The 72,089-nt window shown below is 34.0% G+C and overlaps 1 protein-coding gene and 1 non-coding gene across 2 annotated transcripts; one reads left to right on the top strand and one right to left on the bottom strand.

Annotated features, from left to right (window-relative positions):
- Nucleotides 1–47,303: 47,303 nt before the first annotated feature.
- On the bottom strand, nucleotides 47,304–52,846 carry LOC129902699 (uncharacterized). Its single transcript, XM_055978071.1, has 8 exons — nucleotides 52,467–52,846; nucleotides 51,332–51,861; nucleotides 51,147–51,219; nucleotides 50,038–50,118; nucleotides 49,888–49,951; nucleotides 49,249–49,336; nucleotides 47,953–48,037; nucleotides 47,304–47,743 (listed from the first exon to the last, which is right to left on the bottom strand). Exons 1-8 carry the CDS (start codon nucleotides 52,653–52,655, stop codon nucleotides 47,660–47,662), a joined length of 1,194 nt encoding a protein of 397 aa, XP_055834046.1. The 5' UTR covers nucleotides 52,656–52,846; the 3' UTR covers nucleotides 47,304–47,659.
- Nucleotides 52,847–52,921: 75 nt separating this feature from the next.
- TRNAR-ACG (transfer RNA arginine (anticodon ACG)) lies at nucleotides 52,922–52,994 on the top strand. The gene has a single exon. It is a non-coding gene; the product is annotated as a tRNA-Arg (tRNA).
- Nucleotides 52,995–72,089: the final 19,095 nt, after the last annotated feature.

The following is a 72,089-nucleotide window of genomic DNA, read 5'->3' as shown; positions in this document are numbered from 1 at the left end:
TTAATGTCAAAACGACCGTAATGACGTTGCGATTCTATTTTTGATAGTGTGGAAGCGGTCAGAGGTTGTACGAAAGGAAAAAAATCTGACATTGTTACTTAGAGTACGCGTGATCGACCTACAGGTAGGTTACGACTTTTCTTCTTTTAGATTGAGTTCGAATATGTGAATATATGTGTATTTACATGAATATGGGGGCAGGGAACTGATTTAGTAGGTTATGTTTGATAGAATTCATATTTTGGACTATTTTTGAGTTAGGCCGGTATGTGAATTTCTGTAATTTGAGTTTTCTTGCCTCTTCAGTTACTTGTATTGACCTGTATATCATATTAAAGCATGTTTGGACTTAGTCTAGACTTAGGCTAGTGTTTGCCATAGACTTGCAATATTCCAATGCCAATAGGACTTGTTTCCTCTTTTCCAGGTTCGTATCGGACGACTTAGCTCCTTGTAGACTGATGTAGCAGACTTGGGTTTGATAGGGATGGGCCTTAGCTAGGCAGTAACTTAGCTCAAAGCCTTATTATCCATAATTCCCGTACTTCCCTACTTTGGCATTTCTGTCTATGTTTTTTGGGCCTATTTGGAGAAATTGATAAGTTACAACGCACCCTTGGCTATGTTGGGCATATTCTGAAGGAGCAGACGATGATCCATAGAGACTTGCATGATAATGGTTGGTATAAAAAACTTTCGACCGACTCACTTCAAATTGGATATTCTTGGTATGATATTATCGGGAGGATTCATCCGCGATTTGAGGTCCAAGCTCTGCACTTCCTAATTTGGCGATACATCATCCTACACGGAGTCAACATTCAGAGTCCGAGCCCTTTGATATCATTACTACACTTAGGGAAGGCGACATCTGCAGTTCGAGGTCCAAGCTATGCGTTAACCCTTACAGGGTCCAATTTTTTGACATTTTACAACAGGGAGACTCATCCGTTGTTTGAGGTTCGGGCTCTGTGCTTCATCCCATTCACAGCTCAAAATTATTGGCACTTCTTAAATATCTTGGTTCCACCAGTTCTTTTATTCTTATTTTAGCATTTTTGTATACTTATCGGGCTTATGGGGGTTTGTCTAGATTTTTACCTTAACTTGCGCATAGGTGTGCCTCCTTGGCTTATGGGGGCTTAGTTGGGTTTAGTTCTTAGGTTCTGGTTACTCTTCTATCCTGTGTGCATACCTTTACTATTCTTGTTCTTGACATTTTTTTGTGTTTTTATTCTAGCATTTTCTATTGCATTTATTTTTCTTACTCAGTCGGCCTATGATGCATATTGGGTACCTTTTTATTGGTATTTAAACTACACTGTGCATCTATTTTTATGATGCAGGATCGATCACCAGTTATCACTGTCATCGTTTGAGCCAGTAGTAGCCAGTATTCGGAGGCGAGGGTGAGCACACAATGTTCTGGATCATTGTCGTCTCCTTATGTTATTTTGTGACTTGTCTTTTGTATTTGAGAGAGTTCCTTGTCGTTGTATATATTTTTGGTCCATTTTTGGGACTTTTACTCTATTAGTGGCTTTGTACTAGTGACTTCCAGGTTCCGCGAGAGATTTATTTTGCTTATGTATATATATTTGTCTTGCCTTGTATTATTTCTGTATTTCTTCCTTTCTGTTATTTAGTCTCTGCCTATATACCCGTTACTAGATGTTTCGGGTGACGGATTGGCTAACTACTAGTGGGTTATAGTAGGTGCTATCACGGCTCGAGAAATCGGGTAATGACACCATATTTGGATAGTCCTTTTTCTGGTAGGAAAATGTTTATGACTATGGAGGCTCATTCCTTTTTTCATAGTAGCATTCAAAATGTTATCCTAGGGGCTTTGAGAGTTTTGTATAGGGGGAGAAATGGTGAGACACAAGTGGTATGTTAACACTTGTATGAACCTCTTTGTATTCTGAGTGAATTGTGTGAGGTTATTTCTCTCTATATTTTATACTCTCATATTTATAGTGGATTTCTCATCTCCTCTTGTAGGTGTAGGTTGATTGACCGAACCATGTTAAAATATTATCTCTTTTGGTATATTTCTCACTTGTCTTCTTATTCATGGTCTTTCAAGGTTTTCATTGCTAATTTTCACATGACACCTGATTATTTTCGACCTAATAGTCCCATTATTTAATCGTGAGAAGGGGCGAGGTATGATACAAATTTATTTAAAATCTTTTTGCCCGAGAAAACAAATTCAAAACCCTCATTTAAAACCACTTTCCTTCTTCCGTTCTCACTTTAATTAACAGTCATTATTATTTTATCGCTTAATTTATTGATTGATTAGTGAAATATTAAGAACAAACATGCTCTCACTCATGTAAGGTTATGACATGATTCTTTTGATTTTGTGCAGGTTACATTCGGTATAAGTTTCAATTTTGGTTATGTTGTCTCAGTTACTCTATCACTTTACATACTCAGTACATCATTTCATATTAACACTCTGTTTCCTAGAGGTACGACACTCATGCTTGTATGTTACATGTAGAGAAAGGTCCTTGTTGCGTGTTAACTTCAACATATGATTGGTATGCTCCATTCTTTTTGGGATTTCCGTGTCAGGAGTCTTATTTTGATTAGTATAGTTGATGGGTGGTCGGGACCCTATCCAAACTTTTTGTTTGGTAGTTTCAATCTTAAAAGCTTGTAGACATATGTTGTGAATCTTGTAAGTCAAGTGTGGCCTTGTCTACCTTGTTATTGGCTGTCATTCCTGATTTTAGCCTTGTCGACCTTATGTTTATAAAAAATATTTTAAGTTATTTACTCTTGTGGCCAGCTTGTGTATGACAGCCTTGTCAAGCCAAATCATTTGTGATTTCAAGTTTTGTGGTTTCAGTTGGTTCCGTCGGTAAAGTAAGTCAACCCATGCCTATAACGACATGTTCCCGCTGTTAGGATAAACCAATGGGGAAGGAATTAGGGCCAGAAAACTTCTAAGTAGTTACTTGGAAATTTTGAGCCTAAGCCAGACTTAGACAAAATCTGAGTCAGGTGAAATCTAGGGTAATACGGTAATGGATAAGGGATTTAATTTTGATTTTGATCTTTTAAGGTGATAGCCAAGACGATAAGGAGCCTTTACATCTTTACATAATCAAATTCGAGCAAGTAGAACTCCCGTAATTGATATATACGTGAAGGGTTGACTTTAGAACGTCATGGTTTAGGGCTTGTTGGAAAATAGGAGCTTGGACACAAATCTTGAGGGCAGGGCCGTTATGGCAGGATAAGGCTCGCCGTGGTGGGACAGTCGCGACTTAAACAAAGGAAAAGTTCAAAAATGTTATTTTTCTGTAAACTCTGTTCTTGAGAGCTAAGGGACGACCTAGGGCAGTTTCTTATTAGTTTTCCATGAATTCTCGCGCCAAAGGTAAGTTAAATTACTCTCATAATCTGTAATTTGTATCTTAAAACCTAGAATCTTCGCTAGTAATCCTTGGGGGGGGGGGGGTTGGCTTAAAATTAATGGTTCAAAAATCCCTAGTTGGGCATTAGGATCATTAGTTTGGCCAAGGGTTGGTATTTTGTTATAATCCAAGTAAATTAGGCTATAATTATTGATCCTTTCCATTAATTACTTGTTTGAGACCAAGAACACGTTGAGAGACTCCGAAAAGGGAAGGTTCAAGTCTTGTAAGAGCATTCAGACTTGGTTTTGAGGTAGATGCTGGTTTATTGTCCTGTCTATAATATATATGTTTGTTAACTGCTCCATTGTATACATGTATGTATGTGAATAGGTAAAGATAAAATGAACCTAATAAAATGACTATTTATGATTAATTACGATAAATTACATGAAATGAACTTGTTACTTGCTTGTGTAACTATGTGAGACTATTCATTATCATTATGATTGTGATTGTGGTTGATTTGATCGGGTGTCCTATTGCGACACATAACTTGATCGAGTGTCATATTTCGACATATAATTTGGATTGGGTATCACGTTCCAACACATAATTTGTATTAGATGTCAAGTTTTGACACAATATTGGACCGTGTGTCACACTCTAATATATATTTGAACTGGGTGTCATGCTTCGACATATTATTAGATTGGGTATGACATTCTAATAAGCGAACAATTTAGGTATGGGCTTAATGAGAGAGCCATTGTTTGACTATTACATTAAAATTAAAATTGTTAATGTACTGATTATGAGATGATAGGTGGTAAAATGTTCTATATATGTGTGTTTACTGTGTTGAGGTTACTTGTTTATATTTCACTTATTGGAATAGCCGCATGATCCTACCAGTACACCGTTGTATTGTATATTGATACTGCACTTGTTCTTTATTTGTCGAGTAAAAGACATCTTCAGGTGGCTACTGACAGACCTCAGTTAGGAGAATCACTGATTTGTCGAATTTAAGGATGAGCCAGTTCTTTCAAGCTTCATGGATCCATCTTAGTTCTTAGTCCATCCTTTTTGGACTTAGACTTTTATTTAGACCTATTATGTTATGGGTTTTTGGGGTTGCATCCCCTTTTCCTTAGACTTGTTGGTTAGTGGAGTTTTGGTACAATGACCTTCAGGTTCTAGGGGTTGAAATTCCACATGTTTATGTTTTGTTTTGTTAATTTACCAATTTTATGGTAACTCAACTTTTAAACTGATATTTAAACTTGTTTCCACATCTTTAAATGTCTATCTGTTGTTAATATTTCTTAGTTTAGTTGTAGTAATGGTTCTCCCACCGAAAAATTAGAGTGGGTGTCGATCACGGTAGTTCAGGGTCATGACAAAGTTAGTATAAGATATCTAGGTTCGTTGATCTTGTTGTACCAAAATGAGTTTATTAGAGTCTTGTGGAATGGTACAGAAGCGTCTGTACTTTTCTTTGTTAGGAAAATATCTCTGTCTTCTCCTTTTGTGCTATAACTTGATTCCAATTGGTATTTGGTGATCCAAATTGATATCTAATCTCTTTCACTCTTATTTTCGTAGATGGTTAACATATGATATAATAATGGCAGGCCAGTGGCACTAATCACTGAGTCAGCACAGTAGCCCACAGCAAGAGGAAGTGGTCGAGGTAGGGGTAGAGGAAGAGGAACGAGTAGAGGCCGGGGAAAGGTAGCACCTTTTAGGGGTGAAGCTCAAGCTAAGAATGTACCTAGAGAAGAGGCCACTCTCACACCCCAGGCTAAGGTAGAAAAGGATGTGGAGATCAACGTCGAAGAGGATGCTGAACCATAAGAGGATGTACAGGCTGGGATTCCAGGTCTTCCCCTTTTGGACCCAGTATAGCTTAGTAGGTCTTGACTTTTTTGAGTAGATTGGTTAGCTTTGGAGCCATTCCCACGGTGATCGTTGCTTAAGCTCTAGTCGCTCGTCATGCTGCTTCCACAGTCATGGATGGGGCATTGGTAGTGATGCCTTCTTCCATCCACTTTTGGGCCCTATGAAAACTGGTACTAAGCATGAGATATTGACCAAGTTTCTGAAGTTGAAGCCACCAGTGTTCCATGGTTTTGAGAGTGAGGATGCTTATGAGTTTATTTTTGATTGCTATGAGAGACTCCACAAGTTGGGTAATATGCATCAGTATGGGGTTAAGTTTGGGACTTTACAGCTTCAAGGTTAGGCTAAGTAGTGGTGGAGAGCCTTTGTGGAATACCGATCGCCAGTCTTGCCTTCCCTCACTTAGGTTTAGTTTAATACTTTATTCCTGGAGAAGTATGTGCCCCAAACCTTAAGGGATTGCAAGAAGGATGAGTTCATGTCTTTGGAACAGGTTGGTATGACAGTAGTCGCTTATGAGGCTAAGTGTCATGCCTTGTCCAGGTATACTACACAGTTGGTGACTATAGAGGAGGAGAGGATCTATTTGTTCATGAAGGGATTGAATCCCAAATTGCATGTATTGTCTGCCCACATGACCTCTTTAGGTAAAAATTTTAATGAAGTTACAAACTTTGTGAAGAAGGTAGAAGGAGTTCCACGGGATAGGTAGGCCAAGACTTTGGCTAAGAAGCTCAAGAACACAGGTAATTTTAATAGATCTTACTCTAGATGTTCATGTAGGCCAGCAATTGCAGTCCGGCCATTTCAGTCCGCTATGGCCACTTCTACGGGTGGTTAAGCAGGGACTCCATAGCAGAATCCTACCTAGGAGGGTCAGGGAGCTTCATTTATACTAGGAAGCAGGCCGTTTCTTGACTGCAGCTATTTTCATTATGGAGAGCTAGGGCGTATGAGGAGAGAATATCCCCACCCTTGCATGATGATCTAGTACATCAGTAGACTAGAGTAGTGGTACCGGTGGACAGAGGTATTAATGGCAGAGGATATCCACAAGGTAGGCGAGGAAGGAACCTGAGAGGTGGGGAAAATGGTAATGCTGGTAGAGGAGCAGTGCAGCTAAGTCGAAAAGTTGCCCGTTAGGAGGATAGTGCATAATTTTACTCTTTTTCGGACAAGATGAAGGCTGAGACATCTAATACAGAGATCACAGCTACTATTATTGTCTGTGACTAAATAGCTACTATCTTATTTGATCCGGGTTCTACTTACTTTTTTGTGTCAGTACAGTTTGCATTGGGTTTTGATATGATTGGTGATATGCTTTATGCCCTCATCCATGTTTCTACCCTAGTTGGAGAGTCTGTTGTATTTACCCATATCTATCATGCTTGTTCTATTCTGTTTATGGGTTTTCAGACTTGGACTAATTTGGTAATTTTAGACATAGCTGACTTCTATGTGATCTTGGGCATGACTTGGTTGTCCCCTATTATGTTGTGCTTAACCGTAATACTAAGACCATGACTCTAGAGATCCCAGGTAGGGGAAGGTTAGAGTGGGAAGGGGTGTACATGCCTAAGCCGGCTAAAGTCATATCTTTCATCCGAGCTAGAAAAATGGTGGGGCAGGTTTGTTTGATATATTTGGCTCATATTCAGGATGTTGATGTAGAGTTTCTCTCTATTGAGTCTATTCCTATTGTGTCTAAGAAGGAAGGATTTGCTAGCAATTTGCCTGGTATGCTTCCGGATAAAGATATAGATTTCTCCATTAACTTGGAGCCGGGCACTCGCCCAATCTCAATTCCTCCTTATCGCATGGCTCCAATAGAATTGAGAGAGCTTAAAGCTCAAATTCAAGAACTCCTTGATAAAGGTTTTATCCATCCTAGTGCTTTCCTGTGGGGTGCTCCTGTCTTGTTTGTTAAGAACAAGGATGGTAGTATGAGGATGTGTATAGATTACCGGTAGCTGAATAAGATCACCATTCAAAATAAATACCCATTGCCTCACATCTATGATCTCTTTGACCAGTTTCATGGTGCGTCAGTCTTTTCAAACATTGATCTAAGGTCTGGGTACCATCAACTGAAGATTAGATTTGAGGATGTGCCCAAAACGACATTTAAAACTTGGTATAGGCACTATGAGTTTCTGGTAATGTCATTTGGGTTGACCAATGCACCTGCAACCTTCATGAATTTGATGAATGGGTGTTCAAGACGTTCCTGGATTCCTTTGTAATTGTGTTTATAGATGACATTATGCTTTATTTGAAGAGTAAGGAAGAACATGCATATCATCTTTGTATTGCTCTAGATATCCCGGGGAAACATAAATTGTATGCAAAATTTTCTAAGTGTGAAATCAGGTTATCTTTAGTTGCCTATTTGGGGCATGTTGTTTCAAAAGAAGGGGTAATGTTAAATCCTCAAAAGATTGAAGCAGTCAAGAACTGGGGTCAGCCTAGCTCTGTGACTAAAGTTAGAAGTTTTATTGGACTTTCTAGCTACTATTATTATTTGTGGGAAATTATGCTTCTATCGCATAGATATGGACTTCATGGTAGGTCTTCCTAAGACCCTGGGAAAGTTTGACTCCATTTGGGTTATGGTTGACAGACTGACAAAGTCAACCCACTTCATTCCAGTCAGAGTAGACTATAATGCACAATAATTGGCAAAGATATATGTAAAAGAGAAAATAAGTCTACACGGGGTACCCCTTTCTATCATCTTAGACCATGGTACACAGTTTACATCAAAGTTTTAGGGGAAATTGCATGAGGATTTGGGCACTCAACTTATTTTCAGCATAACTTTTCATCCATAAACTGATAGACAATTAAAGAGGATCATTCAAGTGTTGGAAGACATGTTGAGAGCCTATGTAATTGACTTTGGAGGGCATTGGGAAAAATTCCTACCTTTGTGTGAGTTCTCCTACAATAATAGCTCTCTATCTAGTATTGATATGGTACCATTTGAAGTACTCTATGGGAGAGGATGTAGATCACCCATAGGGTGGTTTGAGGCTGGAGATGTGAAACCTTTGGGGGTTGAATTGGTAAATGATGCTTAGGATAAGGTAAGGAGCATCCAAGCCAAGATTCTAGCAGCCTAGAGTCGACAAAAGGAGTGTGTCGATCGTAAGTTAAGGGATATGGAATTTCAGGCTAGTGAACAAGTCCTTTTGAAAGTGTCACCCATTAAGAGGGTATAGAGATTCCGCATGAAGGGCAAGCTCAGTCCTCGCTACATTAGCCCCTTTGAGATCCTTGACTGTGTACGGTCAGTGGCTTATAGGTTGGCTTTACCTTCTAGCCAATCTGGTTCCATCCAGTGTTCCATGTGTCCATGTTGAAGAAGTACCGTAGGTATAGAGATTATATCATCGAGTGGGATTCAGTCTTGTTAGACAAAGATCTTTAGCATGAGGAAGAACTAGTTGCAATTCTAGATTGCGATATCTAGAAGTTGAGAACCAAAAAGATTAAATCAGTGAAAGTTCAATGGAAGCATCATCCAGTAGAGGAATCTAATTCAGAAACCGAGAAGGACATGTGAGACAAGTACCCTTAGTTGTTTGACAATTCAGGTACTACTATATTCTTTCCTTAGCCTAGCTTTTCCTAGTTTGTCACTTGGGAACAAGTGATGGGTAAATTGATGTTTGTTGTAATGACCTATTCCTATCATTATGGATAAACTAATGGAGAAGGAATTGGGAATTGGGGCTAGAAAACTTTTGAGTAGTAATTTGGAAATTTTGAGCCTAGGCTAGATTTGGACAAAATATGAGGCAGGTGAGGTATATGATAATATGGTAATGTATGGGGGATTTAATTTTGATTTTAAATCATTTGATTTGATATCTAAGACAATAAGGAGCATGTATTGCTTTACGGAAATAAAATCAGATGAGTAGAACTCCCATAATTGATCTTGGCGTGAAGGATTGAATTTAGAACGTCATGGTTTGGGGGTATATTTCAAAAGGGGATCTTGGGACACAAATCCCGAGGTTCTGTTCCCGTGAAACCCGTCGGAGCATGAGGCGAGGTTGCTATGGTGGGATAGTCACGACTTAAACTAGGAAAAAGTCTCAAAAATGTTATTTTTCTGCAAACGTCATTCTTGAGAGATAAGGGATGACCTAGGGTAGTTTATTATCAATATCCCATGAATTCTTGCACAAAATGTAAGTTAATTACTCCTCTAATCAGTATTTTGATTATTAGAACCTAGAATCTTCGTTAGTAATCCTTGGGGGAGGGTTTTGTCTTAAAATTAATGGTGGAAAAAGCCCTAGTTAGGCATTAGGATCATGAGTTTGGCCAAGAGTTACTATTTGATTATAATCCGAGTAAATTAGGCCATAATTATTGATCTTTTGCATTAATTACTTATTTTAAACCAAGAACAAGCTGAGAGACTCCAGAAAGGGAAGACTCAAGTCTTGTATAAGCATTCAGTCTTGGTTTTGAGGTAGATGATGGCTTATTTTCCAGTCTGTGATATATGCCTATTAACTACTCTATTGTAAGCATACATGTATGTGAATAGGAAAAGATGAAATGAACTTAATGAAGTGACTATTTGTGATTAATTGTGATCAATTACATGAAATGAGCATGTTACTTGCTTGTGTAACTATGTGAGACTATTCATTGTCATTGTGATTATCATTATGTTTGTGATTGTGGTTGATTGGATTAGGTATCACATTTTGACATATAATTAGATCGGGTATCATGTTACGATACATAATTTAGATCATCACATTTCGATATAATATTGGATCGGATATCATATTTCGATACGTAATTAGACTGTGTGTCACATTTTGACATATTATTGGATTGAGTGTTAGGTTCTGACACACTAACTATTTGGGTATGGGTTCGATAAGAGAATCATTCTTTGACTGTTGCATTGAAATTGAGATTTTTAACTTGTGTATATGTATATGTACTGATTATGAGATGATAAGTGGTAAAGTATTTTGTATATCTGTGTTTACTGTGTTATGGTTACTTGTTTATATTTCACTTACTGGAATAGCTGCATGATCCTACCAGTATACTATTATTTTGGATACTGATATTGCACTTGTTTTTTCTTTATTGAGTACAGGGTATCTTCTGGCGGTAACTAACAAACCTCAGTTAAGAGATCGTTGATTTACCTAATTCAAGAGTGAACCAGTTCTTTCAGGCTGACATGGATCCATCTTGGTTCTTAGTCTATCCTTTCGGACTTGGAATTTTATTTAGACCTTTTATGTTATGAGTTTTTGGGGTAGCATCCCCTTTTTCCTTAGACTTGTTGGTTAGTAGAATTTTAATACAATAACTTTTAGGTTCTAAGGGTTTAAATTCCGCATGTTTATATTTTGTTTTGTTAACTTACTGAGTTTATGGGAACTTAACTTTTAAACTAATATTTAAACATGTTTCTACATCTTTAAATGCACGTCTCTTATTAATATTGCTTAGTTTGGTCGTAGTAATGGTTCTTCCATTGGAGGATTAGAGTGGGTGTCAACCACGATGGATCACATTTGCGAAAATACCGCTCGCGCCTCCCCGAAGTCGAAACATGACATCTAATAACACTATTGACTACTCATACAGACAAGTGACCTAACTGAATATGGCACAAATCAAACATAAGGCAGGGTGCTAATTATGGTAGATAATCTATTGTTGAGGAATTATGATAGAATTTAACATGAAAAATTGAACTCATGGATAGGTTTGATTGACCTGCCTCCATGGAAGAATTCTAAAACCATATTATAAAGATCTATAAAAATTATGTCCCAACAGTGTTGATAGAAAATATTTGACATGTCATCCGGCCTCGATAAACTATTGGTGCTCATGGAAAAAATAGTATGTTTCAATTCTTATAAGGAAGGAATAGCACGGAACATTTCATTGTCTTCCATAGTTACATTTTCAGGGATGCAAGAGAGGATGAAAAAGTCTCTATTGCTATATAGGCCGATTTGAGTTGATTTTTAATTAAAATATAACTAAGCTAGTTATGTTGATTTATTAAACTTAGAAACCAAATCAAACCAATCTAACGCTGGCTTTTCCTATTTCTATTTTAGTCGGTTCTTTCAATTTTTTTGATTTTTGGTTTTTTTATAATTACTCCGTGATTGAAAAAGAGATCAAATTGAAGAGGTTGTTCCCTTGATCGTGTGATTTAATGCCGCACTTGAAGTTCTCAATTGAAGGTTATTATCTTGATCGTGTAATTATATTGCTTAATGACATTCCAAATACACTTGAATAAATAATATCTAAAATAATAAGATGTACAATGACATCTTCAAAATATTGTCTTAGGAAATATATGGAAAAACTCACGAAAAGACACAACACATGTTAATTTTTAGAAAAACCTACATAATAAGGCAAACATATGTTATACATTATTATATATAACTATAGATTAAAAGAAGGAAAAATTACATATATACACATACATATTTACCATATTTTCTTTTATTCCCTACTATTCTAAAATATTTTAAAATTCCTCTTTTTCCTCCGAAACTTCACTTATCTAGATACATTACTTTTCAACTTCCAAATACATGTTTCTCTCTTTCTATTTTCAATTCTCAAATATCTCCTATTTTCACTCCCTCAATCACAACAGTTACTTCATTCGTTATAATTTGAATTTCAATTTTTTTTTCTCCTGTCAATCGATTTTAACTTCCTCAATAGATTTTGTTTCTTCTTCTCCAATTGACAGTTTTTCATTTTTTTTATTTTGCATATTCAAATTGCTGATACATATGGATGATGCTTATTCTTTTAGAACTTGGATTACCAAGTCAAACTTACCTAATATTGATCATGTTTATAAATCTGACAACGATGATTGGGCTAAAAGTAGATCCAAATGATTGCACAATCCATTATCAATGACGAATCGGAATGTTGAGAAGGAATTTAGGTTCCAAGAATTTCTATGAAAATCAGAGGAGGAGTTTGGGTTTCAACTCCAATGGGCGGTCTCACAATACCCATATACGATTCGAATCCGGGTGTAATAGCACTTATCCTTTTCCACCAGATAAGTCAGTTAGATTTTCAATGAGTCAAATTATTCATGCGCGTTATGAAAGATTTGAGTTCATTTATATCTACAAAATAATTATACCAAAAATGATATGAGAAAATAATTTAAAGATATTAGAGAAATTTTATCAATTTAAAGAAGAGTCCTAGAGTTGGAGCACTCATAGATTTCCAGTCTAACTCCTTTGCTTTGGTATCCAATGAGTTTTTCGATTACTGATTTACAGGGTTGATTTTACAATTATGATCTTTCGACCTCTAATTGCCTACTCTTGTTGACAGCTTAACTATATCATTGACCGGGGATAAGCATGAACCAACAAAAATGCATTAATCATATCATCTTGTTTAGAAACCAAACATGGTGTATAGATATGTGTCACAGTCATTCTATACACGAATTATTCTAGACAATTCTAGGACAAACATGCTCCTTATATTCTAGTGTTCTATTTCCTTTTCGTCTTCCGAGTTCCGAGAGGACAACAAATTTGTTCTTATGGTGATCAATCATTAAAATAATTAAAACAAAAATATAAGAGTAATCATATACAAAAACCCATTTTCAATCAAAGCAAACAAGATTTAAACCTTCATCTTGTGGCTACAACCTAAGAACAAGGTAATTTAGTCACTCGTCATTTGTAACATAATTACATAAATTATTACTAACATAAAAACTTGAATTCAAATGAAAGAAAAGAAAAAAATCACCAAAAGTAGTTCTTCCTTCGTCTTCTTCAATCTTCTTCTGACAATCTGATCTACTTTTTAATAAATTATGTAAAGGTGCTATTTATAGCACCAAAAATACGGAATTAAAGTAGACGCACTAAAGTTCGTAATGCGGACTTGGTTCATTTCAGTGCAATTTTTTATTTCTTGTGTCGGTAGAAATTTGTGCTATTCAGAACCAGGTCCGCATTGTGGACTTGGCGCACACCATACTATTAAGTCGAATAAATTCTAAGTTTTGGAATTTAATCACTGAACCTTAAGTCCGCGATGCGGACATACTTCTTTATAGTGCATTTTTTAATATTTTATTCCCAACTTCTCCTTTGAGCTCCACTTTCAATTCGATCACGCTTTAAATGTCCATTCTTTCTCAATTAGCCCTGAAAGTGTCTAATCATGTTGGTTGGTTACAACAATACACAAATATGCAAAAATATGAACTAAACTCTAGGAATTTTGCTCTCAACTTGACTAATGAATCATGGGTTTTATGTTCTATTGGGCATATAAATATACCTAAGATCACCACCCCACACTTACAACTTTGTTAGTCCTCGAACAAACTCCCAATATTATTCCTAAAATAACAAATACATGATATATAAAGAAATTCTACCAAACCATAGTGATTGCACAATTAGCTTGCATTACGAACACATGTCTAATTTTGTTCAAGTAACTGACTAACTCAACACCACATAAACTCAAGAGTTGACTCTGTAATAAAACAAACTCATATGGCTTGTTAAATTAAAATTCATACAGAATTACCATTTCTTTATTAAACATATTTTCTCACCAAGAAGAAATTACCCTACTCTCGCAGTTACATTCCTTGTCAACAACAATGGGTATTTAGACAAAATTCGCTCACTCTCTCAAATGAAATCACAAGTTGCTCAAGATGAACCATAGATTTTCCCTTAGTGTATTAAGCAGTTCTATTAAGTGCTAAGACTTAAGGATCACTTAGGACTTTTTCAGGTTGTAATATGGGCTACGGGACGGATAGGTAGAAATATGGACATGTATAGTGACTTGGTTACCAAGCGCTTTCAACACATTACATTCATTAATCCTATGTAAGTACTTCATAACCTTATTCTTACCACTTTGTTATTTTGTTAGCTTAACCTTTTACTTCCTTTATTTGTGTAGAGAAATTCTTCTTTTCTTTACTAACTTCAACCATAATGTAGTTAGCATTCTTTTCACTTTCTACAAGCTTGTCTTCCCTGACACAAGATTTTATTCAATTAATTGCATCAATGGTTTTATTCTTAGTAACCCAAGGTTGTTTGCCCCCCATTTTTTTATTTTTTCTCTTCCAAAGCGCTTGGCTTCTTGAATCAAAATTATGGTCTCAGAAAAAATGGGAATAGGCTTCAAATTAGGCTGCCAAAGAATCAAGTCAACGGCTCAAAAGGGCTAACTATGGATTTTCATTAAGGTGGGTAAAACAAGTGGTTTTAAAATGAGGTTACCAAAAAATTGCCTAGATCCTTTCCCTAAATTCTAAACTTCCTTTGTTTTCACTATTCATACACACAGGGCAAATTCTAGCAATCAAAAGTAACTAGAATTATACGATTAATCTTACTCAAACTGCATATGTTTAATTTCAGAACAACAATTCTTCAGAAATTTCAACCACAATAACATGAATTCAACATTATTCAAAATCGAACAATAGAGTCGTAGGTGTCTCAATTTAGTCAATTTTTCATGTTTTTTAATCATTTCATCTGCTACCTATGCAATCTGATAGTTTGGCAAAACACTTTATATACATTACAAATATCTAAAAAAATAAAAATTATGTAGTTCAAAAGAACTATCCATGGACAAAGAACTGAAAACAAATGCCATGAAACCCAAAGTCAGAAAAAAATTTAAATGACATAAACATTTAATACATTTAAGATAAACTCAGAGTATCTGTACTAACAAAAATAAACAAGTACCAATCCAGATAAATCACAACTTAAATCTAACAAAAATCGTCACAATTAGCAATCCAGATAAAACCAAACTTCAAACTTAACAAAATTAAACAGATATGGTTTAATTAAACAGACTCCACTCCACATTTAGAGTTGGGCACTATTCTCAGGAGCACAAGGTAGTAGACTTCCCTGTCTACTCATCCATCAGCCCACCAGTATCCAGATCTTCCACCGCCAAAGGGTCAAACTCTGTGGCCTTTAAATCTGACTCTACATCTGAGCCGGTCCTCCTCTTATCCTCATCTGTTGGGATGTCATCTTCAGTAGACTCATAAAAATCCGGTCTCAGTCCTAGGATAGCCATAGCATGCTCGTTTAGTGGGTATTATCTCTCTTCTTCATGGAGTTCTTCTTCAGTTGAATCTCTCGCCCTCTAGCGCGATGTCGAAGCATATGCAAGCCAAACATGCGTGTTGTGATCATATCATCACATCTCATGTGTTACTGGGTAGTGAGGACTGGGACGTGAGTATAGTCTGTCCTCTTAATGTTTGTGACATCATAAGAATCTGAGGGAAGGGGGCCATATAATCATGTTGTTCCTCGGGGAGCCTAGCCCTTTGGCATATCTCTTTGATGAGTCCTCCGAATGCAAACCCCCTACCTTAATGGACTCTACACTTCTGGATACTGGATTTGATAACAACACAACATTCACATCTATCCCTTTCATAAGGGCATAAACCAAGCACACTATGTCCTACATTAATTCAGTATAGTGAAGGCCTGGAATAAGACTGTGCATGACAATTTTCACCCACACATGTGTTTTTTTGTTAAAATGAGCGTATGAGAATGTGCTGTGGTAGCCCTGAAGCCCATGACATACCCATTTTACTGTTGACATGATCCCACATAATGTATGTCGGACGTCTTTGTATGGCGGTTGAATATTCAAATCTGTTAAGGCGGTGGTAGGCATATCTGAAGTGCCTAATATCTCGTTTATGGCCATTGGAGATAGAAGAACATCAACCCCTCGGACTGTGATGTAATGAGTATGCTGATTAGGTTGATAGTTTGCATAAAATTCCTGTAACACGTGCAAATTACACGACTTTGGTTTAGCAAACAAGAAATGCATATTCAATTCCTCTATTCTCCACATAATTTGGGGGTAGTCTCTGGCCAATTTTTCTTCATCAATTGGCATATCGGAGAGATAACGAGACTCAGTGTGTCGTTTGTACCAGTTTTTTCTAGTTGGATGCACCGCTTTTAAGCCAAATCGATGAGATTGACCTCGAGGCATAGGTGGAGCAAGTGGTATAGAGGGTGCCCCTCTCTCTTTTCCCGCTTCCAAGGCCTGTTGGTTCCTTTCCTATTCTTCGACTAAATGATATTTTTGCTGCAAATAAGCCACCCAAAAATAACATATAAGAATATAAACGTTCATTCGAACTTCAGGCCCGTACCCCACACTTAAGCATTTCATTAGTACGCAAGTGATATGAAGGTACTCAAACTTTCCTTCATTTGAATACTATGCATGTACATGCTAACATACCCACCCACACTTCAAATAATCAACATGGTGAATACAATACTACACAAATTTAAAGTAGCCTCCAGTAATCTAGCATATCCCTTAAAAATAAACATACATGATTCAATACTACACACCATTTCAACCCAAATTTTAAGAATACTACTACATCACTCCACACTGAACTCACCAGGTAAACTCAAGATTTACGCACATAGCATTCAAGTTCAAGCAAAAATTTACATACATTATCACCACTACTACAAGCATGTTTTCAACCCAAGATTTGAAATAGCAGAAACTTCACCCCACACCATTTTCACAAATCAAACCAGCTTTAACATATTACTTTATGAATGTTTACTCAAGAATTTAACACACATTAACCATAACAAACACAACATCTAATTTCTTTTAATCATCAAAAGTAGGGTTACATTTCAATAACTTAACCCATAATCAGTTAATCCACAAGAAGCAATTCCTAAGCAATTTTATACACCCATAAGTATTTCAATCTAAGAGCAATGAAAATCAATCATATTGAGTCAAGGCCCAAGAACTTACTTATGTAAATTTCAACCATTTATATCATAAAAGTAGTTCAAGAACACATACCTTGTTGGTGTGAAGTAAAAACTCAAAAGAAATTTGCTTGAATTTGGTGTGTGCGTCACGGATTTGCCTTAGAAGAGAGGAGTTTTGCGAGTAGAAGAGAGAAAAAATAGTTCAATATTGAAGAGAGAATGAAGTTGAAAGGGTCTTGTTCGGTTTTTAAAACTAATTTCGTCCGGTATACCCATTAAAAATGGGTTAAACCCATATTTTTAAATGAAAAATCCTAAAAAATATCCCAGGTCCACGACGCAGACTTGTCGCAGACCTTACTATTTAGTGTGCCAAAGTTCCAAATTACAGTTTGTATTGAAATAAGCCAGGTCCATAAGCGCACCTTACTTGGAACTTATTTCTACCAAAAATGTGCAAAAACATATCTGGAGAAAATTTGAACGTAGATGGAACAGGTCCGCGATGCGGACTTGTCGCGGACCTCACTATGCAGGCCTCGTCCAAATTCTCTTTTTATTTTTTTAAAACTAACTTATACACTGAAACAAAATGAAATTTTAACAAACCCCCAAAAAATCAATTATAATTTCTAATTAAAGAGCTTTTACACTACCTCACAAGTTGCCTCCCACGCAAAGCCTAATTTAAGATCGCGACACGACTCGTTGTAGCTTCATTCATTCTCGAGCTTAATTATTTCTTCCTCACCATCGACATCTTGTCCAAAATAGTGCTTAACACGCTGATCATTCACCACAAATGTGGTCAATTTTGCGTGATTCCATAGTTTCACGGCTTCATGTGCCGACATTCGCACCACCTCAAATGGTCCACTCCATTTTGATCGAGGCTTACCTGGAAAAACACACAAACGTGAGTTAAAAAACAAGACCTTTTGACCTGGTTGAACTGTTCGAGCAACTATATGCTTGTCGTGCCATCGCTTCATCTTCTCTTTATACAACTTTGCATTCTCGTAAGTGTGGAGTCTGAATTTCTCTAATTCATGGATTGATCCATATGCTTTCTACCTACTAACTCTGGGTCTAGGTTCAAGTTTTTGATGGCCTAATATTCATGGTGCTCCAGTTCTACCGACATGCGACATGCTTTTCTGAATACCATATGGTACGGTGAAATGCCAATTGGTGTTTTGTATGAAGTCTGGTAGGCCCAGAGCACTTCATCTAGTTTGATAGCCCAATCCTTCCTTGTAGCATTTACAATTTTTTGAAGGATTTACTTCACCTCACGATTTGATACCTCAACCTGTCCGCTAGTTTAGGGGTGATATGCCATGGCGACCTTGTGCTTGACACCAAATTTAGCTAACAGATTCTTTATCGTTTAATTTATTAAATGCTTACCTCTATCGCTGATGATAGCTCTTGGAGTGCCAAACCTTGTGAAAATATGCTTCTTGAGGAAGCGACTTACCAATTTAGAGTCATTAATTGGTAATACAATGGCCTCGATCCATTTAGAAACATAATCAACTGCCATCAGTATATACTGATTTCCATATGATGATGGAAAGGAACCCATGAAGTCAATTCCCCACACATCAAAGATCTCTACCTCCAGGATGTTATTAGTAGCATCTCGTGCCTTCTTGATATTGTGCCCAACCTTTGGCATTGATCACAACTCTTCACAAATCCTACAACATCTTTAAATAAATTAGGCCAAAAGAAACCTGACTGAAATACCTTATGGGCTATTCGTTCACCTCTATGATGTCCACCGTAAGCAGATGAATGACAACTGTGTAGAATTTATTGAACTTCAGACTCAGGCACACATATCCTTATCATCTGATCAACACCTTTTTTGAACAAATAAGGTTCATCCCATATATAGAACTTTACTTTATACACTAGCCTCTTCTTTTGTTGGGAGTTTGCTCCAGGGGGAAATACTCCACTCACAATGTAGTTCACAATATCCGCATACCATGGGAGTTTTTGTACCTCCATTACCAATAGATGTCATCTAGAAACTCTTTCTTTATCTATTTTTGCTCACCTACATGGGATGAATCCTCTAATCTTGATAGGTGGTCTGCTATTTGATTTTCGCATCCCCTCCTATCTTTGATTTCAATATCAAATTCTTGGAGTAGTAAGATCCATCTGGTTAATCTAGGTTTCACATCCTTCTTGTTGAACAAATACCTGAGGGCTGCATGGTCAGTAGAAACAATCACTTTTGTACCTACCGGGTAAGAGCAGAATTTATCAAACGCATAAACTAATGCTAGCATTTCATTCTCTGTGACCGTGTAGTTGGCCTAAGCAGAGTCAAGAGTCTTACTGGCATAATAGATGGAGTGAAATATTTTCTCCTTCCTTTGTCCCAGAACTGCTCCTATATCTGTGTCACTTGCATCGCATATCAACATAAAAGGTAACTCCCAATTAGGAGCTATTAGGATGGGGGCTTCAATCATCTTCTTCTTCAAGATTTCAAAGGCCTGCAAACATTTATCATAAAAAAAATTACCTCCTTTTCTAACAAGCTGTACATGGGTCTAGCGATCTTTAAAAAATCTTTGATGAATCACTAGTAGAATCCGGCATGACCTAGAAAACTGCGGACAATTTCACTAAAACCCGTGGTGAAAGCTTCTCAATCACTTCAATTTTAGCTTTGTTTATATCCAAACCATCTTTTGAAACTTTGTGCCCCAACACAATACCCTTTTTACCAAGAAATGACATTTCTCTCAATTTAAGATGAGACTTGTTTCTTCACACCTTCCTAGTACTTTCTCTAGATTTTTCAAACAAAAATCAAAAGAATCTCCAAAGACTGAAAAGTCATCCATAAAAATCTCTACAAAATCTTTCACCATATCATGAAATATAGCAATTGTGCACCTCTAAAAAGTGGCAGGGGCATTGCAAAGACCAAATGGCATACACTTAAATGCATATGTCCCATATGGGCATGTGAATGTTGTCTTTTCCTGGTCCTCTAGTGTAATAGTAATCTATTTGTAACCCGAATACCCGTTCAAGAAACAATAGTACTCTTTCCTTGTGGCATCATTTAACTTTCTGTAGTCTATGCATATACACCAATCAATTACTTTTCTTGTGGGGATTAACTCGTTCTTCTCATTAGTCACCACAGTCATTCCCCCTTTCTTTGGTACATACTGAACTGGTCTTACCCACTTACTGTCAGAGATTATGTATATTATGCCTGCATCTAGCCACTTAATTATCTTTTTTTTCACCACCTCTTTTATGATGTGGTTCAACCGGTGTTGTGGTTGTGCACTAGCCTTATGTCCTTCTTTGATGAAAATTCTATACATGCACAAAGTGGGGCTGAAGTGTTGTGCCTTTTTAATTGCTACATACTCATTAGTCACCACATTCAATTGCCTTCTTGTGCCTTTTTAATACCTCAAGTGTTGTTGTGACCTGCACCTCAGACAAAGCAGACAAAAGAATTAGAGTTAAGGTATTATTCAATCTAAGAAAAGCATACCAGAGATGTGTTGGCAATTGCTTCAACTACAAGTTAGGAGCTTCTTCCAAAGATGGCTTGGGTGAAGGACTAAATTCTCTATTCAAAGGTTCCACATTCTTTTTCCACATGCTAACGTTTGGCATATCAAGCAACTAGCTAACTCTTTAGCTTTCATGTCCTCTTCAATATCTTAACCCATCACGACTCTTTCCAATGGATCTTTTGCTAAAATTTATTGAGCTGAGACTTCCTCATCGATAACAGTTATAGCAGACAACTCTTCATATACTATATGCAACTTCAGTGCCTGATATACATCGAACACCTCCACTTTGTCATATGCTCTCATAGTCAATCTACCAGCAGCTACATCAATAAGTGCACGGACTGTTGCTAAGAACAGACGCCCCAAAAAAAAAGGAACATCTAGGTCGCGTTCAAAATCTAATACAACAAAATCAACAGGAAAGATGAGGGATCCCATTTGAACTAACACATCCTCAATAATACCGTCAGGTCTAGCTACAGAATAATCAGCTAATTGTAATAAAATGGTGGTTGCTTTAAGTTCTCCCAAACCTAATTTCTTAAGCATAGATCTAGGCATCAAGTTTATACTAGCACCTAGATCATAGATACCTCTTGCATTACTGTACTTACCAATAGTTACCTTTACCGTGAAACTACTTGGATCTTTTTGTTTAGCTGGAAGCTTAACTTTGTTTAAGATTCTTGAACTACACTCTTCAGTGAGTGCCACTGTTTCAAATTCAGCTAACTTGCTCTTGTTGGCCATAATATCTTTGACAAACTTGGCATATTTTGGAATTCCTTGCAACACATTAATCAAAGGTAAGTTAATTTATACCTGTTTAAGCATGTCTATGAATTTTTCAAAACAATCCTCCTCTTTTTTCTTTTTAAATTTTTTTGAAAATGGGGGAGGTGGTTTTATTTTCTGCTCTTGCGCCGTCTGAGGTCGGCTCGATTTACTAGCTTCAATCTCCATAGCTTTACCTTTGTCTTTACTACCTATGCTTTGTGGTGCTAGCTCAACTAATGCCCATCCATTTCGTGTGCTCACAATATTTACCTGCTTGGGGTTTGGATCAGTGTTACCTGGTAAATCACCTTGCGATCGAGAATTTTGAGCATTGCTAGCTGTCCCACCTGTTTCTTAAAATTGTGAGTAGTGATTTGGTATTGACGAACATCTGCAGCTAACTTAGCTTGAACTTTCATGAGTTTTTTAAGCATGTCTTCCACACTCATATTTCCTGCACTACTTGATTGTTGGTTACTCTGGTCTTGCTAGTTATAGTGCTGGCCTCCTCCTTGTGGTCTATATGGGTCGTGGCCTTGATTGTTGTATTGCTGCCCGCTTTTTTGTGGTCTGAATTGTGTTTGCCCTTGGTGTTGGTTTTGCTAATTTCCACCTCATGAGAAATTCAGATGGTTTCTCTAATTTGGGTTGTAAGTATTTCTATAGCTCTGATTACCTCCACCCTTAGGTGTATTACCCACAAAATTCACCGACTCAGGATTAGTTCTATAATATTCTACCAGAACTTGTTGCTGCCCTTTTACTGAAGTGTTGAAATGCATTGTCATCATGTTTTGCATTGCTACAATCTGTGCAATCAATGCTGTCAGGAATCAACTTCCAACATGCCTGCTTGTTTTTGAACCACGGGTCTAGAGTTTCCTCCATTCCATTCAGGATTTCTCTAAGATATGCAATTAAGTAATGTATAAAGTTTATCATATATTTTGTTTAGTGCCTGTCCATCTGTTGCAGAGTTAAGAAGAATTTTGGTGTTGGGTTCCAACCCTTCTATGAAGGTGTGGATCAACACCTCATTAGCTTGATGATGGTGAGGACAACTAATAAGTAAAAATTTAAACTTGTCCCAAAATTGGTATAAATGTTTTCCAGATTTTTATTTAAAGCTTAAAATTTCAGTCCTTAGCTTAGTTGTCTTCCTTGAAGGTAAGAACCTGATAAGAAACTTGCAAGCCAAATCCTTCCATGAAGTGGTGGAATTTGATGGTTTCGACTTCAACCACATCTTAGCTTCCCCCAACAAAGAAAGGGAAACAATGTTAACCTCATATAGTTAGAAGATACCCCATTAGGCGTGGATGTGGACTTGGGGATCTTCATGAGGAAAGCTTGTAAACTGCCCATTAGAGTGCAATAGCTGCACCATGTTCTGTTTCAGTTCAAATCTTTCTCCAGCGGGAGGTTTTTGAATGTTGGAGGTGACATTCATTGTGAGTGGGACTGCCACATCACGTACTATCCTGGCTGCCATCTCCACAGGGATCTTTACAGGAACTTCATCAGTATCACCCAGATTTACCTGTGGTACGGGATATAAAGTAGTTGCTCTTCTTTTTTATTGATGCAGAAATCTTTCAGGCTCAGCTAGCAGCTCTACAATGTTCCCACTTCTGTCCGGTGTGCCTTTGTGAGTATTCCTGCAAGAAATAACAACTAAGATCAGGTTGTTAACACCAACACAAATAATAAAGAAACTTTGCAAAGAAAACTATTGCCAAATTAAACAATGTCTCCGGCAACGACGCCAAAAACTTGTTGCGTTCAAATGCACATGCAATGTACGCGGTCTCAAAAGTAATATAGCAACCCTTTTTAAGAGCCGGATATCAAACCCACATAAAAATTAAATTAGGCATTAGTTAAATTTTTAATGAGTGAAATTATCCATGCGTGTTATCAAAGAGTTGAGTTCATTTATATCTACAAAATAATTATACCAAAAATGATATGAAAAAATGATTTAAAGATATTAGAGAAATTTTATCAATTTAAAGAAGAGTCCCAGGGTTGTAGCACTCATAGATTTCCAGTCTAACATCCTTTACTTTGGTATCCAATGAATTTTTTGATTACTGATTTATAGGGTTGATTTTACAATTATGATCTTCTGACCTCTAATTGCCTATTCTTGTTGACAATTTAACTATATTGTTGAGCGGGGATAAGTATAAACCAACAAAAATGCATTTATCATATCATCCTATTTAGCAACCAAATATGGTGTATAGATATGTGTCATAGTCATTCTACACATAAATTATTCTAGATAATTCTAGGGCAAACATGCTTCCTATATTCTAGTGTTCTATCCCATTTCTGTCTTTCGAGTTTTGGGTGAACAACAAATTTATTTTAATGGAGATCAAGCATTAAAATAATTAAAACAAAAATATAAGAGTAATCACATACAAAACTCATTTTCAATCAAAGCAAACGAGATTTAAACCTTCATCTTGTGGCTACAACCCAAGAATAAGGTGATTTAGCCACTCATCATTTGTAACATAATTACATAAATTATTACTAACATAAAAACTTGAATTCAAATGAAAGAAAAGAAGAAAAAATCACCAAAAGTAGTTCTTCCTTCGTCTTCTTCAATCCTCTCCCGACAATCTGATCTACTTTTTAATAAAGTATGTAAAGGTGTTGTTTATAGCATCAAAAATAAGGAATTAAAGTAGGTGCACTGAGGTCCGCGATGCGGACTTGATTCATTTTAGTGTAATTTTTTATTTCTTGTGTCGGTAAAAATTTGTGCTATCTAGAATCAGGTCCGCGTCACGGACCTGGTGCGCATCATACTATTAAGTCGAATAAATTCTAAGTTTTGGAATTTAATCATTGAACCTCAAGTCTGTGACGCGGACATACTTCTTTATAGTGCATTTTTTCACATTTTGTTTCCAACTTCTCCTTTGAGCTCCACTTTCAGTCAGATCATGCTTTGAATGTCTATTCTTGCTTAATTAGCCCTGAACGTATCTAATCATGTTGGTTGGTTACAACAATACACAAATATGCAAAAATATGAACTATACTCTAAGAATTTGCTTTCAACTTGACTAATGAATTATGAGTTTTATTTGCTGTTGGGCACATAAATGTACCCAAGATCAAGTATCAATCCATCGGTACAATTTTCCATCGGCATAAATATTAATCAAGTCACATCACAATATTCCAGAACCAATGCAAATAAGCATGTTTACAATCATAACACAATGCAAATCACGTCACACTATCAATAATATAACAACATCAACAAGTACATCATTTACATCATATAAGTCATCAAGTTTCCATTTCATTACCTTTTTCATCACATTTAGTATCAAAGGGTGAGCAAGTAATCCAAGTCAATTCCCATAATCAACAATGAGCAAATGACAATTTCATCAAATCATAACCAGATTTAGGATATCATAACATTTCATCAATTTCATGTCAATTTCAAGTCAAGGAGTTCACATTTCTGATCAAATCGTAGCACACATAATCTTTTTACTATCCCAATCTTTCATTCGACACAATTCACATAGTTATCATCCTAAACCTTATTCTCATTTCACCCCAACACATAGTCGAGAGCAAGTTCAACTAATCTACAAGATTTATGGGGTTTTAGAAAATTATTTGCCTTAATCAATACTCAGTCAATCACTAACTTGAGCCTTCCCTTTATGAATCGAATTTGAAATAGCACAATCTATTCAAATAGTGATTCACAACCAAATTACAAAGCTAACAACACCAAAATCATAAAATTCAGGTAAAAGAGTCAAAATGACTCAAAAATCCGGTTCCAAAAATGAGATTTAAATTCAGAAATTTTTAGGTGAAAATGACCCTCAAAGCATTAGGAATCCATTAGAGAAAACTCTTTAAAAAATGAAGTTCAAAACAACCCACAATCCTCATTTTAAAAAATTGAAGTTCTTGAAGAAATTCTCAGAATTTAAGGTCAAAAATCCTAAATTCGAAGTTAAAATCATGATGTAATGGATGGGTCATATAGATTTCATGTTAAGAATACTTATCCAATCAACTAGCCTAAAACAATTACTTCACAAATCGCCTAATCGATTCCCCAAGTCTAAAAATGGAGAAAAAGGCTAAAACTCTGACCATAAACCCCTCAGGTGTCACAATTGCGACCCTCGCAAAATCGACGCATGGTCGCGAAAGAGATCCCTCAAAAATAGTGAGCTTCGTGAAAGTGAAAGGGCCATTGCAAAAGTGATGGTCGCGAAAGCGAACCCCTTATCACGATCGCAATACCTGCACCAAATATCAGCAACTCAAACATTCCTACTTTACAAACTTTCGAATAGACTCTCGAGATTGTTTGGAATCCCGTGCACATAAATCCTATATGATACCATACTAAATTCTATGTTTTGGACTCAATAAAATTGTTAGAATTTGAATTTGAAGTCTCCATGATCCAAAAACTAAAATATCGCAACCAAACTAATTGTATGCCTCAAAAGACCAAAACGTTCTCGGAGCTTTTGAAAAATACACAAAATATCTTCCTAGGCCTAAAATCATATCTCAATCCAACAGAGTCGTCGAAATTAAATTCCGAGCATCTGAACTCCAAATATTTACCAAAGTCAATTCTAAACTCAAAAACACAATCACTTCCAACTTAGGACCTCAAATCCTCGATATAACCCCAAAACTAATTCTGTCAACTCTCATAGACCAAATTCCACATATCATATTTGATGAAATCGGCGGAATTTAATTTCGAGACTCGAAACTCCAAATGACTTCGAATATCACTATTTCACAACTTAATCTTTCAAAGCTCAATTCTTTTCAAAATCTCAATTTTTCACAGAATTTTACAAAATCGATTTTGAATACTGTTCAAATATGACTTGGGGCAACTACCAGCAGGGTTAAAATAGATATTTATAAAAATTATCAAAAATAACCTTCAGGATCGTTACAATCTAGCAACGAAGATGCATTTTTTCACATCACTTCTCAATTGAGCACTTATTTATGATATGAAGAAACAACACTGATTCAAAGATTATATTAGAGCTACCTTAGTATTTTCTTTCTCTTTGATTAACTTTTTTCCTTTTGCAAAGCACATTGCCTTTTTACGTCCTCACAATGTTGCAAAGGTAAAACATACAATCAATTTTTTATTTTTTTCCACTCTCTTACAACAAAGATTTAAGTTGTTAGTTTAAGAGTTGTTCCTACAATTTAACACTTGCTTATTTCTTTCGTTTCAAAGATTGTTGTTTTTTATTTTTTTGATTTTTGTTGTTCATCTTTTTGTGATACATATAGGTTCAGATTTTTAATGTATCTAATTGTTTTTGTTTCTTAAATTAATGGATAATGCCTTCGTTTCAACATTATGATACTTTACATTTGAATTACGTTTTCGAGATGGATAGGTTTATCATGATACATTACTATTTATGTATCTTGTTTAAATTGTTAAGTACTGTATTTTTACTAGATACATTAAATAGGTAATTGTTGTCCATAATATGTTAGATTTGTGATAGATACATTACCGTGTGGTAGTCGCTATGTATCGGATACATTGATTATAAATTCAAATTTATGTATCATGACCAAAAAATTAATGCATGAACATTACAATTTATGTATATTATTTTATTTGAGAAATACTGTATTTTATAAAAGATACATTATACATGTAATTGTTGTCAATAATATTTTTTTGTGTGTGATACATAACACAGTGGTGAGTTGATATGTTTATGATACATGTAATAAACTTTGAAAACTGTTGAATTTAATATATATTATGTATCATGTACATATCAATTAATTTGATACACAGTGCTTTAGCTATAGAACAGTAGGGTTTATGTATCAAGTGTATTTATTGGATAATGTACATAGACACATAACCTTCTAATTTGGATAAATCTAAACAAAAATTAAAGAATGTTGATACATGATAGATTATACAATTTATAATAATTATGTATCAAATAAATAAGTAAAGGCATGAGACACGCATGTTTAAATATGAAAATAGACCAAAACTCATATATATCAGAAAAAAATTAGCAATAAAAAATCAACAAGTTGCTCTATCAATGTTGTGTCATATACATAACTATTAATATGATATAAACTGATATTGTTATAAAAACATTAGTGATTATGTATCAACAATTATATTTACTAATGTCTACAGATACATAACATTCTAGTTGAATAAGTTTGGGTGTGTGTATCTAGTAGTAAAAGATAAAATTTAATAAATATATATCAAATACATAACTATGAACATGATGCATACTAATTTGTGTTTCAATAAATTAAGGTTATGTATCAAAATTAACATGTGAACACGACACATTGTGCATGATAAAAATATAATGTATCATAATATTAAAATAGAGGAATTATACATTAATTTAAGAAAAAAAAATAATTAGATACATTAAAAATCCGAATCTATATGTATCACAAAAATATGAACAACAAAAAATCGAAAAGAAAATCAATAATCTGTTATGTTGAAAGCAAAAAAATATGATGATGAAATCTTTGTATACTTTCTTCTTTGCTCTGTATCAACCCTTGTAACTTTTTTTTCACTTTCAACAATGGCGCCATCCATGGATCTCGACCCAAAGCCCTTATTGGAGCCACTAGCAACTAGACTTTTTCCCTCTATTTTTAAGCGTTTTTTTCGCAATCAATTTTTGAAGTCGAAGATGCATTCTTCTTCGACTAATTTGATAATCACAATACTAAAAGATAGAGCATCATCCATGTGTATCAGAAATTTGTAGATGAAAAGGCTAAAAAAAAATTAAAAAATTGACAACTGATAATTAGAAAGAAAAAATGAATGATGATGAAGAAGAAGAAAATTTGTTATGATTTGGGATAGATTGGGGAGAAGAAAATTTAAAATTTGAATTGTTTGAAGTTCCTAAAATTTTGGGAGATATTGATATCAATTTGTTTTACGTGATTTGTGAAACTAACATTTAATTTTACCTTTAATTTTTTTTTAAGCTCAACACACAAGTTATGTAATGTATCAACAATTATGTATCCGGATAATTGTTGTTATGTCGGAAAAAGACGGTTTAAAATTAATTTTATCTTTTAGAGAAAAAATCAATTTTAGAAAGAAAAATCGCCACTTAATTTTTTAAAGACATTAAGAAAACTTAATTTAAAAAACCCTAACAGATTTAGTCTTAAAAATTTCATGAAAATGGGTAAGAAGTTCTTATTTCCACTTTGAGAAAGTGTTGACACTCAAAATGGCCGCTAACACGCGGTCATCCGATGATTTGAAAATTCTAATTTTACTAACTTTGAAAAAATTAATAAAGACATTTAAAATTGCTTGAAAGAAATACTTATTTAAAACATTTGGAGTGATTTATAAGGAAAGTAAACTTTGTCAAGAGATGACCAAGTAAAAGAAAAAATAATTGAATAAATAATTTAGATAAAATTTATCATATCAAAAATTATTTCTCTTTAAAGGATTTAATTAAATTAAATCAAACAAATAAAGTTAGAGTTAAATAAACATGAACATAGTAAAGGAAATTTAAATCTAATAAGTGTCCAAAAATGGACTGTTGGGCCCAAAAATCAGACCTGTCGGCTTGGGCGGCCTTCAGCTGCTAAAATCTTTTGGACTTTGGTCCGTTTCTGTTCTGTATACAATGTATACATCTTCTATATATCCATGTATATATGGCGTATCTTAGCCTTTCATTTAGCCTCCGAAACCTGTATACATGCTTCCTTGCCTTGTATCAACTTTCCTCTCTGGACTTTGGCATCGACAAGGCTGACTTGGAAGTGAATCAACTCAAAGAGATGTTGTAAGGATGGAGTCCAAAGTAGACTCGGATGGAGTTTCATATGCAAGTAAAGAGTAATACGAATTAGTATACATGCTGAACATATTTTGGAAATGACACCATGCAAGTCACGAGAGTGAACTAATAAAATATAGTGTAAAGCACGGCTAAGCATTAAGAGCAATATCAAAAAGTGATAAGGAATACAATGGATCATATCAACTATCTCATAACTTATAATAATCAAACAAAGAAAATGTACTTGATTTATTAACAAATGTTCAAGTATGCATTTTGAAAAAGCCAAACAATCCAGCAAGATTTCAGTTGATAACTGCAAATAAATCAAAAATCATTTAAGAGGTACAATGCTGAACTAAAGTAAATTTAGATGAAGAAACTGACTCGCATTACACATGAAGAAGACTTAGCTAACTTCATGAACACAATCAGATAAAACGACTAGAACAAAAGTACTAAATAAGCTAAACAGATTCGAGCCTATACCACACTTAAACGAGTAAAAAAAAATATTAAACAAAACAGAGACTTAAGAAACTGTAATCTAGCCTAAACTTAAACAAGAATCTAAGTTCAAAACAACAATAAAGAAGAACACATAACTGAATACAAATCAAGATATTCCATATTTTTTAATGATAGCAGCAAGAACAATTTAAAGAACCCATATTGACTAAACAAAACGATAAGTTAAAAATCACTAAGGGAAAGAACTAAGACTGAATACACATTTCAGTCAAAACCACAACGTATTTACAAGCAAAACAAGAATAGATGTAACTAAAACAAATCAAGAACAACAAAGGGGTTTACCTTTCTCGGAGCAGCGAACCAGAGACGAGAACAAGCTAGCGATACCCGAGCTTCCGCCACCACAATTTCGACTCGAGAAGCAGAGAACAACAAACAAAATTTTTAGCTGTAGCCTCTAGTTTTCTCCAAATTTAGGTGTTCAAAGAATTTGTATTTCTTGAGTGAAAACAGTGTCTTTTTAAGGCCAGAAGTCGTCCTTTTTTTGATAATCAATACTGTTTAGGTGAGGAAGCACCACAACTAAAGTTAGATATGATAATAAATAATGAAAATAAGTTGGACACGAGAATTTTATGTGGAAACCCCTCAAACAAATAGAGGGGAAAAACCACGGGGTAGAAAGATTTTACTATAATAATATGGGAATACATTGCTCTCAAATATAAGGAGAAAACAACAATTAACAATTCTCTCTTGTAAGAGAAACAACTATTAAAGAGACACTCAAGACTACAATATTTATCTTGGTGTATAACTCTCTTTGTATTTTTACTCTCACTTTTTCTGAATAATTTAAATGAGGGCAAGAGATCCTCTATTTATAGGAACCAAAAACGCATTTTTGTCAAAAGAGGAACGCGTTTTCTACGCGTTAATTGTCAAAAAGAAGAAACACGTTTTTCTGCCAACTTTGCAGCCAACCTTTTTTGACTTCTGCATTTCTTTCTTTTGTTTTTCTTCCTGCTTTTCCTTTTTTTTGACTTTTTTTTCTTGCATTCTCCCACTGAAAGATTTAATTGAGAATCAATTAAGTCTTCACATCGTCCTTTCTACCCAATTACTGCAATGTTACGTTTCTGCTAGGCCAATAGAAGATCGACACCATATGAACTTATTACTGTTGATCGGCTTTGTAAACATATCTGCTAGGTTGTCATTAGTGTGAATTTTCTGAATATCTACACTGCCTTCTTCCACATTCTCACGAACAAAGTGATACTGCACTTGTATGTGCTTTGTCCTTGAATGAAATGCTGGATTCTTTGTAAGATGCAAAGTGCTCTGACTGTCACAAAACAGAGTAACCTTCTCTTGTTTGTGCTCGAGCTCCTCCAGTAACATCTGCATCCATATTGTATTTTTGCTAGTTTGTGTAGCTGCTACATATTCTGCTTCCGTCGTAGATGTAGCCATGATAGATTACAGTTTTAAAATCCAGCTTACAGCTCCTCCAGCAAGAGTAAACACATAACCTGTGATGGACTTGCTTTTATCAAGATAACCTGCATCATCTCAATCAACATAACCTTTAATAGTAAAGTCTGATCCTCTATAACATATTGTAACATCTGAGGTACCCTTGATATATCTTAGGATCCTCTTAACAGTATTCCAATGCTCTCTACCAGGATTAGCCATGTATCGACTAACCACTCCCACTGCTTATGCAATGTTAGGTCTTGTACATACCATGACGAACATTAAGCTTCCTACTGCTGATGCATATGGTACTCGAGACATCTCCATCCTCTCTGCTTCATTGCTAGGACTCATACTTGAGGATAACTTAAAATTAATAGGAAGTAGGGTTGAAATTGACTTACAGTCTTGCATCTTGAAGCGTCTCAAGATTTTCTTCAAGTAGTTCTTTTGAGAAAGCCAAATCTTTCTATTATTTCTGTCTCGATAAATTTGCATCCCTAGAATCTTATTTGATGGTCCCAAGTCCTTTATTTCAAACTCCCTAGCCAACTGTGCCTTTAAATTTATGAGATGATCTTTGTTGGGGCTTGCTACCAATATGTCATCAACATACAACAACAAAATAACAAAATCTTCATCACCAAATCTCTTATAATAAATACAAGGATCTGAACTATGTCTGTTGTATCCAAGGCCTATAATGAAGGAATCAAATCTCTTATACCAACACCTCGGTGCCTGTTTGAGACCATATAGAGATTTGTTCAACCTGCAAACCAAGTTCTCTTTTCCCTGTTCTTCAAAACCTTCTGGTTGGAGCATGCAACTTTCTTCTTCAAGTTCTCCATGAAGAAATGCAGTTTTGACATCTAACTGCTCCAAGTACAAGTCAAATATAACACACATCGCCAGGACTACTCGAATTGTTGTGAGTCGAACGACCGGAGAAAATATCTCATTGAAGTCTATACCTTCTTTTTGAGTGAATTCTTTCACCACCAATCTTGCACGATACTTCTCCACTTGATCATTATCATTGCGTTTGATCTTGCAGACCCATTTGTTTCCAATGGCCTTCCTTCCTTGTGGTAATTGAACATGATCCCATGTTTTATTTTTATGAAGAGCTTCAATTTCTTCTTGTATTGTTTTCATCCAAAGAGATGATTCTTGGCCTTTCATAGCCTCGTGAAAAAGTTGAAGGCTCTCCATCTTCTGTTAATAGACAGTATGCAACATTGCTCTCCATAGAATAATCTGAGTGCCAAGCTAGTTCTCTTCTCTCCCTAGTTGACCTTTGAATTTGTGGAGTTTCGATCTCAGCTTGCTCTTGTTCTTCATGCTCTGGTGCTGCTTCAGAAGAACCTGGAACTTCTTCTATTTCTTCAACTTCAACTGTAGTAGTCTCTACTTTTTCTTTTAAAGTGCTACCTTCTTTTGCTTGTATCTTGTTTTCAATAAATACAACATCCCTACTGATTACCACCTTACGGGTAGTGGGATTCTACAAGCGATACCCCTTGACTCCATCAGCATACCCTAAGAAAATGCATTCCTTAGACTTTGGATCCAACTTCGATTTTTCTTAGGTGTTATACATAACATAAGCAGGACTTCTGAATATATCTAAGCGAGAATAATCAGCTGGTTTTCCTGTCCACATCTCCATTGACGTTTTCAGATCAATTGCGGTTGATGGTGACCGATTGATCATATAACAGGCGTTTTTGACTATTCTGCCCAGAATTATTTTTCCAACCCTATAATTGCCAATATAGCTCTTGTTCGTTCCAACAAGGTTCTATTCATCCGCTTTGCTACTCCATTTTGTTGTGGAGTATATGCCACTGTGAACTGCCTTTTAATACCTTTTTGTTTACATAAGTTATCAAATTCATCACCAGTGTATTCTCATCCATTATTTATCCTCAAATACTTGATCTTTTTCTCATATTCAAGTTTCACCCGCGTTTTGAACTGTTTGAAAATTGGAAAAATATCTGCTTTTCTCTTGATTGGATACACCCAACTTCCCTTGGAGAAATTGTCAATAAATGACACAAAATATTTTACTCCTCCTACGGACTCCACCGGTGCTTGCCAGACATCAAAGTGGACCAGATCTAATATTTTCTTAGTTTTAGCAGAGGAACTGCTAAACTTCAGTCTATTTTGCTTGCTGGTAACACAATGCTCACAAAAGGGTAGTGAAACCTTTTTGATCCCCGGAAGAAGCTTTTGCTCAACAAGAATCTTCAAACCTCATTCCGACATATGGACAAGTTTATGATGCCATATCATCGTTGATTCTTCAAATGAACTTGCTGATGCGGTTGATGTTTCTCCTTCTTGGTGTGTTTCACCTTTAAGCACATATAGATTTGCAGCAAGTTTTTTCGCTTTCATCACTACAAGCGCTCCTTTATATATTTTCATGACTCCATCATGAGTCTTATATGAACATGTATTATCATCTAATTGTCCCAAAGAAAATAGATTCTTCTTCAAGTCTTTTACATGCCGTACCTCCTGGATGGTGCGTATCGTGTTATCATATATTTTTATTTTGATGGACCCAATACCAATAACATCCAAAGAATGATCATCTCCCATGAACACAGACCCTCCTGAGATAGGATTATATTGATGGAATCATTCTCTCTGGGAAGTCATGTGCCATGTTGCTCCTGTGTCCATGATCCAGACATCAGTGAAATGTTTTTTGCCTTCATTATTTGATATTGCTTCACTACATAAAATATCGTCATCATCCGAGGTACATGCAACATTTCCTTGAGCATTTGATGGCTCAGGGTGTTCACTCTTCTTTTTTAACCGATAATCTTTCTTAAAGTGCCCTTTCTTGCCATAGTTGTAGCACTTGATATTCTTCTTACTTCTTGATTGAGATCTACCATGATTGTGACTCCCACTGGGGCCACGTTCCATTGGTTTTCCTCTCACCATCATCAAAGCTTCAGCTTGCTGCGAACTTGCTTGTCTATCTTTCTTATTTTTGTACCGATTTTCTTCTAAGACAGCGGCTGCAATTTCATCAAAAACTAGACTGTCTGTATTGTTCATCAGGTTGATGATGAGTTGATCATACGAGTCAGGCAGACTTTGAAGTAGAAGCTCCGCACGTTCAGTCCCCTCTATTTTGCAACCCATTATTATAAGTTGCGAAAACAGAGTATTCAAAGTATTAATGTGTTCAGTTACTGACATAGACACTGCCATTCGAAGATTATACAATCTTCTTTTTAAGAAGATTTTATTATGCAAAGACTTGACCTCATACAATCCCATAATAGTATCCCATATTTCCTTCGCCGTCCGTTTTTCAGCCACACTAGACAACACTTGATCAGTTAGTGTCAAGTGTAGATCAGCAACTGCATTGCTGTCTATGTCGTTCCACTTGCTGTCATCAACAAAATCTGTAGTCCTACCTTTAATTGCAGCTAAGCAATTGTCTTTTCTCAATATCGCTTTTATTTTCATTTTTCACAATGAGAAATTAGTCCCATTGAATTTCTCAACGTCAAACTTTATTGTACTCGACATCGTTATTTATTTCACACCCTTTTAGATTATTTTTGAATATTTTTGCGAACAATCATGACAAACTGTACCGTTATCGAAATTTATTATTCACGTGAATAGTATTTTTTGCCGAATTTTACTATTCATAAAAATTTACTATTCACAGATAGTACCTTCGCATAAAACAGACAGAATAACCGAGGGCTCTGATACCACTGTTGGGGGGAGGAAGCACCACAACTAAAGTTTTATATGATGATAAATAATGAAAATAAGTTGGACACCAGAATTTTACGTGAAAACCCCTCAAACAGATAGAGAGAAAAAACCACGGGGTAGAATGATTTTACTATGATAATATGAGAATACACTACTCTCAAATACAAGGAGAAAACAACAATTAATACTTCTCTCTTGTAAAAGGAACAACTACTAAAGAAGACACTCAAGACTACAATATTTATCTTGGTGTATAACTCTCTTTGTATTTTTACTCTCACTTTTTCTGAATGATTTAAATGAGGGCAAGAGACCCTTTATTTGTAGGAACCAAAAATGCATTTTTGTCAAAAGAGGAACGAGTTTTCTATGCGTTAATTGTCAAAAAGAAGAAACGCATTTTTCTACCAACTTTGCTGCCAACCTTTTTTGACTTCTGCATTTCTTTCTTTTATTTTTCTTCGTGCTTTTCCTTTTTTTTTTGAATTTCTTTTCTTGCAAATACCATGTATTTATAGATAAAGTAAAAAATTTGAATCCTAATAACCATTTGAGCGGAAAATCCGAGATTGATTGGAAAGTATGAAGGAGAAGTCAAATAAAAAGAAAACATACCCCTAAAAAATCCGAATTCGATTGATATCTCCTGATTTGAATTAGATTTGGGCAATAAAATATGAATCAAAGTCAATAATAAGGGCTCTACGAAATCTCAGAGATGGAAAGAGAGGGGGAACAAAGCTTCAACTCAATCACTTGGACAGAGGCAATTGACCTACCAACTACAGGCTCGGGTGCGAGAACGTTTTCTTCCGCTTGCTCTGCAGTACAAGCCTCATACAGAGCCGCGCTCCTTTAATATGATAAAAGCATCAACCTCATCCTAAAAGGACTCCTTTAGCTTTGGGGTTGATTTACGTGGCTCAAGACTTTGAGTCAAGAGGTCAGGTGTTTAGAAAGGTGGTGGCTAAGGAAAGTCACTAGCTTAGTGGAAAGTGCACTTCCATATTTTTATTTTTATTTTATTTTATGGGAACAGACCCTACACGAGGCTCCCACCTCTCGTGCACAGTCAGGGGTTGAGCAACACCCTCAAGCCTTAACATAAATAACAAAAGTAAAAATACAAGGAGGGGGACATAAAACCTTACCTCCGATCCTATGTTGGTTCATAAGTCGGCTAACCTACTAAGGTCGGCTAACTCATCCCGAAACAAAAAAGGGCTAACTATAACTAGAAAGCAGTAAACCTATGAGAGGACTCCTCCCGGTACAAATTGACTAATAAAGCATAAATGAGGGAGACTCTCCCCTTCCATGAGAAAACAAGAAAGTAGCCTACACTAGTCCTATTCAAATATGCTACGACTCAGGCATAGCTACATTGAGGAAGAACAAGTATACGAACCTTCTATCTCGCATGGGTTGGGGAAATTCTTTTCATCTTTGCTCTTTTTAGACATGTCGTACCAAGTAGGTCCAAGGAAATTTGCAGCAACAACAATCGCAGCTAAGGGGGATGAAATGATAGGAAGTAGATATAGCCATAGCAGCCAGCTTGCTTGGGAAGAGTTCCAAGGCTGCAGCCCTGGCTTAAATGTTTGACTGAAGGTGCCTTGCACTTTGGAAGGGTCCATTGTTGCTGTTTGATATGCCTGCACGCACTTCCATATTGAATTGCGTTTGCGGGGTTTCTTGCCTCGCTATCTGTCTTGTCCGTCTGAATGATGGAACTCCCAATGGAATGGTTTGAAAACCTCTGTCTAAGGTAGAGTTACTATCGTAAGACTTCCATCTATTGCATTCGTTTGTCGGAAAATTCTTATGTTCATTCCCATCAGAGGAATTTGCCTTGATTTCGAAATTATCGTTTGAGAGGTGAATTTGCGATGTTGTCCGAAATGTGTATGCGGGTACACTGGTATAAATCGTATGGTGTATGCGCGTATTTGATAGCATATGCTGAGGTCTTTTGTAGGGAATGAATTAAGTGAGAATTGTGATAATGGTTTAACCGTTAATGTATTGGTGGGCCTTGGAATTATTGGAATTGGAATTGGGGTATGTAAATTGTATGTTGACACGTGGGATGGTGTGTTGTAGGCTAGAGGGTAATTGATGTATTGGATTAGGAATTAAGGACAATTGGGAAATTGGGGAATGTTAGTTAGTGATAGGTGTTGTATTGTGAGGGAATTATACACGTAGGTGTTGGTTAGGGGTAGATTGTATACGTGTGTAGGAATTGGAGTTATGGATAATGGGTTTCGGAATTGAAAAAGAAATGGATTAAAATTGGGAGGAAACAAAAGAATAAAATGTGGCTAGGATTATAATGTTTTAAAAGAATGATCACGTGATTTTAATTATAGTCAATTGAATTACGAATTCATCCACTATAAATTATGAATTTAGCCAAATTGAATAGTGAATTCGGCTAAAAATTCATCTCCGGAGGCTCACTTTCGGTGTGCTATGTGACAAGAAGGTGCCACCACAAGTTAAGGGCAAGTTCTACAAAGTGGTGGTTAGACCGGTTATGTTATATGGGGCAGAGTATTGGCTAGTTAAGGTCTCTCATGTTCAAAAGATGAAGGTTGCCGAGATGAGAATGTTGAGATGGATGTGTGGGCATACCAGGAGCGACATGATTAGAAATGAAGCTATTTGGGACAAGGTAGGAGTGGCATCGGTGAAAGACAAGATGTGAAAAATGGGACTGAGTGGTTTGAACATGTGAAGAGGAGAGACACAGATGCCCCAGTGCGGAGGTGTGAGAGGTTAGCCATGGATGGTTTTAGAAAAGGTAGGGGTAGGCCGAAGAAATATTGGGGAGGTAATTAGACAGGACATGACGCAGCTACAGTTTACCGAGGACATGACCTAAGACAGGAAGGTGTGGAGGACCTATATTAGGGTAGAAGGCTAGTACATAGTCTCGTTATTCTTCCTTATTAGTAGACGCATTAGCGCACTATAATTTCTTGTGCTCTGATTTCTGTTCTTATCTATTACTTTCTGTACTTTGATTACTATATTTTATCTGTGTAGCTTTCGTTATTTATTTTCTCATACCGCTTTGAATTTCTTAGCCTTATCCGACCTCTTTTTATGCTTTTATTAAGTCGAGGATCTTTCGAAAACAGTCGCCTACCTCGATAGGAGTAAGGTCTGCGTACACTTTATCCTCCCCAGATCCCACGTTGTGGGATTTCACTTGGTTGTTGTTGTTGTTGTACTTTAAAATAGCTTTGAAATAACTTTTAAATATTTTGGATTTTCGCAAGCAAATTATTTTAAAATTGAAGAAGCTTGAAAACTAATATACGCTTGTGAATGATCAAAATTGGGTGTCAACAACTGTTATATATCCGGATGACACAAATTTGAAAGGATTTTTATAATTAATAAAGAGTAGAAATAGAATATAATTTTCTCATTGATTCTTTAAAATTATAGAATTATAATTCGTAACTATACTATCCATTAAATAACTATTTTTCAATTTAAAAATGTAATTTCCATTTAACGTATTTTTAGACTTAATTCTAGGCATTATAAATTTATCAATTATCTCTCTTTTCTCTTCTCTCACCAAATTAGTGTATAACCCCATACTAGAGGCATTCTTCACTCTTTCATACCCTACTGGTGAGGCTATTAATCTTTATTTGAAATAGGTCCACTAGGATTTCCTACAATATCGTCGCCGAAAGGAGAATCCCAAGACTCCAGGTAATTATTAATTGCCCTTTTCCCCTCTCATTGCCACGTCTTATTGGTTTTTTTCCCCTCTCATTGTTTATTATTTTTATTATATGTGATTCCAAAAAGTGTAATGCTTTAAAATATATTTTTCAAAAAATAAAGTTATGGTCTTGATAAAATATAAAACGAAGTAAATGATTTTTATAAACCCCCCTCTCCCCCTCAAACTCAATCATACTCTCTCTCGGGGCTTGGAATTAAAAGAGATTTTTGAGTTATCTATTTGAGGATTTAGGATACAAGTTTTAAAAATTAGATAAAAGAGATTCTTGGTGATAATGACATATATTTTAAGAACTCACAATTTTTTTTAATTTTTAAAATACCCCCTCTCTTCTTTTCCCTGCTCCTCATCCACCCTCAGCCCCATCCTCCCCTCCTCCACGTCATCATCACCTCCAAACAACTAGCAGATGTTTAAACATTTATCTAAATAACTGACAAATATTTTCATATCTCGATCTCCAAAACAATTAGCAAATATTTTCATATTTCTCCAAACAACTAGCTGATATTTTAAATATTCTCATTGTTTTAACTAAAGAATCATAAAAAACACTTAAACAACTTAGAGTTGTTTAAATATCTTCTGATTGTTTGAACTAAACAACTTTTGATTGTTTAAACAGCTTTGATTGTTTAAACAATTTCTGTTGTTTGAACTAAATAACTTAGGGTTGTTTAAACAACATCTCTTGGTTGCTTGAACAACTCCTGTTTATATAAACAACATATCCTTTTTTCTCTTCTCTTCTCTTTTCATCAATTATTTTTTATAATTTTCACAATCAAATCGAAGTGAAGAAAAAAATGAGAATGACAACATCTGAAGAAGAAGAAGATGAAAACACAAAAAGTTTGAAAAGAAAGGAAAAAACGGAGAAGAAAAAAGGTAAAGAAGTTAAGGAAGAAGAAGATGAAAGAAAAAAGGAAGAACAACGTTTAAAAAATGGAGAAAAGAATAGAGAAGAGAGAAGGAAAATGGAGAACAGAAGTTTAAAGGAAAAAGGAAGAACAACTTTTAAAAAAATGAAGAAAAGAAAAGAGAAGAGAAGAGAGGAGGAAAATGGAGAACAACTTTTAAAAAAATGAAGAAAAGAAAAGAAAAGAAAAGAGAGGAGGAAAATGGAGAACAAAAATTTTAAAAAATGGAGTAAATAAATGGAATTTAAGATTTTATTAAAAGATTTTGCTCTTTTAATTTTTACCCTAAATTTTTAAATATTTGAATTCAATCTCATCTTTTTATAATTAACCTCTAATTAAATATTTATAACAAAAACAAAATCCCTTATCCCTTTTAACTCATTTTCCCTACTCTCTCGCTTCTCTTCCTTTTTCTGTCACTATTGATTCCAAATCAAATCAAAACTCTACTTTTGTTTACTTACTCAAATTGCGATTTTGAAGGTAAAATCATGATTATTCTTCAACCATCGTCGATTTTGTCTCTTCCTCCTCTATCATCTTCGCTGTCTTCACCTCCTCCATCCGCTTCCGTTCACGGTGGCTCGATGGAGTAGAACGATTGATCTATGTTTTGTTCTCTGTGAAAATCAAATGAGTTCTTAATAGATTATATTTATGGTGGATGTTTCAATTTGTACATGTATTGTTGATGGTTAACACGATGGGTAGGTGGGTGTTTCAATTTGTTTATGTATTGTAGTAGTGAGATTTGAGAGTTCCATTTTATTATGGAAAATTTAGGTATTTTAGAAAACAATCTTAGATGTATTACCATATTTGAATAGATCACTTTCACATTTTACTCAAACTAGTTTAAATATGAAAGCACGCACACTGTAACAGCATAATTTCGGCAATTACCATTTTTTAAAAAAATCTCCTGTGTTTAGTGCCTTAAAGAGAAGTTGTATTCTAGTATACACACCATGCATATATTATATACAACCGGATAGCCACTAAAAGAATAGCCACGAATAGTAATTATCATAATTGTAGTTATTGACTTGGATTAACCCCTAAACTATAGTCATTCTTGTAAGTTGCCCTTAATTTTTTGGGAAAATTACGTGGATAAGCAAATATATACTAGTTAATTAGCTAATATAGTCATAATTTGAATTAATTATGACTCACGGCAAACATCTAGCTGTAATTACAGTTTGAGTTTTGTATAATTCGTGCTATTATACATTTGAGTTTTGTATAATTCGCGCGATTTATACAAACGCTGTGCACAAATCGAATTGTATATCGAAATACAAACACTACAAATTATATAGGAAATTATACAAACGTTATGCATAAATTGTATAGTGAAATATACAAACGTTATACAAAAAATACGAAATGTATAGAAAATTATACAAACGTATATAAATGTTGCGTGAATTATACAAACACTGCTAGAACTATAGCTACGAATTGAAATTAACAAACTATAATTATGGAGCATAATTAAGGTATTTTTGAGTGGCTATATGCGAAAATTTTCCTAATTTTTTTAGTCATATTACATCCCCAAATATGAAATAATATATGTAAACATGAAAAGTTATAAACTAATTTTTAAAATAAAACTTACAAAGTGTTGTGTATTGGATGTAATTTTTCACACCATGTTGTGTATTGGATGTAATTTTTCAAGTGGAACCCATTTTTAAGTGGTCAACTTGCCCACTTGGTATTTGCTCTTCTTCTTGTGCCTATATATATGCAAGATTGGTGCAAAGAAAAAAATACACGGAGAAGAATACACTTACACAGAAATCCTCTTCTACTCTCTCTATTTTTGTTACTTTCTTTCCTTCTTAAATTTTTAAGTTAATTTATTTTATAAGACGTTATCAATACGAAGTTCTAATTTTCTCCAGATATATTAACTCCTATATAAGATATATCTACTGAAAAGAAATTATTTTTAGTTGTCTTTATTCTTTCTAAATTAATTTCTATCTCAGTTTTATCATGTCAAATTTATCAAAACTTGAGTTTGTGGCACTTGACATTTCTGAAAAAAATTATTTATTATGGATCCTTGATGCTGAAATTCACCTTGACGCTAAAGGTCTTGGTGATACTATTAAACAAGATAATAAAGCATCAAGCCAAGATAAAGCAAAGGCCGTGAGTTTTCTCCGTCATCATATTCATGAAGGACCAAAAACTGAATATTTAACTGTGAAAGACCCTCTTGAATTATGGACTAATTTGAAGGGTCGATATTACCACCTAAAACTTACGATGTTACCAAAAGCCCGATATGATTGGATACACCTTCGATTTTAAAATTTTAAAACTGTGACAGAGTATAATTCTGCTATCCACTAAGTAAGTTCCATGTTAAAATTATGTGGAGATTCTATCACTGATGATGACTTACTTGAAAAACTCTTTCCACTTTTCACACGTCAAATGTGTTGCTACAACAACAATATCGTAAAAAAAGATTTAAGAAGTATTCTGAATTAATTACATGTCTACTTGTGGTTGAGAAAAATAATATTTTACTAATGAAAAATCATGAAGCCCACCCACTAGGTCTGCTCCATTCCCTAAAGCGAATATTGTAGCAACGCATAATCAGTCTGAATCAAGATAAAATAACTATCGCGGCCGCGATCGTGGTCGTGGATGTGGTAGAGGACAAAACAATTATCGTTATCATGTTAGAAATAAACATGAGAACAATAAAGTTACTCAAAATAATTTTTCTAGAGGAAAATCCAATATTTGTCACCGCTGTGGTATGAAGGGTCATTGGGCACGTAAATGTAGTACGCCCGATCATTTTATAAAATTTTATTAAGCCTCTCTCAAAAGAAGAGATAATAATGTAAAAGCACACTTGAATTTTTAAAATGATGATAATGAAGCAACTCCCTCAAATAAATATAAAGATATTGAGGTGAATCTTGCTTATAAAGATGGTGCTTTCGAAGATCTACCAATTATTACTCATTTGGAAGCTGAAGATTTTATGAGCATTGACTGAAGAATTGATCATCTAACTAGGAATACAAATAGGTATTGTTTTTTTTATTATGTTTGATATTATGTTGTCCTTCGTAAAATGTTTCTTAAGGCAGTGCAATTTCTTAAAAGTTTCTTATGTTGTTAGTTTTTCACGTTTTTATAATGTATTTTTTTTGTTTATGAAGAATATGAAAATTTTTCAGTCATCAATTGGATTCAACATCAATTAAGATAATATGTGTCTTATTGATAGTGCCACAACACACACTATTTTAAGAGATAAAAAATATTTTTCTTATTTAATTATGAAAGAAGCTAATGCTAATACAATATATATATATATATATATATATATATATATATATATATATATATATATAGTAGTACAAGATGAATTGAAGAATCCCGAAAAGCTAAAGTTGTACTTTCCGGAGGAACAAATTTAACAATTAATGAAGCATTATATTATAGTAAGTCTCAAAGAAACTTATTAAGTTTCAAAGATATTTGTCAAAATGATTATCATATTGAGACTACCAATGCTTATGAGAACAAAACTTTCCATTTCATTATGGAGTCATTCCATTTTGCATGCACCAAGTCTAGTGCGGATCAGACCCACAAGTTATCATAAAATCTCTCCATCACAATTGGTTTTTGGTCAGGAGTCGAACATTTCTCATCTTAAAATATTTGGATGTGCAGTATATGTTCTGATTGCTCCACCACAACGCACAAAATTGGGACCCCAAAGAAGATTGGGGATATATATTGGGTATGAATCTCCTTCTATCATAAAATATTTGAAACCTATGACTGGAGATTTATTCACCACAAAATTTGTTGATTGTCATTTTGATGAATCAGTATACCCAGCATTAGGGGGAGAAAATAAGCAACTGAAAAGAAGAATAGATTGGAATGCATTATCACTATCTCATTTAGATCCTCATACAAATAAATGTGAACTGAAAGTTCAAAAGATAATTCATTTGCAAAATATTGTAAATCAACTGCCAGATGTATTCACTGACCTATCAAGAGTTACTAAATCTCATATCCCAGCTGCTAATATTCCAATTTGAGTTGATATCCCAGTAGGACAATTAATTAATGCAAATGAGTCTAAACCACATTAAAACATGGTAGATCGATCGGTTCCAAAGATAATAATCATTGAAAAAGAAAAGGAGCAAACAATCCAGATGATCATAATATGACGGAACCTGCTCAAGAAGAGCGAGGAGACATAACAATTGATAAAACCTTAGAAGAGGTTAAGGCGCCTGAAAATGATAAAGAAATTCTGATAAATTATGTTTCATCTGGAAAAATATGGAACCAAAATAATGTAATTATCGATAATAGTTTTGCTTATAATGTTGCTATGGAAATAATGCAACAACATGAGGATCTTGAACTAAAATCTGTCGATGAATATAGACCGAAGAATGATTGGAGAAAATGGAAAAATGCAATTCAAGTTGAATTAGCTTTGCTTGAAAAACGCAAAGTTTTCGAAATGATAGTCCGAACACCTGAAGGTATAAAACCAGTAGAGTATAAATGGGTTTTTGTGTGAAAAAGAAATGAGAAAAATGAAGTCGTAAAATATAAAGCACGACTTGTGGCACAATGATTTTCGCAAAGATCCGGCATTGATTATATAAAAATATATTCTCCTGGTGGTGCAATCACATTCAGGTACCTTATAAATCTAGCAGTTCATGAAAAACTTGGCATGCATCTGATAGATGTCGTTACAGCCTATTTATATGGTTCTCTGGATAACGATGTTTTTATGAAAATTCCTGAAGAATTTAAAATGCTGAAATATATAAAGATTTCCAGGAAACTTGTTCAATAAAACTTCAAAAATCTTTATACGGGCTGAAATAATTAGGGCGAATGTGCTACAATCTTCTTAGCGAATATTTGCTAAAAGAAGGATATAAAAATGATCTAATTTGCCCTTTTGTCTTTATGAAAAGGTCTGGATTTGAATTTTTCATAATAATAGTATATGTTGATGATTTGAATATTATCGGAACTCTTGAAGAACTTTCAAAGGCAGTAAAATAGCTGAAAAAGAAATTTAAAATGAAAGACCTTGGAAAGACAAAATTTTGTCTTGGTCTATAAATTAAACATTTTGCAAATGAGATATTTGTCCATCAATCAACATATACAGAAAATATTTTAAGAAGATTTTACATGGATAAAGCACACCCACTGAGTACCCCAATGGTTGTAAGATCTCTTGATATTAATAAAGATCCATTTCGACTTCATAAAAATAATAAAGAGCTTGTTGGTGCTGAAATACCATACCTTAGTGCAATTGGTGCATTAATGTATCTTGCCAACAATTCTAGACCAGATATAGCTTTCTCAGTAAACTTGTTAGCAAGATTTAGTTCTTTCCCAGTGCAAAGACACTGGAATGAAATTAAGCATATATTTAGATACCTCCGAGGGATCATTGATGTGGGATTATTTTACTCAAATAAATCCACGTCACAATTGATTGGTAACGCAGATGCGGGATATTTGTCTGATCCCCATAAAGATCGATCGCAGACAGACTATTTATTTACATATGGTGGTACAGCCATATCATGACGTTCAACAAAATAAACTATGGTTGCCACTTCCTCAAATCATGCAGAGATAATAGTCATCCATGAAGCAAGTCGAGAATGCATTTGGTTAAACTCAACTCAACACATTCAAGAAACATGTGACCTTTCTTTGAAAAGAGACATTCCAATAATATTGTATGAAGACAATACTGCATGTATAGCTCAACTGAAGGGAGAATACATCAAAGAAGACAGAACAAAACATATTTCACCAAAATTCTTTTTTACTCATGATCTTCAAAAGAAGGGTGAAATAGATGTCCAACAAGTTTGTTCAAGTGACAATTTAGCAGATATGTTTACCAAGGCATTGCCGACTACAATCTTTGAGAAAATGAGATACAAAATTGGAATGCATCGTCTTCGAGATATTAAGTGATGTTTTCATCAGGGGGAGTAAAATACGCGTTGCACTCTTTTTTTCTTAGCCAAGGTTTTATCCCACTGGATTTTTCTGGTAAGGTTTTTAATGAGACAGCACTCAATACGTATTATCAGATGTGTGTACTCTTTTTTCTTCACTAGACTTTTTCCCACTGAATTTTTTCTAGTAAGGTTTTAACGAGGCACAACATCTATAGGTGTTCAGAATAAATATGTATATTATTTCTTGTAAATTTCTTTTAATGAGGCATGCTACACATGGACATCCAAGGGGGAGTGTTGTGTATTAGATGTAATTTTCCACACCATGTTGTGTATTAAATGTAATTTTCCAAGTGGGCCCCACTTTTAAGTGGACAACTTGCCCACTTGGTATTTGCTCTTCTTCTTGTGCCTATATATATATGCAAGATTGGTGCAAAGAAAAAAATACACGGAGAAGAAAATACTTACACGAAAATCCTCTTCTACTCTCTCTATTTTCTGTTACTTTCTTTCCTTCTTAAATTTTCATGTTAATTTATTTTATAATACAAAGCATATTATAATAAATATTTTTTTGTATATAAAAAAATAAAATTATATATGTATTATGTCAGGTTGGTTTGAATTCAGTTTGACTTTTTTTCTATTTATACCAAATCAAATCAACAATGATCGATTTATTTTTTTCAACGCCAAACCAAACTAAACCAGTGTCGATTTTTTTGTCGGTTTGACTTGATTCGTAGGTTCGATTTGACTTGTCGGTTTGACTTGTACCCCTAATCATCGGTGAACATCTTGTCGAAAAATTTTACAGTTTCGTGGCCTATCAAGTTGCTCCCCTCAACTCATGTATCATCATCAATCTTGATCTTTTTCAGAGTGAACCTGTCTTTCAACAAGGATGAAGGAATTAAAAAAATTACTCTCTCCACTCCAATTTATGTGATATCCTTTAACTTTGCACAAAGTTTAAGAAAAAAATTAAAAAAATTAATTAGAAAAAGGTCATATTTATCCTTGTACTCTAAAAAAAAGGCTATATTTATCTCTCATTATACTTATTTGATATATTTACCCTTGTCATCCAACTCTGCACACATATTTGCCCTTGAATGGTTAAATCTCATGTTCCCCGTGGAAATGTTTGTCAGATGGTCAAAATAATCCCCAAGGAAGATGGCTTTACCATGTTTCATCCTATTGAATTGGTTTCTGTATATTTGCGATGACCATATGATAATACATTAAACTCATCTGGGTCATCATGGTTGATGAACCATTCACACAGTTTACCCCTATTCTCGCACCAAACTGTAGCTAAGACCAAATTAACTAATTACCTGAGACGACATAACACATTCAAGCAGAAATTCATTCTTTAATACACAGAAAATAGCTTGAGAAATTTAATTTGAACCAACGCCAGGAAGTGGTTGTCTCTACCAAAAAATACGAAGGTCAAAAAGAGGAAATCAAGGCATGAAATGGAAGGTCTTTGATTCTTTGCGATGTAAATAGATAGCACCAAGCACCTGCTTAACAAGTCTACTGAAATCTTAATTTCACCAACAAAAAAATCATTAGCAGCATCACAGCACGTCAAGCCTGTTTAATGGATATTTTCAGTTAGCTCTCACGTTTGTTCTCATTTGCCGAAGCAAAGATCATTTTATCATAATGGTTCACTGTACATGTAAGGAAACACATCTATACAAGTGTAACATTGTTGCTGAACATGTGAAAAGATATGTACAAAACCTATCCTGCATTCTGCGTGGTGCTGTGCATAACCGTGGGCACCAAACAGAAACGATCATTTAGATTGGCAGGCTGTGTTTACCAGCGGCAAATTCCAGGTGTCTCTGTTCGCAAAATGGAAACCATCTCTTCGTACTTGGAAGCATATACAAAGCCCCATAACTGCATGGCACATGATAAATGCATATCACATTCAAAGTTAATTTCTCATATTAAATGCATATTGCACTCTTCAAGGTAAATTCTCACATAGCTAAGTGCAAACAAACTGCCCTGACAGGTACAAGAATGTACATATACAGACACAGATAAGGCAGAACACAAAACGCGCACATGTGCAAACACACACACAGATACAGTTGCGAGACTACCTCAACTTCCTTAACTTCAAAGTCTTCATTATGTGCCAAACAAGAATTTCCATAAGTTTCTGATGTTGCACTTGAACCTGTTAGCCTGGAAAAGTCAACTACAGTTAATCTCCTCATCCTGTATTCTGTAAACTGAACAGGGCATAGAGAAAGAAGTTTGTTGAGCTACTATATCCGAGTCAAAGATACCTTTAACATAAGGGCATCTCCAACCCATAACACCAAAATGGTGTCTGCACTATTTTAGTGTAAATCAACTCCAACCCATTACACAAAATTTTACACTAAAAAAAAATATTCTCTTTATATTCTTCTCTCTCTTCAATATTATATCATTATTTTTTATTTCATTTATATTTTCTTATTTCATAAAACAAATTCTTTCTAAAACATTTACCATATATAATTCATATTCTTTTCTTTTATAGTCGTTTGATATAAAATTATTATGTATTGTATTTCAATTTTGATGTTTGTCAATTACTACTTTGTTGAATGTTTACTGTTTTCGATTATTTTAAAGTACGTTGTATTATTTGTCTAATAATTTATTATGCTGGAATTTTTTTTTTGTGAAGGTTATTTATAGTAGAATTAACATAAATTTTATTTTTAAAAATTCATATATAGGAAAGTTAATTTATAAAAAGCTAACTTTTAGATCTGAAATTATTATTATAAAAATATTACATAAAAATTAATTAAGTATACAAGAGATTTAATTAAAAACATACAATTTATATAATGTTAAATTAAAAGTTTTGTATAATGAAATAATATTAAAATATTCAAAAAGTGATTTGGTGTGATGAATAGTGTCACACCAAACACACTAATAGTGCAAAATTTGGTGTTGGGTTAGAGCTCCAAAACACCAAATTTTACACCAAAATAGGATTTGGTGTAAAATATGGTGTTGGGTTGGAGATGGTCTAATAGATAGAATTTGCTTCCCCCTTGTTTTTCTAAACCATGGACAATAAAGGGAATAAGTTGGAATCATAAGATCTGATTCTATAGTAAATATATTAAGATGAAAAGGTGATGTTCATGATGACAATGATGATAGTTGTGGACTTGAGTTCATCAAGAAGGAAATTTTTTAGAATCTTGTCATGACAACCAAAAATGGGACAGAGGAAAAAGGTAATTCCCAAGGGGCTGTGTGGCATTTGGTTTTCCCCTTATTTCTCCCTTTATTGGAGGACATTATGATACTAAGTAGGAAGCAGTCAAAAAGCATACACATATAAAGCAATGAAATAAGGATCAAAATAAAGGCGAAAGAAATCTTACAAATCCCCATCTAAGTAGAGAGCAAAATGGCCACCGCCTCCCAAAGCTAAATACTCCGTGGAGCAGACGGTGAAATAGCGATTGACACCTACTTGGGCGACAGTGTCAATGTCATAAGTAATTGATTTGAATTCCAAACAGTTCTAAGGCTTGTGGAAAAACATTATCATAAAAAGAAAAAGGAACTGAATAATCAAAGTCAGAAGCAGAAACAGTTCCAATCATGCCAGGATTGGGATGATAGTGATTTCAGAGAGAATTAATGACTTGTTTCTGGAAAATAGTAAAATTCTTGATCATTACATCTTTGGTATCCACTAAGAAATCTATATTTCATAGCTTGTATGGTTATACTACTCTCACCGGCTAAAATTTTCATCGTCTTAAGATGACAGTTAATCAGGTAACCAACGGATTAAAAATGTTCCAAATCCAAGATTTCCCATAAGAGGACCGCTATTTCAGTTTTCCTTTTGATCATAAATACCACAAAAAGAAAAGGATAAGGACATGCTGAACCAGCCCATTCCCGTCCCGATGTATTATAAATTTGTTAGCGACAGCAAACAAAAACAAAGAACGGAAATTTGTTCTCAAAACTTCAAATGTCTGCTAGAAGTACAAGGAAAAGAGAGATACCCGTGGGACGAAATATGACAGGTTGGCCAGATACATTTGAGAAAACAAATGAATTATTTGTACCCTGTCAAATACCAAAATCAAATGAAGATGAAAAATGGAAACTCAACGGCAAAGGTGACATGTTTTAAGTATTCTGCTCAGAATTACCTGATATCTTCTCTTCGTTGTTGGCTTTAAAGGTGCATCAACTAGCCCACCAAACACAGAACCATTATGGTCTCCCACAACCTATAAGATATGGACGTAATGAGAGAAACACAACTAGAGTCTCATGCCAGATTTAAGAATCTGTAAGTCTCAAGTCTTAATGACTATGTCCACCATTCACACTAATGGAAAAGCAAAAGACACCAGACACCGACATGAATGTTTTTAACTTCAATAAGGCAGAGAGATAGAGCACTCAGGCTAATACAAAAAGAGCAACCAGCAAGAAATCAAAATCTTAAGTGACAAATATACTGCCCTTTGACTTTAACAATGGCACTCATCAAACTTCAGAGGCATTCCCATCTCAAGATCTATCATTTTTACTTTTTCAAACCATAAAGCCTAGCACAGAAATCTTACAACAACAGATAAAGTTACCTTTTTCAAGAAAAAAACATACCCAGTGTAATTCCACAATAGAGTCTGGGAAGGTTGGTGGGTACGCAATCTTACCCCTACCTCATGAAGGTAGAAAGGTTGTTTCTAATAGACCCTTGGGGTTCAAGTAACGCATATCAAAAACAAGTACACAAAGGAAATACCTAGCCCAGAAAACTTGAGTTCCAGAAATATCAGAAGGAATAAATTACCATATCCAAAAGAAGCATTGCTTAGATCTTGTTATGAAACAACGACAGCATGTCTTTTTAGTGAGAGATATATAATCTAGCTGACCTATACTTGGTTTCTGAAAATATGATTTGGACTGCAACAGCAGCACTAATAAGTTAGGGCATAAAAAGAGCAAGACTCAGGAATAATTGAACATATATTAATAAAACAGCTGGGTTCTATTGCACATACAAGAAAGCATGGGGATTCTACTCTTTCTTAAGTTCAAAAGGAAAGGAGATTATCTGGTGGTTTCTTCAAGAAGTGAAATACACACACATACCGACAACAAAATATTAATTCTTATTCCTCTAGACCATAAGCAATCAAACAATTGTTCAAAAATGTAAATCAAAACTATTCATCGATGTAACTGCTGGTGCATAATTCTTTATGAGCAATACATATCTCTTCACATGTCTCCAGTTAATTACCAGCAGACTGATGCCAGGCCAGAGTAGGCTTCTCCTATATAAAGTTGAGAGTGATATTCCATTCCTCCATGTACTGGCAAAATAGAAATGAGAAGTTAAAATCTACTACAAATTGGAAATAGGAGAGAAAATAAGCATAAAACAGCTCAAAGAGCATTCAAATTAATACAACTCCAGATCCCTGCCTGTATAACAAGACCCACTTCCTGTCCTGCACAAGCACAGGCAGTGCAGCATAAAGAGAGATTCGTGCCTTCTCAGAGAGGAGAACTGAAGGCTCAGAAGTTTCTGGAAGATTGTTCAGAAGAAAATTCTTATTCATATCTTCCAAAGGTATCTGATTATCTCCGGAAACTTTAGAATTACTTCCATCACCAAACACCATCTCAGAGGTGCCCTTGGCCGAACCCTGATTTCTAAAGCCGCCTAGTCTAGCAACTTGGTGAAGAGCTCTGCCGAGGGAATGTTTACCCCTGGAAAGTATACCTTTTCGTCTGCTAGGCTCCTTCAGTGTAAGTTCAGGTATTGACTCATCACGATCATCTTGCTTATCATATTTGCCACTAGTGTTAGACTTACTCTCAGATCCTGTGGTCGACAACAAAGAATATAGAAACGCTGAGAAAGAAGATGTATCAGGACCATCAACTAAATCCTTGGCATCTTCTTCTGCATTTGACTCATGCTTACTTCCATCAGAATCAGATCCATCTTCCTAAAGAAATATAAGAAAAAAAACTATTAGCATACAATTATAGATTAACTAAATTCACGAATATCACAAAACCTCTCTGTTGCCCTCGGAGTATAATGTATACCAATTACCCCAATATGTATGATGTTATCTACACTGCAACTTCAGTAAAAAGGAAAGTGAACACTAAGATGATGCTGCAATCCTATTCATATCTTGTATCTTTCTCCAAGGCTAGAGGACCCCGACGATAATCTTATTGCCGAAAAAATCAAAGGGAGACAAACAAGATAGGATTTTGACCTGAATTGTATCCCTCTAATTCCAACAAAAAATATACAAAGTTGCCCTAGCTAGAAAAGAAACTAGGTTAGACAAAAATTGAGAAATTATCAAGTTTAGCCAGGTTAGGCGGATCACAACTACACTATAATAGTCAAACCTAAACCCTTATTTCTGATCAATTACCAATTGGGTATTCATGAGCTGAAACTTATCATCAGGAAATCAGATTATAAACCCCAACAGAATCAAATTTCGATTCAGAATAATATATAATTTCAATTTTCAAGAACCCCAAAAATAATTAATTTTTTCCACAAAAGCAAAAAAAAAAAAGAACTTACAGGTAGAGGTAGTGGTCTGGGCTTTAAGGGTTTATCAGAAATTGGGTTGAGAATAACAGTAGCAACATCAGATACAAAGTGCGCTGCTTTACTCCTTAAAGAACGGCTCTGCCGCTGTTGCTGCTGCTGTTGCTCCTGATGATTATGGAGAAGATTCTCTTGAATTTGTTGTTGGTTTTCACTACCCATTACTTGTTAAAGCTTTTAGTAGTATTCTCCTTTATGACAACAACAAATTCCACTATCTTTTTTTGGGTTTGTGATGCTCTAATATGCCATCAATGGCGAAAAAGACTTGAGAATATACCCATTTTGTTTTTGTTTCATAAAGAAAAGAGGAAAGTGGGTGGAATATTAGGAGAAAGTAGAAAAGGAGTGTGTTGGAAGGGACAGTGGTTCATCAAATTCTGCAAAATGAGTATTACTATTAATCTATTGAGCCATTCGGACGTACAGACTTCATGGCCCAATGGATAAGGCGCTGGTCTACGAAACCAGAGATTCTGGGTTCGATCCCCAGTGAAGTCGGTGCTGTTTTTACTTTTGCGTCTCCAAACTTACCCTTACATCAAATTTTCTTTTAGTCCTGTTTAGGGGAGGCAAACGAGCAAGTTAAAGTCGGATATGAATCGATCAAAAATAGAAGTGTGTATCGGTCGGTTTGATTTTATTTTATGTCTTATCGATTCACTTAATTGATTTTTCATTTTTAAATACTCTAACATAGTAGAGAAATTAATAAAATATTTTTTATCTGTTTTCGGTTTATCGAATTTTAGTTCTTAACGATTTGGTTTTTAATTTAACCAATAAGAAAATATTCATAAAAAATATATGACTTCTCCAACAATTTGGCTCAACTGAATTAATGTAACTTTACATAATGCTCATAAAATATAAAGAATAGTAACTAACATGAAAAGAACTATATAAGTGCAACACAAATAAAAGAACTAGGACAATAGTATGAATTGAAAACTAACTGACAAAGGTAGTAACCAGTAATAAGGTATTGATATTAATGTTTAATATTTGTATAAAGGGAAAGTAGTAAATTAATATCCTCTTAATGAGTTATCCGTTTACCCACTAACCCAATATTAAAAAAAAAATCAAAACTGAACCAATGACCCGGTACTTTTTTTTATAAAACCATTAACTCAATAACCCAGTCCCTGAAAAAGCCATCTCAATTGGTATCATTCAAATGCGAGATTTCTGGTGAAAACTTCAATTTTGAAGCATGGGAGTGAAGAAGTAATGGAGGATCTCCAATAGCAATAAATCAATATCATTTTTTCAGTTCGATTTATTGATCGGTTCGATTTTTACACACCCCTGATAGAAAATGAGTCAAGTGAAAATGGATAAAATATTCGACTCGACTCATATTTTATATAGATAAAAATGGGTAAACTCAATCCATATTATCCATTGTTTCTTATTATGTAAAAAAATATGTACTTCAATTACAAGTTTTTTTGCTTGTTTTTTTTCTCCTTTTAGGGTGTACGTTTGGTATTTTGGAAAATATTTTCATTATTTTTTGTTGAAAATATTTTAGTGGCAATTCTTATTGCAACTTAAATTGTTAAATAGCCAAAGCAATGAAATAAAAGAAAACAAAAGAGTCACAGAAACAAAATCAACATATTCAATAATGTAATCAAAGGAGATGATTGATTAATTGGCCGCTCTCAAGTAGAGTCTTGATATATCATAATAAAAGTAACATAACATAGTTTTGGAACTAAGAAACTTAAAACACTTGCATACAATTTCAGTAGTTAAAAAGAGTTGAAAGTTCATCAAAGTACATAAGTTATCCAACAAAATTTCTCTTAAAATAATAAAAACAATACTAAAGACACAATAAAGAAGTCATAGTAAATATGCAAATTTAAATTAACTTAACCACCTCTATGTTCTCTTTAAAAATCCAGGGCCATATGTCAACAATTCAGCTGTGGTAGGTAAATTTGCTTTAAGCTCACTACAACGAAAGATATATTTGATGGCAATAGATTTTCTTTTGATGACTATTGCCTATTACACTAATGTTGTTCCATAATTAACAATTGGCAGAGCCACTAACCCATATCCTCAGGGAGAGCAGAATAAAGTGTAACATGCTGAGCAAGAAAGAAGCAAAGTTCACCTCTTTTGCAAGACCCGACCCCGCATTTTGATAGTTCCACCCGTGTATGCGGCTAAAGCAGATTGGAACTATGTACTCAAGAAAACTTTCTATCTGTAATAGTCATGTACTAAGCCATAATGTGGCACAAACTGTTACTGCTAATGCAGCAGCTTGGAGCAGCGCCACCAACCCATATCCTCAGGGAGCAGAATAAAGTGGCTGACATGCTGAGCAAGGAAGGAGCAAAGTCCACCTCTTTTGCAAGACCCCCCATTTTGATAGTTACACCTGTGTATGCGGCTAAAGCAGTGTGGGTAGACACAATTGAAACTATGTACTCAAGAATACTTTCTTATCTGTAATAGTTATGTACTAAGCCATAATGTGGCACAAACTGTTACCACTACCGCTTCTACAAGCGGAACTCTATTGCTTTAACTTATATATATAATATACCTTTTCCTGACCCAAAAAAAACAGTTGGCAGAGCTGATAAAAGAAAGGATCTGTCAAAAGTTGGAGATGTAACCAAGGTATTATGTGACGACCTCAGCAATTATTGCAACGAGACAAGGTAATTAATTTTGAATATAATTCCTTTATCATGTTGTGTTAGAAATCTGCTAAGCATTTCACATATAAAATGATTAACTATTTGTTGGGTATATAGTAAGAATAAATGAAAAATGGAGGGAAGATGAAATGAGGGAATATTATGTGTTCTTTTATGCTTTAGTAAAAAAGCAATTCTCCCTCATTGGTTGTGGAAAGAAAAGTTTAAGTGTTTAAATAAAAAAATACTTCTACTAGTTGTTAAATGGTTTGGAAAGAGGGATCTCTTGCGCCGTCGTCGTTGTCGCTCGCTTGGCTTCAAAAAATGATTGAGATATTATTTCTTGGACAAAGTTTTCTTTAATTAGTTAATTAATCATTTATTTATTTAATTATTAATTAATCATTAAATGGACAACCCAAAAATCGGAAATGTCTTTTCCGTTTTATTTAAATTTTTCATCATTTTAAATAATTGTTCTGAAAGGTTGCAAACTTTCAGTAATAATCATGTCTTAGTGATTGTTTAGGAAGATTGCATACTTTCAGAAATAATACTTCTTGGATATAAATACTTGTGATTCCTCAAACTTTTCAGTACGAAAATTTATGAACTTCTTCTTCTTCTGCACAACTAAATCGAGTATTCTAGTGTACTTTGCTCCCGTTGAGTGGCTCGCTGATACCATTTTTTTGTACTGATACACTGATGAGTAAAATCATTTTATCCTGAGAGGATATATTTTTTAATCTTGGGTACTTGAGGGGAATAATTTCCTTAAGGACGCACTGTGCATTCAACGGACTCGATTTTCTTCTTGTTAATATTGTTTTTGTTTCTCTTATAGGTTTTGTTTTAATTACTAATTTTAATTTTTAATTTTGAAAAACTTGCTAGAAATTTTGTTGTTTATTATTTCTACCTAAAAAAATTATTCAACAAAAGTTTGTGTTCTACAAAAGTTTTTTGTTGCACAATTTTTTTTCTAAGTGGTTTTCTAATACAGATTGGCTAACAATCTTAAAGAAGTTATTGTTTGAAGTATCAATTTGTATTATTGTTTTGAGACTAAAATTTATGTGATTTTCTACTCCCTTTGACATTTAACAGTGTCTGATATTTTGGAGACTAAAATCTTCTGATTTTCTACTCCTTCGATTCAAAAAATATAAAAAAAATTACCGAATAAATTAGACTGTGTATTTGGTTTGAAGAACATAAAAACTTCACCAAACTGTTGAATATAAAGTGTGAATTTAGATTTCAATTTGAAGAATATAAAAACTTCGTTGAAATACTAAAGTTCATACTTACACAACGATTTAAAGAATATAAAAAAATTATCGTTATTGTAGTGATAAGTTTGCAATTTTGTTTATTACTTACTTAATCAACCTTTGTCAATTTTGATAGTGAAAATGACAATTGAAAGTTCTACGACTTCTATGATTGTTGCGGCACCAAGCCGAACAGTTGTGCCACTGGTAGAGAAATCGGAAAAATTCTCCGGAGTGAACTTTAAAAGTTAGCAGCAAAGGATATTCTTCTGGCTTACTACTCTTGGTATGCAGAAGTTTACCAAAGAAGAACCTCCGATGTCTACCGTTGATATGCCAGACAGAGAAATTCATGATTGTTAAGGCATGAAAACAGGCAGACTTCCTATGCAAGAGCTATATCCTACGTTCTTTAGAGGATGACTTATACAACGTCTACAATGCATTGACTACTTCAAAAGAGTTATGAGATTCACTTGAGAAAAAATATAAGATTGAAGACACATGCTTGAAAAAGTTTGTGGTATCAAAGCTTTTAGACTATAAAATAATAGACAACAAAACAGTTTGAACCCAAGTTCAGTAGCTTCAACTTATTTTCCATGAAGTTATTGCTGAGGGAATGGTGGTTAATGAAGTGTTTCAAGTGGCTGCGATGATTGAAAAATTACCTCCTTTAACACCCCGTATTTTCTAGTCTAGACTAAATTTGAGGACCATGAGAAAGATTGACAAAAATGAGTGCCTTTATGTACGAGTCAACCTATGAGTCGTAGTAACTCCTATGGATTGTAGGAGGGACTCGTAGTGTTGGCATTGAGTTTTAAAATCTGGCTAAGTCTAGAAGTGAGTCTACAAGTCTATTGACGACTCGTAGATAAGTCGATGACTCGTAAGAATGTGTTGTGGGGCTAAGGTCTAACTTCTGAAAAATATAAGCCTCAGTACTTTAACTACAAGTTGACAGGATGAACCTAAAGATGATCATGAGTCGTAAAAATGACTCGTAGAGACCCTTGACACTTAGCCAAAAATTCAAGACTCCAAATGACTTGTATGAGTGAAGTCGACGACTCGTCAAAGTCTACGAGTCGTAGAAATGACTCGTAGAAGAGATTCAGAGACTCAGAGATTCAGAGTCTGAGAATGTTGACTGGACGAGAAGTTTCTACGATCCGTAACACTTTCTACGAGTCGTAGACTTGACTCATAGAAATGTTTATAGACTACAACCCAGTTCTATAGCTGGTCTTCTACGACCCGTAGAAATGTCTACGAGTTGTAGAACTGATCCGTAGACAGCTAGAGTCAATTTTTATGAAGGGTATTCGTGTCTTTTTCCACCTTTCCCAAATTAAAACCTTAATATTTAGGACTAATTTAAGTCCCTTATCAGTACCTAGTACGCATAATATTCTCATTAACACTTAGATTAATTGAGAGCGAGGATTTAAGAAGAGGAGAAAGACTGAGGTTCAAGTTCTTCAAGCGAGGTCTTTGAGTTCTCGACTGTTCTTCGAGTCTAGGTATGTAAGGCTGAACTAAAACATGGATTTTGTTCCTCCATGAACCCATATTGTGATAGCTTTGATTATGAATGGATTGAGTCCCCGTTAATGCATTCTTGAGAAATTCTTTCCAAAAATTTATACGATTTAGTGAGTATTAATAAGTTCATGCTTTTCTATGAATGAATTCCCTGAACATATGATTTGAACTACTTGTTTACTTAAACCCTAGTAGCATGTCGATTGATATTGAATTGTATATATCTTAAGATTGAGTCTTGAGCCTTGATTTGTGAATGTATGATTGTGATTGGAATGTGAGAATGACAAAATAATTGACAGTGTTGACAAATTGGTAGTCCTGAATGTTGTCATAAAAGAATGTATAAAACCTCTCTTAACTAAATGATTGAGAATGATTGGGAAATTGATTGGTTGATAGGACTGATTTTATAGAACAAATAAGTTGAAAAGAGTCCAAAAGTGACTTACTAATTTGGTTTGATTTGGATTGATTTCTTATGAGCTTGAATCTTGGGAAGATATCGAGCACCGAATTGGGTAAGAGTAAGTAATAACCCGAACCTAATAACTACATCACCAAATGTAGGCGAGGATTGAACCGTTAAGGTCGGATGTTTCCTAAATTTTTGTCCTGACATGATAGGACTTAATTGGTTATGGATCCATGATTGCTAATTCGTTCTTACCCTGGCAAGGTAAGGAAGGATGTGGCAACAACTTTGGCTTGTTGTACTATCAATGGCTCATAAGTGATGATTTTTGGATAAGTAAAACTTCCATATAGGTCTTGATATTACTCTGATTTAGATTGTATTGTATTGGATTGGATTGGTCTTTGTGTAAATCTTATATTTTTTAAGACTTAGGACATCTTGATTGAGTTGTTCACCTTCCCGATTTGATATCTCTGAGTTGATTTGACTCTACCTTGATGCATGTTTCATTTTTTCTATTCTACATACTTGTACATTCCATGTACTGTCATCTATTTGGGCCTTCATCATTTCATGATGCAGAAATAAGTACTAGAGATCATCAACAAGCGCACCGTTGATGATTTATTTGTATTCAGCTATTTGGTGAGTCTTCCCTCCTTCAAGAGGAAACCGCATTTATCTTTCTAGCTTTTGAGTTAGATTTTCTTCATTTGAGTTGAGGTAGCCATGAACCTGTCATTGTCACCATTTAGAAAATTGATAGAGGCTTCATGGACTAAATTGTTGATGTTGTCTATTGGTTTTGTTATTGGCTAGTTTCATTCATACTAGTCATGTTGAGTTGATTGATTATAAAGACTTGTTGGCCTTTGGACTTATTTATGAGTAGTATTCTTAATGAGTTGAGTCTTCGCTGATAGAATATGATTGAATGAACGTGTTATTGAACTAAGTGGCTCGCTTGAGGACTAGCAATGATCTTCGAGTTCCGACAACATCTAAAGCACAAGCGTAGAGAGATAAAGCTCGAAGGTCTTATGATTAATCTCAAGATTGAGGAAGATAAAAAAATAGCCAAAAAGAAGTCACGTGGGAATTCAAGTATTATGGGATTTAATATTGTTGAAGAGGCTCCCACAAAAGGAAAGAAAATAAAGAAGTCTGGTGGACAAAAGAAAGAGCAAGCCAAGAAAAAGTTCAAAGGCAACTGCTACAATTGTGGAAAAGACAACCACTAGGCTCCCAACTTTCATGCCCCGAAAAAGGACAAGGACAAGGACAAGAGTAAGGTTCAAGCAAACATAGTGGAAAAGAGGAGGATGTGGATGAACTCTATGCTGTGATATCAGAGTGCAACTTGGTTGGAAATCCAAATGAGTGGTTAGTTGAATCTGGTGCCACTCGACATGTTTATTCTGTGAAAGAAGCATTTGCAAACTACACTCCTGCTGTGAAATACTTCAACAACTAAGATTGAAGGATATGCGAAGGTACTTTTGAAGATGACTTTCGACAAGGTGCTGACTCTCAATAAAGTTCTGCACATTCCTCCAATAAGAAAAAAATTGATTTTAGCCAGACTACTCATTAAAAATGGGTTTAAGCGTGTCCTTGTTAGTGACAAAGTTATAATAAGTAAGAATGATATGTTCTTAGGAAAGGGTTCCCTCATTGAGGGCTTTTTCAAGTTGAATGTAATGGTTGTTGACAGTATTAATAAGAATTCTACTTTTTCTTACTTATTGGAGTCAAATGTTTTATGGCATGTTCGTTTAGGACATGTCAACCACAAAACCTTGCGAAAATTGATCAACTTAGAAGCATTGCCTAAGTTCAAGTGTAATAAATTGAAATGTGAAATCTATGTTAAATCTAAGTTTGTTAAACATACATATAAGTCTATTGATAGGAATTCAAATCCTTTAGTCTTAATTCACACAGATATATGTGATATGAAGTCAACACCATCTCGCGGTGGAAAAAGTATTTTATAACTTTAATTGATAGTTGTTGTCACAACCCGTACTAGGGCATAGTTGTGACACAGCAATCGGGAACCCAAAAAATTCCAACCAAACCTCTTAGCATACATCACATTCATAAGTAAGATAAACATAATAAAAACAAGCGGAAGAACAATCTTGAAATGAAAGTCTAGAAATAAAACAAAATCTCAAGTCATATGTCCAAATAGACTACATCAACTCTAGGTCTAAACATGCCTCTATCATACTAACATAGGTGGGGGCATAGAACAAACCACTAGCTCCTTAAATAAGAAGAGAACATCTTAAAATGACAAAATAGTCTAAAAATAGCAAGAAAATACGAGCTCAATAGGTCATCCCCGAAGCACGAGGACTTACCAAATCAAGTGAACAAGTCTTCTATCTAGACACGAGAGTGTGTAGAATGATCGCCGAACCCTACATTATAACACAATGTAGGCAAACAAACGTATGCATTAGTACTTTGAATGTACTAAGTATATAAGCAATGCAATACATAACATAAAAGCAATGATGTATGATCAAGGATAGAAAATATAATAAGTAGACCATTCACACGTAATAGTGACTCATGAATAAGGCTAATGTCATTTTAAACCATAATGCAACCTTATGAATAGGAGTCTACAATGCATAGAAAGCCATGAGCTATAATAAGGAATCATGAAAGAGCTTGCAAGTTCAAAAGTAGTAGTAAGAATCTTAAATAATATTGAGAGTCATAAAACCATGGGTGAGAGAATATACTTTACGTTGTGAGAGACATATTAGCCATAGTAAGAAATACCTTAAACATTGAGAGAGGGACCTAGTACCTTTTGTGAGAGCAACCGTTAACCGACATAAACCATGTGAGCTATAACATGGAGTCCCAATGTTTACCCATACATCGGAAGAAAGGGGTAGACTACTTGCCAAGGTAGACTCCTATCTGCCAAAGTGGATCCACTAAACTACAGAAGGAGCGAGCCTTAACTACGAGTGACCTTTAACTATGGGTGACCCTTAGGGAATCGAGCCTCTACTATGGGCGATCTTTTATCCTATGGTGTCACATAGTTATGGGATAATGAGATCTTACTACGGGTCTTATTCCTCGATTAGGGAGAGAGCCTCTATCCGAAGGTCCACTTGGTACTAAGTAAACTCTCAATGGATTAGATAAGTCATAAGACATAAAGTCAATCATCATGTGGGAGGGGCCATATCTACTACTCATGCATCATTCATAAAGCATAATCATACAATAGCTCCTTAATCTTATCTCGTATAATGTGAGTATAGATTTGTAATCATTACATATCTTTATTTGGAATACATCTTTAGGGCCTTAACTCACCCTAGCATTAACCTACTTGAAACATCATAAAAACATCATTCATAACCTCCTTTGCGTAAAACATCTTTAAACTCATTCATAGACCTTGTCAAACATTGATAAAGCTTTTGTTGGATATAACTTAAAATTCGAGATCATAACTTATACTTATAAATTTTGGTAAAACATGAATACATGATTGATTGACTTGTAAATTATGGAATTTGAGTGAAAACATGCATGCCCATATACTTTATATCGACCCACAAATATTTCATGAAGATGACATCAATTTGAAACAATATTGAATGTACCATAATCCATATCATAACCCTAAAAATCAATGTAGGAAATTCATAGAAAATCATTGAAATCATCATTTATAATTTTCACCAATATTCCATATGTCTCAAACATCATTTATAAAAGCCTTCATTGAAAAACCCTTTGAAACTAATCATAGTTCATGCAAATTACCATTTAAAATAGCATTATGCATGGGCACTTATAGAACATCTTGAAATTACGCAATTAAGGTAGAATCATGCTTACAATAATCATTGGATTCAAGTAAAAAGATAATTGAAACAGCCGAATACAATATCATTAATCTAGGTTTAGAGACTAATTGAAATTGAAGAGATCTTTTGAGAAAACCTTGGGACTCCATAGGTGAAAGAAACCCATAGATCAAATTCCATATACCTCGGTAAATAAATCCCTAATACAAGCTTATCAATGGAGACTTGGAGGACTTGGAAGCTTGAAACTCTAGCCTTGCCTCGGAGAAAAAAGAGAGTCTTTGAGAGAATAATCTTTTTGCCTTAGACAAATTTTGGAGAATGATTTGGAATAGGGGAAACTATGAAGGGTTGGGTAGATATAGATTCTGAACATTTCCTAAAAGGTGTCTAAATACACAGAACCAAAATTAGGAAAAGACCATAATATCCTTCATTAAACTTAGATTTGGACCCTACGATTTAGTTTCTATTAGTCGTACAAACTCCTACAACTCGTCAACTTGAGTTGTCCTACAGGTTTGAGAAATCCCCAAATTTTGAGCCTCTAAAGTTGCTTCTACGACTCATTCTTATGAGTTGTAAATTCCTCTATGGGTTGTAGTCCCAACTCGTCGAACCCTACTAACACTTGGCCCAAAATCATACCTCAAAACTTTCTTTACAAGTCTTTCTTATGACTCGTCGACTTGCCTACGACTTTTCCTATTGAGTCGTAGGATCTCTTCTGAGATTCCTGAAAATCCTGAGCCTCTAGTCCTTTCTTACTAGTCTCTTTTACACTTGTCAAGGTGTCTACGAGTCATCAACTTGACTCATAGACCCTTTCTCTCCCTCAACTTCTTTCCTTTATTCAGTACCCTCCCTACGAGTCACTCACACAACTTGTAGGAGTGCCTACGACTCGTAGGTTAAGTCGTAAACTTGAGGTCAGTTCAAATTTCCTTGAAATCTTCCTTCGTTTTTACTTTTCAACTTCCGGGATCTTATAGTTGCACTCGTTATTGTTATGTGTATTTGTTTAATAGTAAGGATGAAGTAATTGGCATATTTAAGCAAGACAAGAATGAAGTAGAAATCAATTAAATAAAAAAATAAAAAAAATTTAAAGTGATAGGGGTGGAGAATCTGAATCTCCTCTTGCAGGCATATGTTTAGAATATGGAATTATTCATCAAACGATTACCCCCTACACACCACAATCAAATGGAATTGCAGAAAGAAAAATTGAACATTAAAAGAAATGATGAATGCTTTAGTAACAAGTTATGGTTTACAGAGCTTGTGGAGGAAAGCTATCCTTACAGCCAATCGAATACTGAATAGGGTATCCCACAACAAACTTAAATCTATTTCATATGAATTATGGAAAGTAAGAAAACTCAGCTTGAAATATTTTAAAGTGTGGAGGTGCTTATCAAAGGTACAAGTTTCAGGGTAAAAATTAGACCAAAAACTGGAGATTGTGTATTCATTGTATATGCTACGAACAGCAAGGCCTGTCGGTTTTTAGTTCACAAATCTGATAATCCTGAAATTCATGTTAATACAGTAATTGAGTCAGATAATGATGAATATTTTGAACACATTTATCCATATAAAATTGAATGTGAATCGTCGAGTGGAAGATCTGAATGACCACGGGAAGAACCAAAGGAAAGTATACCAAGTAAAGAGAATCTAAGGCGTAGCAAACGTTAAAGGACATTCACTTTTTTGGACTAGATTTTATAGCATTTTTGCTTGAAAATGAGCGTCAAACATTTAAAGCAGCGATGTCTTCTTCTGAATTAACATTTTGAAAAGAAACAGTCAATAGTGAAATTGAATCAATTTTGAATAACCATATATGAGAACTAGTTGATCTTCCTCCAAGAAATAAATCTTTAGGATCAAATTGGATCTTTAAAAGGAAAATGGAAGCTGATGGCACTAGTGATAAATATAAGGCTAGATTTGTGGTCAAAGATTATATATAAAAAGAAGGCCTCAATTACTTTAACACATACTCGCAGTAACAAGAATAACATCTATTAGGGTGTTAGTGGCAATAACCGTTGTACATAGTCTTCAAATTCATCAAATGGATGTTAAGACAACCTTCTTAAATGGATTGTTGGAGGAAGAAATTTACACGAAACAACTTGAGAGATTTGTGGTTCCTGGTAAAGAAAGAAAAGTGTGCAAACTTGTTAAGTCACTTTATGGACTCAACCAAGCACCCCAAACAATGACATGTTAAATTTGACCAAACGATGTTAGCAAATGGATTTAAGATCAAAGAGTGTGATAAATGTTTATACATTTAAAACACTCCAGATCATGAAGTTATTGCCTGTTTATATATTGATGACATGTTGATAATGAGTAAAGATATTGACTATATAAATGCTACCAAGGGCATGATATCTAAAAAAATTGATATGAAGGACTTAGGAGTTGCTGATTTAATCTTAGAAATTAAAATTCACAAAACTCTACAAGGTCTAGCATTACCGCAGTCTCACTACATTAAAAGAATACTTGACAAGTTCAAATATTTAAATTTAAATATTGTCAAGACTCCAATTGATTTAAGCTTTGCATTTCAAAAGAATGAACGTGAAAGTATTTCACAATTGGACTATGCAAGAGTGTTGGAAAGTTTGATATATATTATGAATTGTACACAACTAGATATAGCATGTTATATTAGAAAATTAAGTCGGTACACAAGTAATCCCAACCAAACTAATTGGATGGCAATAAAATGAGTTTTGGGGTATCTCTGACATACACAAAATTATGCTTTGCATTATTACAAATATCCCATTGTGATAGAGAAATATAGTGCTGCAAATTAGATCATCGGGTCAAATAAAATAAAAGCAATAAGTGGTTATGTATTTACCCTTGGTTGAGGAGTAGTCTCTTGAAAATCATCCAAACAGACATGTATCGCTCGCTCTAAAATGGAATCTGAATTTATTGCTTTAGATAAGACTGGTGAAGAAGTTGAATGGCTCCAGAATTTTTTAAAAGGCATTCCATTCTAGCCCAAACCCGTGGGACCTATAAGCATACATTGTGATAGCCAAGCAACAATAGGTAGGGCAGGGAGCATTATGTACAATGAAAAATATCGTTACATACAACAAAGACATAATACCGTGAGACAATTACTTTCTAGTGCAATTATTACTATTGACTATATAAAGTATAGAGATAATGTATCGGATCCACTTACAAAAGGCCTAGTTAGAGAGGCAGTTTAAAGATCATCTAAGGGAATGTTTAAGGCTTAGGACAAGTCATCATGGCGGTAACTCTACCTAGAAGACTAGAGATCCCAAGAGCTGGGTTCAAGGAGATCAAACAAAGTTGTGAATGACGGTTCAACATTGTCAAACAACTCAGTCCATTCTCATGATGAAGACAATGTTTAGGAACAAGGATAAAATATTAAGGCTTTTATGAATTAATAAAGCTTAAAGTTTTTTTAATGATTTATAAATTTGACATATTTAATCATATAGTATATTTACGCGATAACACGGTTAGAAATCATATATGTGACTGTTCTGACCAATCAAATTAAAACTCTTCACCAAAGAAATTTGATTGGTCAGTTCAAACCAACCAATCAGATCACACCCTCATACCACTCCCTATAACTATAAATAGGGGTCCTCATTATTTTGAAAGGTTTTTTTTCAAGAACAAGAAGCAAGAAGAGAGCTCGTGAATCAAAGACTGCAAATTCTCTACAAAGCTACAAAGTTCAAGTAATCAAATTCAAGTTCAAGTTCAAGATCAAGAACGAAGAAGAATATCAAGAAGATCAAGATCAAGTTACTTGTTCATATTTACTATTCGTCATAACCATACAAGTGTTCGTGACGAATAATTCAAATCCAAATTTGAAGACGAAGATTCAAGATCAAGTTATTCAAGCCCTTGACTCTAAATCAAATTTAAGTTCAACGTGTTTCATATTATTTGAAGAATTAGAGGATTATCATAGAGATTGTAACACGCACTATATTGTGAAATCAAATATTACACTTTGTTACTCTAATTTTCCGGTCTTGATTATTTATTTTTCTCGGCTCGAAAATTTGTTGTTTACAGACGCGATCACACAAATCGCTTATTATAAAAAATGAGACTTTTCGTTATTACCTAACAATGAATTTAAACAATACGATACAATAAAATTTAGGTAACAATCAAAATAAACATTGTATTTAAACTAAAAATATAATGTAATATGGGAAAATGAGCTAAAAGGGATACACAAGAGCTTCAATGAATAAAAAAGGATTTTTATTTTTTTTTCTTTTTTCTTCTTTGTTAATTATGGGAAAGGGGGGTTTAATAAGAATATTTAGAAGTTTAGAGTAAAAAATAAAAAGAGTTAAACACACACCGAAAAAGTCTCCTCTTTCATATTTCAAAATTTAAAATATCTTATTCCCTCCATCTTTTTTTTATTAATCTGCCTTTTGCTTCTTTTCTTGTTCCTTTTCCCCTTCATCTTCTTCTTCCTTAACTTCTTTGCCTTTTTTCTTCTGCATTTTTCCCTTTATTTTCAACTTTTTTGTGTATTCATCTTCTTCTTTGGATGTTGTCATCGTCATTTTTTTTCTTCACTTCGATTTGATTGTGAAAATTATGAAAAAAAATTGATGGAAAAAATTCAAAATATTGAAAGAATTTCGTAGTTCGTCGAAAAACAATTAAGAGTTACTTAAGCAAAGAAGATATGTTGTTTATATAAACAGGAATAAGCAACCGAGAGATGTTGTTTAAATAACCCTAAGTTGTTTAGTTCAAACAACTAGAAGTTGTTTAAACAACCCTAAGTTGTTTAGGTATTTTCTATGATTCTTTAGTTAAGACAATGAGAATTTTTTAAATATCAACTAATTGTTTGGAGAGATATGAAAATATTTGCTAATTATTTTGGAGATCGAGTTATGAAAATATTTGTTAGTTGTTTAGACAGATGTTTAAACATCTGCTGGTTGTTTGAAGGTGGTAGTGCTGCTTCAATGAAATTATGATTTTTTTTACAAAACTCATGAATATCAGAATATGTGCATGACTTTTTAGCGCAAAACCATAATAACGACAAAGAATGTGCAAGTATGATCAATGATAGATTAAGATCTTAAACTTACAAAAATATTCTTGATTATGAAAAGTTCTAAACTTCACCAATCTTCTTAACATTTGGGCAGCGTGCTTACTCAAATCGGGCTAAAAAACTTTTTCTTAAATGACTTTTAAAAATCATAGTCCAATCATACTCAATCACGGATTGAACCGGGCTAATCCAATGAGACTAGTCCAACGAATCCTTTTTCTGGAACTAAGCATGAAACTAAGTCAAAAATTACTGAGAGACAGAAATGGACTAGCAAACCAAGAAGAAATACATTGGCCCGGTGTGATCCCTTTTTTGAAATAACACAGATAGACACATTTAAAATGTTAATATCATGATGTAGCCAACTCAAATATTTGAATTTTGAAAAATTAATAAATAAATGAAATGTAACATATTACATTTAAATTAAAAGAAAGGAAATTATCTATTCATACAATCGTAACATCAACGAATCATGATAAAAAATATCGTTGCATATTGTTGACACCCAATTTTGGCCATCCACAACGCAAATTAGTTATCGAGTTTCTTTGAATTTGAACATTTTGAAACAATTAGCTTTTATAAAAAATATATATATTTTCATATTATTCTTAACTATTTTTATCTTTTTATAAATTTTAGTATAATATACATATTTCTATATAACTATATATTTGATTAATATTTATGTGGTTATTCAAAAATTACCTTAAAAGATTTTATTTTTTACTAAATACAATGTTAGTTAGGTTAGTTTAATTATAGTTTGCATTTTTGAAAATTTTAGTTTTTTCTAAAAAAAAAAAAAAATCCCAAACTCCCACATCGAAAATACATGGAAAACTTGGGGTTTTTGGAGCCTATATAAAGGCTCATATTTTCATTAAGAAGAAGGAGAAGGAGGAGGGTTTTTTTAACCACCCCAAAGTTGAAATTTTCTTAACTTGGCTAGGATTTTGGACTTTTGTCCCCAGCCTAAAAGTTGTGAAAATTTCTAGCTTTCAATCTATATTTTCTTCACGGAAAATAGGAGATTGAAGTTGAAATTTAGGCTAAGAACCCATGAAGGTTCGAGTCTAAACTTTTTTTTAAAATCTTTTTCTTTGTTTTGTAGATTGGAGTTCCATCAAGCTATTGGGTGATGGTGAAGTTGTCTTCCGCTCATCGTTTTCAATCTTGGCCCGGAAAGAGGTAAAATATTTTTTCAGTTTTATTTTACTTAATTATTTCACGTTTTATATTTAGTTGATTCATAGTCTTATTTTTTTAGTTAGTATGTATATAAGAATAATTAGAATTAATGATATAAATTTGTTATAGTTAGCATGTGTTAGGATTAATTAACTAAGCATGTGTTAGTTAATTATCTAGAATATGTTAGGATTATTTCATTAAAGCACTTAGTTTTGTTCATTATTTTTCCAAGTAGTTTGATATTATTATTATTACTATTATTATTATTATTGTTTTTTTTTTCTTATTATTATTGTTGTTCTTATTATTGTTGTTGTTTTTATTATTGTTGTTGTTGATTACTATTATTATTACTATTATTACTATTATTATTACTATTATTATTATTATTATTATTGTTTGTTCTTCTTATTGTTGTTGTTATTATTATTGTTGTTCTTATTATTGTTGTTTTTATTATTGTTGTTGTTGATTACTATTATTATTACTATTATTATTATTATTGTTTGTTCTTATTATTATTACTATTATTATTATTATTGTTTGTTCTTATTATTATTGTTGTTGTTATTATTATTATTGTTCTTATTGTTGTTATTGTTATTATTGTGTTCTTCTTATTGTTGTTGTTGTTATTATTATTATTGTTGTTGTTGTTATTTTTATTGTTGTTGTTCCTGTCATTATTATTGTTGTTGTTCTTATTATTATTATTGTTGTTGTTCTTGTTATTATTATTGTTATTATTATTATTATTATTATTATTATTATTATTAATATTATTATTATTATTATTAATATTATTATTATTATTATTGTTGTTCTTCTTCTTATTATTATTGTTGTTCTTCTTATTATTATTATTATTGTTGTTATTATTATTATTATTATTATTATTATTGTTGTTGTTGTTGTTGTTATTATTATTGTTGTTCATGTATTATTTATTGTATTTATATTGATTCGGGTTGTAATAATTTAGTTACTTATGTTAGTTATACTTTCTTAGATATTAATTTTAATTTATTTTAATCTAATTAGATTCCCCTAAAGATAAACCAATTCATGTTAAGTTTACTCTTTAAATAATTTTCTACCTTTACTTATTTATTTGATAAACTTTTACTTTTTATATATACATCTATATTATTTTAAATGTTAAGTTTAATCTTTTTTTTTTTTCTAAAAAATAATTCTAAAGTCTTCATTTCATTTTAAATTAATATTTTCAAAAGTTAGTCAAATAATTTTCAAATCGTCGGATAACCGCGCGTTAGCGGCCACTTTGAATGCTTAAGACCTTCTCAAAGTGGAAATAAGAACTTCGTACCTTTTTCTCTGAATTTTTAAGACTTAAATCTGTTAGGGTCTTTTAAATTAAGTTTTCTTAATTTCTTTAAAAAATTAAGTGGCGACTCCTTTTTTCTAAAATTGATTTTTTCTCTAAAAAGTTGAAATTAATTTTAAACCGTCTTTTTTCGATATAACACATATAATTTTTGAAATTATATCTTTTTTAAAAATAGAAATTTGGGTAACATTTTCTATACATTTTCTTATTCAAGATGTCTACAAAAGTAGCTAGTTGGACCGATTTGTGAGTTGAAAATTGTGAAATATGATCAACTACATATCAGAGCTAGGAGGAGTTGTTGAATGCCCAAAACATTGAGATGAGTTGTTTGAAAGAGGAGGATTTAAGTGATGAAGGAGAAAAAAAAATGAAGGAGAAAAAGGTAAAGATCCGTGACCTGAAAAAACAAGAAAAAACAAATGAAAAATATAACAAGATTAAAAAAATCTACATGTTGCGGAGGAAGAAATTCTAGCTAAAGTTACTCATCTAAATAAGTCAATATTCATTAAGGTGTCGGTAGTGGAAGACATCACCACAATTGGCTAGATATAAGAGAAGGCCCTAAATCCGAATCTACCTATCACTCTTGGCACATCTTTTAAACAATGTAATCTTGACTTACTTGATAAACTAGATACAAAGCTATTAAACATGGATTTCGGTAATTTGAGAGTCACTTCAGCTTATCGATTGCAATAAAAAGACTTTGTCATGGTTAATGAAACCACCGCTAAGGATACTGAGTTCAACTATGCTATTTATGACGACATAAAAGAGTAGGATGAGGAAAATGATGATATCGAGAAAAAATAAGATGATGAGGAGGAGGAAGATGAAGATGGCGATGATGACGATGATGAGGAAGATAAAGATGAAGAGGAGCAGAAAGGAGATTTCGATGACTGAAATCTGATAGAAGCATAGCACTTTTACAATGTATGTTATATATTCTTTTATTTGTTCATGTAAAGTGATTGAAATATTTACTTTCATGTTCATGTCAGTTTGTTAACTGTTTGAAACATTACCTTAATTATGTTTGACATGTATGACCCTTAAAATCTTATTATGCACTAATTTTTTTTATTGTGATTACTCTTACTTCAATTTACTTTATTTGAGTGTTTAAATAAATGCTAACAAAAGGATATATATAAAGAGAGGGGAAAATGATCATATTTTCTCTTGTACTTTTAGAAAATGATTATATTTAATAGCATATTTCTCGAGCATAGGATGATTTGAACCTCGCTGAAATTTTTAGTTGATATTAATATAAAGAAGATATTGTGGATTTTTTAGAAATATTTGATAATCAAGAAGAGTCCGATCATATCTTGTTTGATATCTTAATGAATATCCCAAGAGTTTACGACATTCAGGATGTCTCTGGGAAAATATATTGCTCTTTATATACGCATAGTCTGAGGTTTAGAGTATTGTTAGCCTCCAAGAACCCAAATTGAAATTGAATTTGTTTTGTTAAGTCCTAAACAATTTTTATTTCTACAAATATCTCCAAGAAGATATTTTTTACTGTGGGTAATGGTCTTTATCGGTTGGTTCGATTCAATTTTGTGTATTATTGATTTTTCGTTCATAAACACACTAAATCGATAACCAAATCAGGAAGCTTTTTGTTATCAATTTTTGATTAATCGATTAGAAAATGTTTTTAAAATTTATATATAAAAGTCTACATGAATCCCTTTTTTGGAAACAAAGCATGAAACTAAGTTAAAAATTACAAAGAATCTGAAATGGACTAGCAAACCACGAAGAAATACATTGGCCCGGTGTGTTCCCTTTTCTGAAATGACACAGACAGACACATTTAAAATGTTAATATCATAATGTAGTCAACTAAAACATTTGAATTTTGAAAAATTAATAAATAAATAAAATATAACATATTACATTAAAAAAAAGAAAAAGAACTATATATTCATACAATCGTAATATCAGCAAATCGCGATAAAAAATATCATTGCATACGATTTTCGAAATTATATCTTTATTTTTTTATTAGAAATTTGGGTAACATTTTCTATACATTTACTTATGCAAAATATCTACAAAAGTAGATAGTTGGATCGATTTGCGAATTAAAATTGTGAAATATGATCTATCAGATGCCAGGAGGGGTTGCTG

Source organism: Solanum dulcamara, chromosome 1 (genome assembly GCF_947179165.1).
Source record: "Solanum dulcamara chromosome 1, daSolDulc1.2, whole genome shotgun sequence".
In the NCBI taxonomy this organism is placed as follows: Eukaryota; Viridiplantae; Streptophyta; class Magnoliopsida; order Solanales; family Solanaceae; genus Solanum; species Solanum dulcamara.
This window is presented reverse-complemented; position numbering and strand designations above follow the sequence as displayed.

Coding starts and splice junctions, on each gene's coding strand:
- LOC129902699 (XM_055978071.1), bottom strand. CDS start 52,655: ATGGGTAGTGAAAACCAACAACAAATTCAAGAGAATCTTCTCCATAAT. Junction 51,220..51,331: donor AAGTGGGTCTTGTTATACAG/GCAGGGATCTGG, acceptor CTATTTTGCCAG/TACATGGAGGAATGGAATAT. Junction 50,119..51,146: donor GGCCTGGCATCAGTCTGCTG/GTAATTAACTGG, acceptor CATATCTTATAG/GTTGTGGGAGACCATAATGG.